Source organism: Rhinolophus ferrumequinum (assembly GCF_004115265.2).
Source record: "Rhinolophus ferrumequinum isolate MPI-CBG mRhiFer1 chromosome 15 unlocalized genomic scaffold, mRhiFer1_v1.p scaffold_54_arrow_ctg1_1, whole genome shotgun sequence".
Classification (NCBI taxonomy): Eukaryota; Metazoa; Chordata; class Mammalia; order Chiroptera; family Rhinolophidae; genus Rhinolophus; species Rhinolophus ferrumequinum.
The window spans coordinates 2,597,548-2,654,303 of record NW_022680357.1 but is presented as its reverse complement, the minus strand read 5'-3'; the positions used below and the strand labels follow the sequence as shown (position 1 = coordinate 2,654,303).

General features: G+C 63.2%; 8 protein-coding genes and 1 long non-coding RNA gene across 21 annotated transcripts; 4 read left to right on the top strand and 5 right to left on the bottom strand.

Annotated features, from left to right (window-relative positions):
* Positions 1-5,904: 5,904 nt before the first annotated feature.
* On the top strand, positions 5,905-17,931 carry FBXL16 (F-box and leucine rich repeat protein 16). Of its 2 annotated transcripts, none has more exons than XM_033101960.1 (6): positions 5,905-6,176; positions 12,941-13,599; positions 14,377-14,885; positions 15,197-15,281; positions 15,636-15,699; positions 15,970-17,931. In XM_033101960.1, the coding sequence occupies exons 2-6, from the start codon at positions 12,955-12,957 to the stop codon at positions 16,116-16,118; spliced, it is 1,452 nt and encodes a 483-aa protein (XP_032957851.1). In that variant the 5' UTR covers positions 5,905-6,176; positions 12,941-12,954; the 3' UTR covers positions 16,119-17,931. The 2 variants fall into 2 exon arrangements, with proteins under 2 accessions (XP_032957851.1, XP_032957850.1); XM_033101959.1 differs by having other exon boundaries at positions 5,906-6,171.
* LOC117019802 (uncharacterized) lies at positions 17,688-18,458 on the bottom strand. Its single transcript, XR_004422561.1, has 2 exons — positions 18,329-18,458; positions 17,688-18,167 (listed from the first exon to the last, which is right to left on the bottom strand). It is a non-coding gene; the product is annotated as an uncharacterized LOC117019802 (long non-coding RNA).
* Positions 18,452-23,683, top strand: WDR24 (WD repeat domain 24). The gene is made up of 8 exons (XM_033101958.1): positions 18,452-19,578; positions 20,626-20,803; positions 20,955-21,627; positions 22,201-22,319; positions 22,396-22,517; positions 22,615-22,719; positions 22,799-23,139; positions 23,265-23,683. Exons 1-8 carry the CDS (start codon positions 19,098-19,100, stop codon positions 23,616-23,618), a joined length of 2,373 nt encoding a protein of 790 aa, XP_032957849.1. The 5' UTR covers positions 18,452-19,097; the 3' UTR covers positions 23,619-23,683.
* A 105-nt stretch (positions 23,684-23,788) lies between these two features.
* On the top strand, positions 23,789-25,583 carry JMJD8 (jumonji domain containing 8). Its single transcript, XM_033101972.1, has 9 exons — positions 23,789-24,013; positions 24,088-24,186; positions 24,406-24,454; positions 24,531-24,627; positions 24,711-24,779; positions 24,876-24,995; positions 25,088-25,155; positions 25,234-25,368; positions 25,442-25,583. Exons 1-9 carry the CDS (start codon positions 23,925-23,927, stop codon positions 25,520-25,522), a joined length of 807 nt encoding a protein of 268 aa, XP_032957863.1. The 5' UTR covers positions 23,789-23,924; the 3' UTR covers positions 25,523-25,583.
* STUB1 (STIP1 homology and U-box containing protein 1) lies at positions 25,572-28,008 on the bottom strand. Of its 4 annotated transcripts, none has more exons than XM_033101971.1 (7): positions 27,743-28,008; positions 27,045-27,243; positions 26,792-26,957; positions 26,510-26,597; positions 26,229-26,285; positions 26,023-26,139; positions 25,572-25,950 (listed from the first exon to the last, which is right to left on the bottom strand). In XM_033101971.1, the coding sequence occupies exons 1-7, from the start codon at positions 27,899-27,901 to the stop codon at positions 25,825-25,827; spliced, it is 912 nt and encodes a 303-aa protein (XP_032957862.1). In that variant the 5' UTR covers positions 27,902-28,008; the 3' UTR covers positions 25,572-25,824. The 4 variants fall into 4 exon arrangements, 2 of the variants coding, with proteins under 2 accessions (XP_032957862.1, XP_032957861.1); XM_033101970.1 differs by having other exon boundaries at positions 26,729-26,957; positions 27,743-27,936; XR_004422559.1 differs by having other exon boundaries at positions 25,919-25,950; positions 26,023-26,376; positions 26,452-26,597; positions 26,729-26,957; positions 27,743-27,936.
* LOC117019799 (uncharacterized) lies at positions 27,869-29,671 on the top strand. The gene is made up of 5 exons (XM_033101969.1): positions 27,869-28,459; positions 28,532-28,625; positions 28,822-28,981; positions 29,161-29,313; positions 29,436-29,671. The coding sequence occupies exons 1-5, from the start codon at positions 27,900-27,902 to the stop codon at positions 29,597-29,599; spliced, it is 1,131 nt and encodes a 376-aa protein (XP_032957860.1). The 5' UTR covers positions 27,869-27,899; the 3' UTR covers positions 29,600-29,671.
* A 112-nt stretch (positions 29,672-29,783) lies between these two features.
* RHBDL1 (rhomboid like 1) lies at positions 29,784-32,443 on the bottom strand. Of its 7 annotated transcripts, none has more exons than XM_033101963.1 (8): positions 32,292-32,443; positions 31,705-31,896; positions 31,270-31,494; positions 31,056-31,204; positions 30,822-30,934; positions 30,649-30,749; positions 30,513-30,573; positions 29,784-30,427 (listed from the first exon to the last, which is right to left on the bottom strand). In XM_033101963.1, the coding sequence occupies exons 1-8, from the start codon at positions 32,328-32,330 to the stop codon at positions 30,156-30,158; spliced, it is 1,152 nt and encodes a 383-aa protein (XP_032957854.1). In that variant the 5' UTR covers positions 32,331-32,443; the 3' UTR covers positions 29,784-30,155. The 7 variants fall into 7 exon arrangements, with proteins under 7 accessions (XP_032957854.1, XP_032957855.1, XP_032957856.1 ...); XM_033101964.1 differs by having other exon boundaries at positions 31,705-31,866; XM_033101965.1 differs by having other exon boundaries at positions 31,705-31,863.
* A 1,550-nt stretch (positions 32,444-33,993) lies between these two features.
* On the bottom strand, positions 33,994-39,721 carry RHOT2 (ras homolog family member T2). Of its 3 annotated transcripts, none has more exons than XM_033102037.1 (19): positions 39,565-39,721; positions 39,391-39,449; positions 39,196-39,277; positions 39,053-39,096; positions 38,075-38,128; positions 37,726-37,778; positions 37,532-37,640; positions 37,213-37,314; positions 37,035-37,133; positions 36,787-36,895; positions 36,579-36,699; positions 36,279-36,363; positions 36,056-36,198; positions 35,872-35,972; positions 35,657-35,787; positions 35,455-35,541; positions 35,200-35,334; positions 34,876-35,082; positions 33,994-34,587 (listed from the first exon to the last, which is right to left on the bottom strand). In XM_033102037.1, the coding sequence occupies exons 1-19, from the start codon at positions 39,599-39,601 to the stop codon at positions 34,438-34,440; spliced, it is 1,908 nt and encodes a 635-aa protein (XP_032957928.1). In that variant the 5' UTR covers positions 39,602-39,721; the 3' UTR covers positions 33,994-34,437. The 3 variants fall into 3 exon arrangements, with proteins under 3 accessions (XP_032957928.1, XP_032957930.1, XP_032957929.1); XM_033102039.1 differs by having other exon boundaries at positions 34,880-35,082; XM_033102038.1 differs by having other exon boundaries at positions 37,035-37,112.
* A 325-nt stretch (positions 39,722-40,046) lies between these two features.
* On the bottom strand, positions 40,047-56,374 carry WDR90 (WD repeat domain 90). Its single transcript, XM_033101556.1, is given in 43 exon segments — positions 40,047-40,467; positions 40,919-41,003; positions 41,087-41,206; positions 41,282-41,425; positions 41,514-41,644; positions 41,760-41,934; positions 42,102-42,224; positions 44,193-44,364; positions 44,545-44,656; positions 44,779-44,950; positions 45,029-45,219; positions 45,325-45,484; positions 45,643-45,764; positions 46,038-46,140; positions 46,726-46,823; positions 47,150-47,344; positions 47,490-47,621; positions 47,812-47,852; positions 47,936-48,066; positions 48,240-48,368; positions 48,539-48,697; positions 49,064-49,194; positions 49,652-49,782; positions 49,997-50,136; positions 50,371-50,606; positions 50,906-51,022; positions 51,097-51,227; positions 51,306-51,449; positions 51,623-51,741; positions 52,205-52,262; positions 52,334-52,479; positions 52,555-52,665; positions 53,206-53,274; positions 53,741-53,969; positions 53,971-53,996; positions 53,998-54,137; positions 54,438-54,505; positions 54,589-54,703; positions 54,969-55,139; positions 55,356-55,464; positions 55,563-55,739; positions 55,862-55,953; positions 56,278-56,374. Coding segments are annotated over 43 exon segments (5,523 nt in total). The 5' UTR covers positions 56,288-56,374; the 3' UTR covers positions 40,047-40,309.
* Between the last annotated feature and the right edge of the window lie 382 nt (positions 56,375-56,756).

Genomic DNA, 56,756 nt, shown 5'->3' with positions numbered 1-56,756 from the left:
AAGCGCAGAGATTTCCTATAGCCAGGATTTCGCCTGAGGGAAGGCGGTGGGGAGTGGCTGGCCAGGGGGGACTAGAGAGGTTCCAGTCTGAGGCAGGAGCAGACAGCCTGGGCAAAGGCTGGGGCTCTCAACAGCCTGGAACCGACCCCTACCCCCACCCCCAGTCAGCTTGCAGAATCCTTAGCCAGGAGTCCAACCTCATGCCAGAACCCTCTGGGTCACTGAGAGCTTTAGTCAGGTTTGTGGGAACCGCACAGACTGCTGTCTGTGGCCGTGAACCCTCCATCCCACTGTCCCTACACCCCAGGCCTCCTACTACCCCTGGGCCTGAGTACATGGCTGATACATGAGGGCAGATGGCCCAAGGGGAGAGGGGAAGTGGGAGCTGCAGCCAGATTGAGTGTACCAGACTGCCCCCTCCCCTGGCCCCAGGGCCCTCACAGGCCAAAGAGGAGGGGGTGAGACCCTACAGGGTAAAGATAGTGGGGTGAGAACCAGGTATCACTATTACGGTAGCCAAAAGTGGACGCCACCCAACTGTCCATCAATGGATTAATGGAGGAAAAAAACGTTGTCCATCCATACAGTGATTCAAACTTTAAAAGGAAGGAAATTCTGACAAGCTACAATACGGATGAACTTTGAGGACATTATGCTCCGTGAAATAAGCCAGTCACAAAAGGACAAATACTGTGTGATTCCACTTCTGTGACGTTCCTAATTCATAGAGACGAAGTAAAATGGTGGGTACTGGGGCTGGGAGGAGAGGGGGTGGGAATTGGGAGTTCGTGCTTAATGGAGACTTAGTTTGGAAAGATGAAAACGTTCTGCAGATGGCTGGTGGTGATGGTTGCATTACAACGTGAACGTACAAAATATGACTGAACTGTACACCTAAAAACGGTTAAGATGGCTAAGCTTTATGTTATGTGTGTTTTACCCAATTAAAAATAAAAATAAAAGGCGTACGCAGGCCCTGGGGCTGGGGAATAGAAGGCAAAAGAGGTGCTGTAGAAGGAAGGGAGAGGGCACCAGCGTCAGCTGCTGTGGCTGCCCTTGCCAAGCTTGTGGGTCCACATAAAGCTAGTCACTAGGGCTTTGGCAGCCCCTGCCCAGGCCTCTAAGATAGAGAGTGGGCTCCAGGCGCCCTCTAGTGGCGGTGTGAAGAAACAGCCTCAGATCCGCCCCCAGCCGGCTTAGAGCCCCTGGCTCCCCCGCCGCAGCCCACCCCCTAGAGAATGGGCCAGTGTCTGTGAGTGCGAGTGAGGAGTTCCTGACAGGTGACCTGGTCCAAAATGAACACAGGCCTGGCCCTGAGCTGTCTCCTCAACACCAGGCTTCCCCTGCCCCAGCCTCTTCTTTGAGGGGCCTGGCAATGATGCTGTCACCTGCAGAAAGTGGGAACAGGAGCCACCTAGCCTCACAGCTCCTGGCTCCATCCAGGGAAACACGTGAGTGTTGTTAGCCATTAGAGGTCTGCTGCCTATGGGACAGGGAGCCAGAGGCCATGCCTGGACTTGACTGCTGTGGGTGCAAGACCAGACATACTGCAGGTGCCCAGTAAATACCTGAAGAATGAGTGTGTGCGCCAATGAGTGAACAAATGAGTGAGTGAGTGAATGAATGAATGACATCCCAAACCTCAGGTAATTCCCCTGATGTCTATGCTCGGTTTGGGGCTCCTTCGCATGCCCCAGCTCCAGACCCTGTAGTGCCTTGATCCCCCAAAAGGGGCCTCTCTCCATTCCCACCCAAAACCTAGGTCCTGGCAAGGGGCTGCAGCTGATGCTAGGATAAAGAGCAGTGTCCGAGGTGAGCCCTGCCCCGAACAGTGCCTGGGACAGGTGGCCCTGACCTCCAGCAGAGGAAACAACCCCCAGGGTGAAAGTGCACCTGCCCCCGGGAAGCCCAACATGCTGGGGACACAGGCAAAGAGCACTCATGACCAAGGCAGGGGCTGGGCTGGTTGGGGGCCTGGGAGAGCAACACAGAAGCCAGAGAAGAGTGCCCCAGGTGTGGCGAACAGAGGGCGAGGGCCCTAAGGACAGGACAGAGCTCAGGGCAAACCAGGAAGGTGGTCAGTGGGAGGTGGGCAGGGCCAGCCCCAGGCCCATCGCCCAGGGAAGAGTTTGGACTTGGCCTCAAGGGGACGGTGAACATAGGCCCTGCGGAAATGATATAAGAAAGCCCAGAGAGAGGGGTCAAGCCTCCCACTTTCCAAAGACCTCCCGCTTGGTCTCCTGCTTCAGCAAAAGCAGGACAGAGGGAGAGATATGGGCTGAGCAGAGGCCAACCCTGCCCGTGTCCCCAACTGAGCCTGTGGCCACCTAGACCCTTGCAGTCAGGTCTGCCTGAATGTGCTGCTCCAGCCGGGCAGGGTGTTGAACCCCTAGTGGGGTTGTGGGGCCAGAGACAGCAGGTACAGTTCCCACACGAGGGCATGGAGGTGCCAGGAGTCTGCAAGAACCGGGGCCACCCAATGTTGTGCTCTGATGGCGTCTTGAGCACTGACGGATCACCCCTGCCCAGCCTGCCCTAGAGACCCCCAGGGTGCTAGAGTGACCATCCCTCCCGGAGACCTCATCGGAGAGATGATCGTATCTGCCAACCATTCCAGGCAGTCTGTGCAATCTCTGGCTCCCCTTCACCTGCACGCCATTCCCCCACCTCCACCCCAGGCAGAATCTGGCCTGCTCCACCTAGGAGCCTGCCTGCACCTCCCAACACTGGGCGAGGTTCTTGTAGCTGGGATGTTTTCCTCCCTTTGACAAGAAATCCACCCCCACACACATACACACACCTTGCATCTCCTCCAGGAGCCAAAAATGCAGCTGCGGACTGATTTGCAGCTGAGCTAAAAATAACTGCCAGACTCCAGCCAGGGCTGGGAAAATATCCCATTGCTAGGAGACAACCGTTACTGGGAGACCGCCATTGCTAGGCGACAGGGTTGCCTTGGTGACAACTGGGCCCTGAGTCATCCTCAGCCCTGGTTGCTCCACCCCCCTGCCCCTGGTGGGTCAGGCCTGGGTCCCAGGAGGAGGGAAGGAAGGGAGCAGAAGCTAGAAGGCAGCAGAGAAGCCCACCGCCTGCTGCTTGCTACTCATGGCCACCCTGGCCACCCCAGGTCGAGAGATTCTCATTCCTGTGAGCGCCCACTCTGGCTATGGAGGGGCGAGGACAGCTAAACACACCTGAGGCCTGCCTGCCCCACACGGGCCCCTCCCCGGGCAGTCTTGGGGCCCTACCTCTGGGTGGGGAGTGAGACAATGAGGGGAGCAGTGTCCTTCTCGTGGCTCCATAGCGGGAGGCTTCAGAGCCAGCCTAATTACTGTCAGGCATGGGGCCCTCACTGCCTGTGCTGTGCTAGGACCTTCAGGATGTCCTGGGACCCCAGACCCATTTCCCAGGAGGGGAAGTTATTACCTGAGGCCTCACCCAAGTAGGGAGTACTTGGGTCCAGAGTGACCCAAGGAAAGTCCTGACAACCTCCTGTGAGGAGCCTCAGGGTGTTTCAGAGTCACCGCACCACAAGGGGTGACCCCATCACAGGCATCCTCGTTCCCTGATGTGACAGGGGCTCCCTCTCTCTTAGCCCCCAAGGTGTCAGGGCAGAATGTGCCAACAGCCTTTGGTCCTCACTCCCCATGACTCCGGAACTGGAATCCCCAGCAGCCTAGACTGAGGAGACTCTTCTGTGCCCAGGCATCAAGACAAGGGATGATCCAGGTGAGGAGTGCTCCAGGTGAGGGGTACTCCAGGTGAGGGGTGCTCCAGAAGAGGGGTGCTCCAGGTAAGGGGTGCTCCAGGTGAGGGCTGCTCCAGGAGAGGGGTGCTCCAGGTGAGGGGTGCTCCAGGTGAGTTCATGAGACCTGGTGAGGGACCTGGTGCCCACCTGGCCCTGGAGAAAGGCCAGTGTTGCAGAAGCTACAAGAGTAAGGGGCAAAGCTGTGGGCTGGCAGTGCTGGAGACTCAGGGCTTCGCAGGCTGCCGGACAGAGCCCTGGGAGGATGGGGACCATATGTGTACTATAAAGTGATCCCTCTGCACCATGGGGAGAATAGGTGGGCGGCATCGGGGAGAGACCAGGGAGGAGGTAGTTGCCATCAGCCATGGAGGAGAGGATGGCTGGCGCAGGGAGGGGTGACAGAGGTGGAGAGATGAGTGATCCACAGGCGTTCAGGAGACAGCATTTCATAACCCTGAGGATCACTCTTTGCTCAGATTCTTCCAAAGCAAGCCGACTTCTCGGGCCCCTTTGAGGGCACAACTTGCTTTCCGCCTGAGGCTCTGACACCTGCTGAAGGGCAAGAGTCCTCCCCCGCCCCGAAGAGTGAGGTGAAACCTGCCTGCCAGTCAGGACATCAACTCTGGGTTCACATCGGCCTGCGCCTGTGCACACGGGGTGGAGGCTGAGCCAGAAGGCCCTGCCCAATGGAGGTGCCTAGATGGGTTGAACAACACTCTTTTTCAGTCACCCCAAATGTTTTCATGCATCCCATCCTGCCTGGCCATGCCAAGCCTCCTCCTTTGGCCCATGCAAGACTGTGATTCTTCAGTCCCTGCCTCAAGGGACAGCGGCCTTCATCCCAGCCAATGTCCCACACACAGCAAGAATGGCACCCCCCCAAACGAGCCAGAGTCCAGCCAGCCTGACTCCCCCTCCTGCCGCCCCCATCTCACACCAGCCCCACTGGGCCCTGCTTTTGGTCAAACACCGCAAACACTGCACACCAGCTGGTTTCATTTCTATGAAGACACTGCCTCAGGGAGCCCGGAGGCCCTTTCCCTGATATGAAGACCCCACTCTGCTCTCCCCATACCTGGATCCTCTGCTGTCTCTGATGGGATCTATTAGCTTCCATCCTCCTCCCTGAGTCTGCTGGGAGCCCTGGCATTTCCAGGGCCCAGACGGCCCTCCACACCTGCCTTCCACATCCCACCTTCACCCTCTCTGCCAGCCTGGTCCCTACAAAGCAGCCACCACTTCAGCAACTAGTCTATTCCAGAGGGAACTTGCTAGGCTCCTTAAGGCCTCAGGACCTTGGCACACCTGGCCCACTTCCCCACCCCCTCATCCTTGGGGTCTTGGCTCAAGTGTCCTGTCCTCAGGAGTCCTACCACCACCTCCCTGCAGGTCACCATCATGTGGCCCTCTTGAACTTTCATCACTCTCAAAATAGTCACTCTCTGAAGGGATTTGTTGGTCACTTGTTTCTCAGTTCTGCGGAGGGGGGCTGTCCCCCACCGAGGGGTGTTCCTGGAACTGGCACCCAGCAGGTGCCCAAGAAATGTGAGGTCCTTGACAGAGCAGGGCGGGAATGGGGAGGGTCGGACCATTCTCGCCCCCGCAGGTGACAGCCGAGGGCTGGGACGCAAGGGGCCAGCCCGGAGCCCCATAAAACCGCGCGCACCCCTACGCCAACCGCCGGCGCCAAACGGCTCGAGTCCTCTTTGCCCGGCAGGATTTGGGGTCCCCACCGCTCCGCGGAGTCAGGGCTCGCTCCAGGCCCGCTCCCTCTCCTGTCCTCTTCTGCCCTCCCCTCCCGTCCCCGCGCAGCCGCGCGCCCGGGTTTGTTATTGTGAGGGCGCCCGCGGCGAAGAGGGGGGCGGGGCGCATGCTGGGGCTGGCGCGTGCCCGTGGGCGCCGCGGCGGGAGCGCGCTGTGCGCGCGGCAGGGCGGGGCAGGAGAGGCGGGGCTCGGCATCCTCGGCGCCCCCGCTCGGGCTCCCCAACCCGGATTGGCTCCCGACGCCGGGAGCGCGCGAGGGCGCGGCGCGTAGTGCCAGGCGGGGGGCGCGCGCGGCGCCGCCGGCGGCCGCGGAGGAGCGCAGGGAGGAGGGCGGAGGAGGAGGAGCGCCGGGAGGAGGGCGAGGGGAGGGAGGAGGCGCCCGCCGGCTCCCTGCAAAGCGGCCTTATTTACCTGGGCACAGCCTCAGCCTCCCCGGTGGGAGGCTCGGGGTGGCCAATCCTCTCCCACCGGGGAGCTCCTCTCGGGGCGCGGCCGAGGGGGCCGCCAGGCCCCAGCGCTGGGCGCGGGGCGCGGCCGGGCCCTGCTGGCCAGGCCAGCACCTCGGCCGCCTCCCCGCTTCGTCGGCGCCCATGCCGGGCTCCCCATGACGGGAGGACGCCCGGTGAACAGCGTGGCATGAGCCAGGAGCCCGGGCTGAGGTAAGGTGTGTGCTCTGGGTTTGGCTGCGGGGCCGGGAGGGGCCAGGCTACGCCACCGCGGCGGGTGGCCACAATGAGGAGGGGACGGAGAGGGGCTTGGGACAGCGCCTCTGCCACCCCCAGCGGGCTTATGTAACCGTAGCCCCTTCCCTGGCTGTGGCCACTGGGCCTCAGGCCCTGCCAGGCCTTCCCATAGCCCCTTATCCCCGTGGAGGGCCTGGTCAAGGCCCACTCCCCATGGCAACTGGACGAGGACTGGGTTGGGGGGGCGCCACCTGACAGTGTACCCGTGGAAGGGGAATTGCAGGCCCCCAGCCCACCTGGCTGGGTGACGTCCTGGACCATCACTGAGCTCTGGGCCCTCCACCTCAGCACCACAAGCCCCTGGGCCTATGAGAGAGGTGTTAGATACAGCTACGCTCCAGGCGGAGCCATGTGGACGGGTGGCTGGAGGGCCTGTCTGCCCCTGGACACGTTCTGGCAGGGCCTGTATGGAGCTGCCACAGTGGGAGGATGAGGGGAAGGGAGGGGTTGGACATGTGCCTGGTTCTGGAGGAGGGGTCAGGCCTTGGCCAAGGCTGGAGGGCCTCAGAAGGGGAAGTGGGCACCCTGAGACTTGCTGGGGAGGGGGCCTGTACTCCTGGAGTTGGAGTGGGTAGAGAGAGTCACGCACCCGGAATCACCCCAGAAGGAGAGAAGGCCTGGCTATTGGAGCTTTAGGGAGCCGGTGGCCCAGTGGCCACTCCTCCAGCCCCTCCCTGTCTCTGCACAGGAAGCCTTCCCTCCATGGAGAGAGCAGATGGTGGATGCCACCCAACCTGCCCCCTCCATCAGGCCCCTCCTCACACCCGGCACCTCCTACAGCCCAGTGACCAGGGTCAGCTCAGGCCTTCCTGATGACAGGCAGGGCACAGGGCCCCTTCTTCCACCAACTCCTTTGAGGGCTGCTGGGCAGCAGCCTTGGCGCAGAAGCCCTGGGCTGGCCTGGGCCCCTGAGAGGTTTTGGGTCCCCCAGGCCAGGCCATATGCCTGATGGAGACCCATTGGTTCAGTAGGAGGTGGCCACATGGCTGGACCAGAGCTGTCTGGAGAGGGGGGAAAGTTAAGCCTCAGTCGTAAACATGGGCAGTGCAGGGTGGGCTGTCCAGGCCTCAGGGGACCCCGGGACTCAGCTGCCCCAGTGCCTGCCGCCTCTACTACCTGGCTCCCTCCTTCCCTCACTTGTCAGCACCTCTAACACTGGGGGGTTCATGGGACAGACACCACCATCCGGCTCACGCCCACTTCCAGGGCACTTGAGCGAGTCCTGTCTCCCACTGATGAGATGGAAACAAGTGGCCACGAGGTGGGGGGAACCTGGACCCCCTGAGACAGCTGGGCCCAGGCGGGCCTGCAATGCTGAAAGCCAGGGAAACATCTCACCCCGAGGTGGGGGAAGGGGCTGTGCTGTGGCCCACAGCCCTGTCTCCTCACACGTGGGGGGGTCACTGCTGTGTCTCAGAGGCTGGCATGGGGCAGGAGTGGAGGTGGCCATGAAGGAAGGTTTGTGCGTGGCCCAGAACCTTCCCCACTGGTGGACTAGAGAGGCTTCAACCAGACCAGCTTCAGAAGGTGGGCTCAAGCCACCTTCCCCAACAGTGCAGGAACGAGGGAGAGGGATTGAGGCAGCTGCCCAAAGCAGCGGTCACGAGATGCCCCAGGCCTCGGCCTTGGGGAGCTCCGGTCCTTCAAAGCAGAGGAGCCAGGATGAGGCCTGGGACCCCACATCTGCCCCCCAAGGTAACCAGTCCTACCTGGCTGAGGTGCCCTGAGCTCGGCCAAAAGACTGTGCTGGAGCACGAACTTGCGTCTCTTGAAGCCATGTGCTCCCTTCCCAGAGCCCCTCGTGCACGGGTGGGGCAGCCTGCATCCCAGCAGCATCTCCGAGCTGGGGGAGACAGGGGAGTGCTGCTGCTGGGACATGTGCAAAGTGGCAGGGATGTGAATGTGCCTGAGTCACGGGGCTTGTCATGGAGTGTGTCAGCTCGCTCCGTGTCCCCAATCCCAAGCTGCCCTGGTAATCACCCATGCCCCCGGGGCCGCCACCACAGATCAACGTGTATGAGTTTTAATGGCTATCCGTGTACTGCCCAGCTCCAGGGCCCTCAGCAGGCAGGGGAAACTGGTCAGTACAGGTTTTCCTGGGGCCAGGAACACCCCCGCCCAGCATCCAGGGCAGGCTGCGTCAGATGGAGGCATCAAAGATGGAGGAAGAGACCTCCAAGGTGGTGGCCATGAGGGGTTGAGGGTTTCCTGGGAATGAGCAGTCCCAAAGAGTGTCCCAGTGGTGGACATGCAGCTTGCAGCCTCTGGTAGGAGAGCAGGGGTGACGGGACAATGGTGGCAGAGACCACCAGCTCAGGGGTCCAGGCTGTGAAGACACAGGTGACAGAAGAAGCAGAACAGGACAGAGAAAGGAGGCCACAGAAGGTGCGCCTGGCCAGAGGCAGGCCAGCTGGGGGCCCCAGGTTGCCCTGTGGCCCCATGTGCCCAGCTTGGGCTTCGGGAGTCAGACAGATGGGGGTCTTGGGGTCAAATCCCAGCTTTGTGTAACTTCTGAAAATTCACTGAGACCTGCTTTCCCCACCATGGTCAGACAGTGTGTGAAGGGCTCAGACCAGCAGTGAGGGGTGTGGTGCTGGGAAGAGCTGGACCCCCTGCTTCCCTCCCTCCTGGGGGTATCTGGCCCCTTCCCCTTCAGGTCTGGCCAGATTGCGGGCAAAGGTAGCCAGCTTCCTTACCCTGCGGCGTCCAAGGGGAGTCTCAGCCAAAACGGAGACACGCGCTATCGTCTTCCCATGGGTCTGAATAACTGCAGGGCCCACCCCAAGCCCTGCAGTCTTGGGGGCCTTCTCAGAGACTCTGGCACCAACCCAACTCCAGTGGCCACTGAACTCTGTCACGACCGGGATTAACGAATTGAGCTGCAGCTCCCTCACTGACCGTCTTCCTGTTAATCTGCCCTCTCCTCCATCAAGCCTCATGGGCCGCAGGCAGCCACACTCCTTTCTGCATGACCCTGCTAACTGGACTGCCATCATTCATTCATTCATTCATTCATTCATTTAGCAAGCACTGAGAAGCCCCTAAACCATGATGCTGTCTGTCCTCAAGGAGTCCCCAATCAAGGGGATAGGCTGACAGGTAGACAGTGATGAAAGCCCAAATGATGACTGAGCCCCTGGAGGTGTTTTCTCAGTGCTGGAGGTCCCCAGGGGGAGGCAGGGGCAGCACTCACACCAAAGGGTGTAAGAGAAGGAAATTGCAGGGTTAAGGAGCAGGGAGACCAGCTGAGCAAGCAGGGGGCCAGCATGTGCCCCGGCAGAGATGGGGAGGGGAGGAGGAAGGCAGGACAGGGTCCAGGGCTGGGGAGGGGCCAGAAGTGAGGCCCCCTGGGACTAGTGACGACCTGCAGAAGAGACAGCTCCTTATGAAGCTCCAACATGGCCATCTGCAGACTGTCAGCCTAGAAGTCGCCAAATGCTGGAGGCCTCCCAGGAGCCCCCAGGACCCCAGCACGTGCCCTAGGTCCACTCTGGTCCCCATGCTTCACAGTGAGTCTGCGAGGGAAACACAGAAGCTCTCGCACGTGGTACCCTGATGCAGCTCTGGCTCAGGCTGATGGGGACAACTAAAGTAGTGGCCACCATCTCCCTCCTTCTCCTAGCGTGAGCCCAGGCGCCTCAAGCCCCCGCAGCCTATCCTGGGAGGGGACCTTTTCCAGAATTCCACTCCACGTGAGGAACAACCCACCAGGGCTGAGTCGGACAACAGTGCAAGCGTGGCCATCTTTTTTTAAAAACCCCTTTTCCCGGCATTAGCTCCTGGTGTTTATCCCTTAAGGGGGAAGCAGCCCCCAGCAGACTGGCAGCTGCCCTTAACCCCTCCTGGCAGGAGATGCCAAGCCCACTGGGTGCAGTCGGGTACCAGGTGGGTGGGTGAGACCAGCGCCAGGCAGAGGGGCCCTTGTCCCAGCCCCCCAGGGACCTCTTGCCTAACTGGCAGGAAGACCCATCTCTCACCCTGAGCTCACTTTTCTCCCAAAGCCCTGGCTCTTTGGTCAAGGTGCGCTGTTTCCAGTTTTGAGCTACAGAGCAGGGGATTCTCCAGCTGGGTCAATGAGCCTGGAGTGTGAGGAGCAGCTGAAGCCCAGCAGGACCATGGGCAAGGTTGGGGAGCAGCAGGGCCGGCTCTGTGGGAGGCAGCTCCAATCCGGGGGTGGGGGGAGGGCGTGGAAAGGGCTGACTGACAGGCAGGGTGGTGCCTTTTGGCCAGGGATGGGGTGTGGGGTGAGGAGCAGCCAGGCCTCAGACACTCTCCCCGGGCTAATGAGGGGCATCCTCAGCCTGGCCCCTCCCTCCCTCTCTCCCAGGGTCTGGCTTGTTTTCACCAGCTCCACCCTGAGGCCTGAAGGGTGACGATGGGACTGTGGGCGTGTGCAAATGTGAGCTCCAGTGGGGGCGAGAAGGGAGCCTCGCAGTTGCCCGGGGCATCCACGTGCATCTCCCTCCTCCCCAACTCAGGCGCTCCACGTGCACACCCATTGCTGGGAGCATTTGCAATCTAAATCCGCACTGCTCTTAAGTTATTTCTCCCCTGGTGCCACCTCCGCCGCCTCCGCGGGATCTTAGACGAACAGGGCGGCTTCTCTTCTCCCCTGCACCAGCCCCCACCCGCCTCCAGGGCCCCTCCCTGCTAAGATGGGTTTGCCAGATCCGTTCTCCACCCCACACACCACCAGCCGCTGTCCGCGGTGGAGGCGGCCGTGCCTGGCCTCCGAGCACGCGCACAGCGGCTGGCGCGCGGTGGGGTGGGGGGAGCGCTGTCCATGGTGCTGCGCGCCGAGCGCCTAGCCGGCCGCTCCAGGTCTGTGGGCGGCGCGCCCTGAGCCGGGAAATCTTCATACCCCGTTTTGGGCACACAGAAGATATTAAGGCTGGGGCTGCCTCTCTCTACCCAGCAGCCCACAGGAGGGTATTGCGGGGACAACCTCTCCCTTGGACACAGAAGTGGGGGCCAGTTGTGGGCTTTATCCTGTCCCTCCAAGAGACACTGCTGGCCACTATAGTCCCCTACCTCCTGTACTGGTAAACCAACTCCTTGGAGCCTCAGGTTCCTAATTAATCTGAAAACAGGGGTAACAGTAGTGGCCACCCCTTCTCCCCCCAGGGTTGCTGTGAGGTAGAAATCCATGATTATCCCAGTGGGCAAGCGGCAGATGTTATGGGTGTCTTGTATCAGCCCATGTGAGGTCATGAGCTGCAGTGAGGGGGCCTCCCCTGGGAAGGGAACGCCCAGGGTGGACTGCCAGCCTAGGGGCTCATTGCTGCCAGGGCAGGAAGGCTTTGGGACCAAAAGCTGGGTTGGCAGCCATGAGGGCCACATGTCCCAGGTCTGCGCCCCCTCCCTAGACATGGAATGCTGGCAAGGGTTGTCCTGTTCAGGGTTTAGAAGCAATGGAGGGGTGTGTGTGTGGGGTGCTAGAAAGAGCAGGGAAGGACTGCCCACTCACCTCCCAGGGAATACTGTCCCCTCCTCCTTGGGCAGGCCATGGGGCTCAGAAACAACTTTCCAAGTGCTCGCTGTGACCTGTGCACTACGCTTAGCCCTTTGCACGTGCTGTTCCATGATGGGGGTATCGTCACCTCCCAGGATTCAAAGTAAGGAAAGTGAGGCTTGGAGAAGGGAAGGCCTCGCCCAGGCCGCATAGCCAGGGTAGGGCTTGTTTTGAGTCCAGAGTGTGTGACCTGGAGCGTGTGGGTGAGAGCCCTCCCGGATGCTCCTCACTGGATGTCCAGTGTGGGTGGGCAGATACGGAATGTTGAAGAGGGTGGCACTGTGAGGGTCCCACTGCCCCTTCTCTCCAGGCCCGTCTGTGCCAGTGCCCCCTGCCACACATTCACAGTCTTGGAGGCCTGAGAAACGGGGCCAGGTGGTCTCATCCCAACCCTGGGGGGGGGGGGGACTCCTTTCATATAGCCTTCCATAGCCAGCTCTGGCCCAAGCCTTGGTTCTGCCACTGACTATGACCTCAGGCAAGCAATTCACGCTGCCTCAGCCTTAGTTTCCTCATCTGTTCAATGGGTGCACTCACCACAGCATCATCCTCAGTGGGTTAGGGGGTGGATTAAAGAGACAGTTGTGTTCAGGGCTCACTGCTGGCATCACGGGAAACACTGGGGAGACAACTGCCCTTTCTTTGGGTAGATTCTGGGCCACGGAACCTACTGTAGAGTACTGGCAGGAAAGCCTACTGAGCAAGCAGGGGGACCAGCATGTGCCAGGTACTCGAATCACTCCAGAGAGCTATGCTGGCATCCCACAGTGGAGGGGCCAGAGACTGCCCCAATCCTGTCCCTCAGTTCCACAGCACCTGCGCAGCGGAGGCTGGCCTGGAAGGCACTGATGTGGGCATTAGGGTAGCAAAGGGAAAGGGAGCAGTCACAAGCGAGTGTCTGTCATCACTTCTGTTCTCTCATCTGTAAATTAGAAACCCTAGTACCTAGGTGTAGAAGAATTCCGTGAGTGGGTGCAGGTCGAGCTCAGTGCCTACAGGTGCTCAGGGGTCAGCCCTGTCCTGTTGCTGCTCAGTCAGAGGAAGGCTTGTACTCAGAGCCTTTCTGGGAGTGCTGTGGGAGGGGAAGTCCAGGGGTAGGAAGGGGCCCAGCTCTGCTCCGCCTTCCAGGAGAGAACACAGAACTCACTCCCCACTCTGGGCCTCTGTCTGCAGAGTGAGCGAGGAAGATGTCCAGCCCTGGAGTCAACGGCGACCCCAAGCCCCCATGCTTGCCTCGAAATGGCCTGGTGAAGCTACCAGGCCAGCCCAACGGCCTGGGCACAGCCAGCATCACCAAGGGCACGCCAGCTGCCAAGAACCGCCCCTGCCAGCCTCTGCCCCCACCCACCCTTCCACCACCCAGCCTGGCTACTCCAATGCCTCGGGCTGCTCTGGCTGGGGGCCTGTGCCCCCCGGCAGGGCTCCCCCTTGGTGGACCAGCCTCAGCCCCGGTGCCCGGGCCCCCAGTAGAGCGGCCACCGCTGGCCACAGACGAAAAGATCCTCAATGGCCTTTTCTGGTACTTCTCAGCCTGCGAGAAGTGTGTGCTGGCCCAGGTGTGCAAGGCCTGGAGGCGTGTGCTCTACCAGCCCAAGTTCTGGGTGGGCCTCACACCTGTGCTGCACGCCAAGGAGCTCTACAATGTGCTGCCTGGTGGTGAGAAGGAGTTCGTGAACCTGCAGGGCTTTGCTGCACGTGGCTTTGAGGGCTTCTGCCTGGTTGGTGTCTCTGACCTGGACATCTGTGAGTTCATTGACAACTATGCCCTCTCCAAGAAGGGTGTCAAGGCCATGAGCCTCAAGCGCTCCACCATCACTGACGCCGGCTTGGAGGTGTGTCCCCCTGCTGGCTCAAAAAGGACAGGGATGGGGGATGGCCAGGAACAGCAATGGAGCAGATGCAAGGGAGGGGGGAGGTGGGGAGTGGCCCCTGGAGGAAGCTCGGCACACAAGGAGCAATGTAGCTGAAGGCTGTGCCAGTGCCCGGAGGGGGGCTGTGGCTTTGGGGCGGGGGGCAGAACTGGCTACATAATTTGAGCAACCCAGTCCAAGATGAAAATGCAGGTCCCTTGTTCAGAGATGATTAAGAATTTCAAGACAGTGACAACAAAGTAGTTGATTAAGTGTGGGGCCCTTCTGAGCACGGGCCCTGCACGCCAGGGAAGCTGGCCTTGGATGGGGAGGACACTAGAGGTGGCGGCAGCAGGGGCAAAGGTCAGAGGAGCAGCTGTGCCGGTGGGCTCTTCCCCAGGACCCCGACTCTAAACAAATCATCAACACCAACTGCTCCAGGCACCTGCTGGGGCCAGGCCCTGGGCTCCCAGTTCCCCTGTGCCCTGCCTCCTCTTTTAGGGTGTAGTTGAGGTGTAACAGACACACTGTAAAGAGCACTTGTTCGAGAGTACAGCTCGATGCTTGTTTACACTCATCTACACTCTGGAGAACTCCGCTTCCTGCCTCAGTGGGCTTGTTCTGCCCTGTCTCCTACTCTCCTCAGCACAACCTGCAGGGAGGGACACGCCCAGGGAACCGATTTCACAGTGTAGGCTTTCACAGTGGCAGGGGCAGTGGTGAGGTCTGGCCTCCTGACCCCGAACCTGCTGCCAACAGGTAATGCTGGAACAGATGCAGGGTGTGGTGCGCCTTGAGTTGTCCGGCTGCAATGACTTCACGGAGGCGGGGCTGTGGTCCAGCCTGAGCGCACGCATCACCTCGCTGAGCGTGAGTGACTGCATCAATGTGGCAGACGATGCCATCGCGGCCATCTCGCAGCTGCTGCCCAACCTGGCAGAGCTGAGCTTGCAGGCCTACCATGTGACAGACACGGCGCTGGCCTACTTCACAGCGCGCCAGGGCCACAGCACACACACGCTGCGCCTGCTCTCCTGCTGGGAGATCACCAACCACGGCGTGGTCAACGTGGTGCACAGCCTGCCCAACCTCACCGCGCTCAGCCTTTCTGGCTGCTCTAAAGTTACTGATGATGGCGTGGAGCTTGTGGCGGAGAACCTGCGCAAGCTCCGCAGCCTCGACCTCTCCTGGTGCCCACGCATCACCGACATGGCGCTGGAGTACGTGGCCTGCGACCTGCACCGCCTGGAGGAGCTAGTGCTGGACAGGTGTGTGTATCCCCCACCCGCAGGCTGTGGAGGGCAGGACCAGACGAGGCTGGGTGGACCTTCTGAGCAGGGAACTAGTGGACAGGCCTGTAGGTAGAGTGGGGCTGCAGCGTGGGAGGAGAGCGGGTTGCGGGGCGGGGCCCTCAAAACACGGGTCTAGTGTGGGTGACGCAAAGGAAAGAGCTATTATGAGTGGGGCAGGGGGTGAGTTCACGCCAGAGGCACTTCCGGGAAAAGGAGGAAGGGGTCGGAGCTGAGGAGCAGGGCAATATGTTTTGAAGTTGGGCACCCCCTCTCTGTTGCAACCACAGGTGTGTACGCATCACCGACACTGGCCTCAGCTACTTGTCCACAATGTCGTCCCTACGCAGCCTCTACCTGAGATGGTGCTGCCAGGTATCGATCCTGCACGCCTCCGGAGATCGGGGAGTAGTCAGGGGAGGTGGTGAGGCGCGGGGAAGCTCCCCGCCCAAACAGTCCTCTGACCCGCTCCCGGCCCACTCAGATCCTGAGTGGAAGTCTGGGATCCTTCCACACCCAGCGGCCGACCTAAGTGGAGCGCGCGTTGTCCCAACGCCCTCACCCTGGCACTCCCCAAAGACCTTCTGGCTCCGTGGGGAGCTGAGAAACCCCCGTTTTGAACCCCGCTCCCTGCCCCTCCAGCAGCTCCAGGCCTGCGGCCTGACCCCAAGAGTGGGCTCCTACAGGGCGCGAGCGGAATTAGTTAACTCGCCCCGCCCTCCCGCCCAGGTGCAGGACTTCGGCCTGAAGCACCTCCTGGCTATGAGGAGTTTGCGTCTCCTGTCTCTGGCAGGTGAGACCCCCCTGCCGCCCGCCTTGACAGTGACCACCCCGCCACACGCACACCTAGTCCGTCTCCACCAGCCTTGCAGGGTCCCCTGTGCGTATTCATACCTGGGGCTGCCTCGCTGTGTCCCCGGTGCAGGTCGGAGGAGGGAGACGCGGGGCAGGATCTAGCCCTGGCCTGGCCCCGCCCATCCTCTGCTTGCCCCGCCCCACAGCCCCGCCCCTCTCCCCGCGCTGTCGGGCCGCGCCCCCTCAGCCGCCGCCATGCTCCCCGCAGGCTGTCCGCTGCTGACCACCACGGGCCTCTCGGGACTGGTGCAGCTGCAGGAGCTGGAGGAGCTGGAGTTGACCAACTGCCCCGGAGCCACCCCCGAGCTCTTCAAGTACTTCTCGCAGCACCTGCCCCGTTGCCTCGTCATCGAGTAGCGCGGGGGATCCTCGCCCCCGTCGTAGGAACCCGCCACGCTCTGGGCGGGGACACGGGGGCGCCGCTGAGCCCCCTCTCCCGGCCCTGCCCTCAGGGGAGCCCCCACACCCAGCGCGGGAGGCGGGACAAACCGAGGGACAGCCCCGCCCCGCGCCCCATGGCCCCTCCGCTCCTCTCCTGGCCCCGCCTGGGCAGGGAGGGGCGTCGGGCGGGACCAGCCCTACGCACGCACGCACGCACACTCGGGGATTTGTGCATGCCCCTCGTGCCCGCCCTGCACGCCCGCCCTCCACCACGCCGCAGCCGCCTCCATCTTTCGCCCGCCCGCTGGGGGGGGCCAGGCCCGGTCCTGGGGGCACTTTAAGCTCGCCAGATGGCCGCCGCCCTTACCGACTTCCCCGCCGCACCCTGCTCTGTCTCCCGGCTGTTCCCCAATCCCGGGCAGGGCCCTGGGGGATTGAGGGGGGCTGGGTACCCCAGAAGACAGGGACCCAGAAGAGCCCCATGGGCTGTCGGCGTCTTCCACCGACCGCATCGCGCCTGCAGCCCTCCAAGGGTTGCGAAGGGAAACAGGCCGCCGCTAAAGCCATGGCCCTCTGAGGAGCCCAAGTCCCACTCGCCCTTCCCCCACCCCATGCCAGCCTGACCCAACCTCCCGTCTTCATTGCCAGTGTGAAGCAGTCCCCTGCTCACCCCACCCCCACCCGCAGGCCTACAAGTCCTTGGGCCCTGGCCAAGCTGGGGCAGAATTGGGTTGGGAGATGGGCAGAGTGGATGACAGTGACCTTGGCATAATCAACATTAGCCCACCCACTCCAGTGCACCTCAACCCAGAGGTGGTACAGCTACCTTGTCAGACCCCAAGCTGGAGCGACACTCAGGGCCTGCAGGCCTTGGGAGCAGTCCTGGGTGGAACCTACACTGGAGGCCCTGTAGCCAAGCTGGGCCCAGGCCCCTCAGTGCTACACTTCACCCTGGGCAGGTTTCCATCAGGTGGAAGCTGAAAAACTGGGCCCCAGCCAAGGCTCGGTCAGCATCAGCAAGCAACTCTGATCTTCCAGTGGCCAGCACATCCTCAGCACCGAGGAGGGAGGGCACCTTTCTAGCTGCCCCCCACCCCTCCCCAGCTCCCCAAACCTCTGCTTGCCCAAGTGGGCTCTGACCGTGTTCTGTCCGATCCCAAGACATTCGGAAGTCCTAGGGGATGCTGGCACATCTTGGCAATTGCTGAGGAGGGGGCTGGGACCCCTTTCCATCCCAACCTTGAACCCCCGGAGATATAGCACCCACACCTAATCTTGGGACACCCCCACCCCCATCTGGTTGGAAAAGAGTAACCAGTTTCCAGAGAGCCAGAGAGTGAGAGAATGAGAGAGAGAGGGGGAGAGAGAGAGAGAGAGCGCGCGCGAGAGAAAGAGAGATGCTACTGAAGCAGAGAAACAGTTCAACAGCCCAAAGATCTCTCTGCCCCTGGAGTGCTGGAAGGAGGCTTCCTGGGTTGAGGTGGTCAGGAGCCAGTTTCTTCAGCCCGTCCTCCCCACAGTTCCTTAGTGGGGAGGGGGCAGCTGTCCATTTGTCCAAAGTATTAATGCAACTGAAGCTGTGATATTTCCAACGACTGTAGGAGGAAAATTTAAGGGGAGAGAGGAAAACAAAACCAACCAACCCCTAAAATCATTTTCTTACTGTACATAACGACCTCATTCTCCTGTATATGCGGAAGATATAACCTTATATTTGGTAAGTGTTTCTTGTGCTATTTTATCACGTGACCTGTTTATAAAAATATATATTAAAAAAGTTGTAAAAACACGGGTCCGAGTTGTTTTTGGGTCATCCGATCGTGGCGGGGGAAGGTGTTTCTGCCCTGAGGGGCTGGAAGGGATGGAGGCGGCCGTGGATGGAGGTGCGCCGGGAGAGGGCAGAGGCCAGGAGTTTGGGATTTATTCACAGCGTGGCGGGGAGCTCTGGGGCGCCTTAGTCCGGAGTGCAGATCACGGGGAACGTGGGACCCGGGGAAAGCCGTTAGGAAAACCGGCTCCTGGGGTCTAGAGGAGAGGAAGGAGGTGAAGACGATTGGAGGGACTCGGAACTCGTTTAGGGATGCACAGACTTGCTGACGGACTTCGGGGGAAAGACGAGCACTGGTATTAAAATGACGAGACAAAAGAGACCAACCAACAAGGCGGAACCGAGGGAGGCCCTTTACCTCAGTCCTGAACCAAAACTCCACCTCCACCCGTGCAGCTCCGTGATCCGGAACTTTCGCCGAGCAGCTGACCAGAACACGACCACTTCCGGGGACGGGCGGGAAAGAGAAGGGCTGCTTCCGGCGCGGCGGTTCCGGCCCGCCCCGGCCGGTGAATTTCGCTAAGTGGTTCCGGTGCTCGCGAAGGAAGAGGCTCGTGCGGCTCCTCTGGCTCTGTTCCCGCTGCCTTCGCAACCTCCACGCGGCCTGTGTCTCCTGCCTCGCGTCCCTCCAGACCCTTCAGGCTCCTTAAACAGCTCGGTCCTTGAAGTCCCTCTGTGTCCCCCGCGCCCCTCTAGCCCATCCCCGGAAGCCCCGGGGCCGACTGTGTGGGTGGTAGTAACCACCTCGCTTCTTTGCCGGGATTGAGTGACAGGAGGTCCAGTGCCTGCCCAGATCTGACTGTTGGGGGATGGAAAGGGGACCTGGGCTGGGGACTGACCAGGTGGAGTCTTCCCCAGAAGTGAGACATTGATGGGACTGACCAGCCCCAGGGCACCTACAGCGCCTTCGGACCCGCCAGGCAGGGTAATGGAACTTGCCTATGGGACTGATTGATTAACTGTGGACTGGCCTGGACTGGCTCACCAAGACTGACTAGTCCAGACCTAGCCAGTTTTGGGGGGTCCAACCAGGGTAAAGAGTCTGAGCTGGCAGCATCCCCACACACACAGCGGCTGAGAAGGCCAGCCAACGTCACTGACCTCCTGTCCCCACCATCTGTGCAGCCATGGAGAAGATGTCTCGCGTGACCACAGCTTTGGGTGGCAGTGCGCTAACAGGCCACACCATGCACTGCCATCTGGACGCACCGGCCAATGCCATCAGTGTGTGCCGAGATGCGGCCCAGGTGGTCGTGGCGGGTCGCAGCATCTTCAAGATCTATGCCATCGAGGAGGAACAGTTTGTGGAGAAGCTGAACCTGCGTGTGGGCCGCAAGCCCTCGCTCAACCTGAGCTGTGCCGATGTTGTCTGGCACCAGATGGACGAGAACCTGCTGGCCACAGCGGCTACCAATGGTGTGGTGGTCACGTGGAACCTGGGCCGGCCGTCCCGCAACAAGCAGGACCAGCTGTTCACAGAGCATAAGCGCACGGTGAACAAAGTCTGCTTCCACCCCTCTGAGGCCCACGTGCTGCTCAGTGGCTCCCAGGATGGCTTCATGAAGTGCTTTGACCTCCGCAAGAAAGACTCTGTCAGCACCTTCTCAGGTGAGGCCCTCAGAGGCCGGTTAGGCAGGTGTGCGCGCACCTTTGCAGGCAGCTGGCTTGTCCAGGCAAGCTGAGAAATCGTGCATCAAAGGCCCTCACATATGCTCTCAAAGGGCTTCCTGAAGGAGGGGCCAGCTTAGTGGGCACTGGAAGCGTGGGTAGGGGTCAGCAGGGAAGGGACAGGGGCAGGCCTGGTTGAGGTGTGAGGGGTACTTGGAGTGGGGCAGCACGAGTTAAGGCTGGGTATGAGATGAGGGGGAGGACAGAGCCTGGAGGCCACAGCCAACCTGGAGAGTTGAGCAGACGGTTACCTCGCTGCCTCATCCTCCCTTGCCTCAGAACTGCAGGTGGCCTCATTGTAGGAAGTCCACTGGGACCTCCAGGGTCCTTGGTCCAGGGATGCAGAGGAGATGGGGTTCACTTATTGGTCACCCTATGAGTCTTTTCCCAGTAGGCCCAGCTCCCTGACAGTGGCCTTCAGCCAGCTCTCCCTTGTCCACTAACCAACTGAAGCACAGGGTAGAGCTTCAGAGGTCTTAAGAGAATTGGGGGACCTCTTAAGACAAACCCTGAGCTACCTGTGCTGGGGGAAAGCCGGACCTGCCCTCAAAGGCTCTTGGTGTGGCAGTTTATGGGGGTGTACTCCAGTCCTCTCAAGGTAAAGAGACTGGGTGGAGGCTGAGGCACCCGCATCCCTCAGAGACCTCAGGACCCCCCCAGGAGAGTATGGCCCAGTGAGGCTCCTGTTCACCCAGTGCTAATCCCCAGTCTTGAAGCTGGGGTACAGCTTTGCACAAAGGCTGACATCAGACAAGAATCCAGGGAAAACTGAGGTCTAGGAGTTTGTGTCAGAGACCACCCAGTGCCTGGTGTCCTGCTTCCTGGCCCAGGCTGTTGTGTCCTCTCCTCGCCCCGTCCGCCCTAGGCAGGCCTTGGCGGGGAGGTCCACAGCCTCTCCAAGGGCTCCACTCTTGGCCACTCTCCCTCCGGGAGCCCCCTCTGGGCTGCCCCCCTCATCTTCTCCCTCCATCGACGTCCTGCCCACAGGCCAGTCTGAGAGCGTGCGGGACGTCCAGTTCAGCATCCGGGACTACTTCACCTTCGCCTCCACCTTCGAGAATGGCAACGTGCAGCTCTGGGACATTCGGCGGCCTGACCGCTGTGAGAGGATGTTCACAGCCCACAATGGGCCCGTCTTCTGCTGTGACTGGCACCCTGACGACAGGTGTGGGGTGGAGTGGGTACAGGGGCAGTGGGGCAGGGTGGGGGGTGGCTCACGGAAGGGCTCTCTCATTGCCTCCAGTCCTGTGAGACAGAGAATGGGGAGCCCTCCCACCCCCAGAGAGGAAACTGAGGACTGCATGGGCCTTCTGTAGGGGCTGGCTGGCCACAGGTGGGCGTGACAAGATGGTGAAGGTCTGGGACATGACCACACACCGCGCCAAGGAGATGCACTGTGTGCAAACCATTGCCTCAGTGGCCAGAGTCAAGTGGCGGCCCGAGTGCCGCCACCACCTGGCCACATGCTCCATGATGGTGGACCACAACATCTACGTGTGGGACGTGCGCAGGCCCTTTGTGCCCGCAGCCATGTTTGAGGAGCATCGCGATGTCACAACAGGCATAGCCTGGCGCCATCCGCATGACCCCTCCTTCCTGCTCTCTGGCTCCAAGGACAGCACGCTGTGCCAGCACCTGTTCCGCGATGCCAGCCAGCCCGTTGAGCGTGCCAACCCCGAGGGCCTCTGCTATGGCCTTTTTGGGGACCTGGCCTTTGCTGCCAAGGAGAGCCTAGTGGCCACCGACTCAGGGCGCAAGCCCTACGCTGGTGATCGGCGCCACCCCATCTTCTTCAAGCGCAAGCTGGACCCTGCCGAGCCCTTCACGGGGCTCGCCTCCAGTGCCCTCAGCGTCTTCGAGATGGAGCCCGGCAGTGGCAGCATGAGCTGGTTTGTGGACACAGCTGAGCGTTATGCCCTGGCTGGCCGGCCACTGGCTGAGCTCTGTGACCACAATGCCAAAGTGGCTCGGGAGCTCGGTCGAAACCAGGTCGGTGGGGCCAGGCTGATGGGGCTCCAGGGGCCATGATCCTGGGGGAGAGGCAGGAGGCTCCAACAACTTGTCCCCAGACCCTGACCTGAGTCAGTGCTCAGCTTGGCCAGTCAGCGCTCAGCTTGGCCACTGCCACCACCAACCCTCACCTGCCCCAATAACTGAGGGTCCCCAGGGCCCCAAAGCAGGGCAACCACCAGTGCCATCTCGGGGTGCAGGTCTGCGGTGTTGTGGAGCTTAAGCTCCCTCTGGCTCATTCTTGCCTTCAGACTTCCTCAGGCATCTGGCCCTGCAGAGGTCCACACTGCGTCTCTCGTCTCTCGTCACCTCCCTGGGCCCCAGGCTCTTTTCCACATTGGCCGCCTCCCACATCTGCTTCCTTCTGTGCCCTGCAGGATGGGATTTTTGTCTTTCCCGTGGGCCTTCGTTGCCTTACCTGGGGTGGGCCAGGACATTGGGTCCCTGGGGCAGTTGAACGCTGAGGGTCTGTGGTTCCATCCAGGCAAAGGGGAGGCCTGCGTGGGGCACCAGGACCTAGAACTCCCATGAGTGACCAGTGCCCCCCCCCAGGTGGCGCAGACGTGGACGATGCTCCGGATGATATACTGCAGCCCCGGCGTGGTGCCCACGACCAACCTCAACCACAGCGTGGGCAAGGGCAGCTCCTGCGGCCTGCCACTCATGAACAGGTAAACCCCTCGCGGTGCGCTCCCCAGAGGGTAGGACTCCTGGAGCTCAGCCACCCATATGCGCTCTCGCCTCCAGTTTTAACCTGAAGGATATGTCCCAAGGCCTGGGCAGTGAGACCCGGCTGGACCGCAGCAAGGGCGACACACGGAGCGACACGGTGCTGCTCGACTCTTCAGCCACGCTCATCACCAATGAGGGTAGGCTGGAGGGAGCACAGGGCGCTGTGTGGGCCTGGGGCAGTCCACAGCAACCCGCCAGTGGAAACCTCTCCTTCCCTCCCTCCCTCGTGGGCAGATAATGAGGAGACCGAGGGCAGCGATGTGCCTGCCGACTACCTGCTGGGCGACGTGGAGGGTGAGGAAGAGGAGTTGTACCTGCTGGATCCAGAACACGCGCACAGTGAGTGGGGGCTGGGAGGGGCGGAGGGGGGAGGTGGGGCCAGAGGCTCAGAGCTTGCCTCCCCGCCCCTGCCTTGCAGCTGAGGAGCCCGAATACGTGCTGCCCCAGGAGGCTTTCCCATTGCGCCACGAGATCGTGGACACCCCACCGGGCCCTGAGCACCTGCAGGACAAGGCCGAGTCGCCCCACGTGAGCGGCAGCGAGGCAGATGCGGCCTCCCTGGCCCCCGTGGACGCCTCCTTCTCGCTCATCTCTGTCTCACACGCGCTCTACGACAGCCGCCTGCCGCCAGACTTCTTCAGTGCCCTGGTGTGTGACATGCTGCGCTTCTATGCTGAGCAGGGCGACGTGCAGATGGCCGTGTCCGTGCTCATCGTCCTGGGTGAACGCGTGCGCAAGGACATTGATGAGCAGACCCAGGTGGGTGACCGGGCCTGGGGGAGGGCATCCCTGCACACCCCACCTGCACCTGCACCCTGCATGCTGGGGTGCAGCCCCTCGGTGCGCCACAGCCCTGGCCCCCCTCACCCCCTTTGCACCACCAGGAGCACTGGTACACGTCCTACATCGACTTGCTGCAGCGCTTCTGCCTCTGGAACGTGTCCAACCAGGTGGTGAAGCTCAGCACCAGCCGTGCCATCAGCTGCCTCAATCAGGCGTCCACCACCCTGCACGTCAACTGCAGCCACTGCAAGCGGCCCATGAGCAGCCGTGGCTGGGTCTGCGACAGGTGCCACCGCTGCGCCAGCATGTGCGCAGTCTGCCACCACGTGGTCAAAGGTCTGTTCGTGTGGTGCCAGGGCTGCAGTCACGGGGGCCACCTGCAGCACATCATGAAGTGGCTGGAGGGCAGCTCCCACTGCCCTGCCGGCTGCGGCCACCTGTGCGAGTACTCATGACCGGCCTGCCGGAGGCAGGAGGGGGACCGGGTTTGTGAACCAAATAAAGGAAGCGGGAGCCACAGTCTGAGGCTGCCTGTCACCGGTCAGTCGCGCCGCTGGCCCCGGCGACTCTGGTGGGCGGGTGGCCGTGTCACCAATGGGAGCTGGCAGAAGTCACAAGCGGCTCTCTGCAGCCTTCGCTCGGCCTTCCGGAAATGCCGCCCCTTCCGGGGCGGGCCAAAGGAAGCCGCTTCCGGGAGCCGTCCGGGCGCGCGGGCCGTTGCCACGACGACGGGGCTCCGGTTTGCCTCGCGGCGGCGGACTATGACTCCAGCGGCGCGGCCGCTCCTGCTGCTCGTGTTCTGGGTGCTGGCGGCTCCGGCCCGGCCCGGCTCGGAGGGCGACGGCGGGTGGTGAGCGGCGCCGGGTGGCGGGAGCGGGGCCGCGCTTCCGGGCGGCCCGGATCGCTCACCGACTGTGCCTGCAGGCAGCGGCGCGGGCCCGGGACGTCAGCGGCGGGGGCGGAGGAGCAGCGCTGCACCGTGGAGCGTCGGGCCGACCTCACCTACGCCGAGTTCATCCAGCAGTACGTGCGCCCGCCCGCGCTGGCTGCGCCGCCCCGCCCGAAACCCCGGCCGGGAGCTCGGTCAGCCGAGATCGACGCTATCTGTCACGCTTCTGTGTGCCGGCCTCGCGCGCCCAGGCCTTCCAAGGCCGCCTCCCCTTGACCTCGAGCGAACGCGTGGGGGTGGGGGCAGAGGAGGGCGAGGGTCAGACCCGGCCGTGACTCTGCCTTTCCTTCCAGCTATGCCTTCTCCAGACCCGTCATCCTGCAGGGGCTCACGGACAACTCGGTGAGTGTTCGCGCCCCTCCTGGCCAGCTGTCACCCGTGCTGGGCCGGACCCTTAGATCTTCTCCCTCCCACGCAGAGGTTCCGGGCTCTGTGCTCCCGCGAAAGGCTGCTGGCCTCATTTGGGGACAACGTAGTACGACTGAGTACTGCCAACACTTACTCCTACCAGAAAGGTGAGCGGCCCCACCTCAGCCCAGCCTGCTTGCCAGCCTCCTGCAGGCAGCACCAGCCAGTCCTGACCGGCCCCTTTCCGCAGTGGACATACCCTTCCAGGAGTATATGGAACAGCTGCTGCACCCCCAGGACCCCAACTCCTTGGGCAATGGTGAGCCAGGCCTGGGCGGCAGTGGGCTGGGGAGGGGGCATTGAGGAGTGCCCAGGTGGCAGGACCCCTGCACCCTCCTGTGTTCTCTGCTGGCAGACACCCTGTACTTCTTTGGAGACAACAACTTCACTGAATGGGCATCACTCTTTCGGCACTACAGCCCTCCCACATTTGGTCTGCTGGGTACCACCCCTGCTTATAGCTTTGGGATTGCAGGTGGGTGCCATGCGAGACCAGGAGATTTGGAGGGGTGGGATGGGGCGTGCAAATTGGTTTTGATACTCAGCTACTCATAACTGCCCCCACAGGAGCTGGCTCCGGGGTGCCCTTCCACTGGCACGGGCCTGGGTTCTCAGAGGTGATCTACGGCCGCAAGGTCAGCACAAGGTGGTGGCTGAGACTTGGGGCTCACTGACCACAGCACAAAGAGTGACCTTGCTGCTTCCACCCCCAGCGCTGGTTCCTGTATCCCCCTGAGAAGACACCCAAGTTCCATCCCAACAAGACCACACTGTCCTGGCTCCGGGACACGTACCCAACCCTGACGCCATCGGCACGGCCCCTGGAATGTACTATCCAGGCTGGTGAGGTCAGTCACTGGTAGGAGGGGGCGGGGTTGGGCTGAGGGCCCCCAATTCATCCCTGTGCCCTACCCCATCCAGGTGCTATATTTCCCTGACCGATGGTGGCACGCCACACTCAACCTCGACACCAGTGTCTTCATCTCCACCTTCCTCAGCTAGCCAGAGCAGGCAGCTGGCAAGTCCCATCGCACACCGGCACACAGCCCTATGACTGCTCACAGGTTTTATTACAGGGACAGTGGTGGCAGCAGCAACCTCAGCCCAAGCCACCCTAGCCTGCTGTTTCTGGCCCAGAAGGGGGACGGGGAGGCTCATGGCCAACCAGCAGACCTGATGGAGGATGGGGTGGGGACACCAGAGCAGGGATCCAGGGGCACAAACTATGTACAGGGGTTGGGGGCTATCGCCCCAAGGCCCTCCTGGGCCAGGGTGTCAGGTAAGGTGGGGCCAGTGGCCCTGCCTCAGTAGTCCTCCACCCAGCCATTCTCGGAGATGAACGCGTCGATGACTTCTTTCATGGCCAAGTTGGGAATGAGTTGTTCCTGGGTCAGGGGGCTCCGGGTCACAGGGTCAAAGTGGCCCACGCGCTGCAGTGACAACAGGGTCAGACGGTGCTCAGTGGGCCCAGGCCCTGCCCCCAGCGCCTGTGAGTCCCTCACCTGCAAATGCTCCTCGATGTCCTTTCGGTCATAGGTGATGCCACTGGGCGTGATGCACGGCTCCCGCATCAGCTCAAAGCTGATCTTGCCACACAGATAGTCAGGGATATCCCGCTTCTGCCTCACACAGGAGCAAGTTAGGGACCAGGAAGCGGACGCTGCTCCAATTCCTGCCGCCCACAGGCCCCAGAGAACACACCACTCACCTTTCTCTTCTCATCCACTTGAGAAAAGAGCTCATCCATGTCTGCTAAGTACTTGTCCTGCAAAGAGCCAAGCAGCCACGCGTGGGCCAGACACCACATCTGCTTTCCCCAGACAGGCACACTCAGACCCCACGGGAGCCAGGGCCACCCCCCCGTCACATGCGCACAAACACACACAGACCCACGTGAGGGCACACTCAGACCCCACGGGAGCCAGGGCCACCCCCCGTCACATGCACACAAACACACACAGACCCACGTGGGGGCCGGGGCACCCTCACGTGCTTGGCCTCGATGCAGGCCTGCTGGGCCCGGACGTGGCCGTCGTCCTCATCACCCTCATGGTTCCGCTGACACTCTTCCAACTCCCTGAGGGTTGACCGGGAGCGGGTCAGAGAGGTCTGGCTAGGGAAGGTCACCTTCCACCCCAACCTTGGGCTTGTTCAGGCCTCATCCCCCCGTCTGTCTCCTGTTCACCAGTGCTGGCCCTCAATAAATACTTGTGTTCGTGACTCAAGAATGGTGACTTGTGGGGGGTCCTGGAGCCTGCCAGCACAGCCCACCTCTCCCGCTCAGCCACAATGAGGCGCGTGAGGTAGGAGTGCAGCTCGTTTTCCTGGTGGATGCGTCGCTCCTCGATGCTGTTCCAGCGCTTCTTCTTGGCGATGCGCAGAGCGCTGGGAATGTCATCTCCGAAGTTGAGCCGCTGCTCCTTCGCCAGATTGTAGGCTGAGGGAATAGAGTTCAGCTCATCCGCTGGCCAGTCCACCCGCCTGGCCCCGGGCACCCCCACACCCTGCCAGCCCGGAGGCCCACCTCGCTGCAGGTTGGCGATGGCCTCGTCATAGCTCTCCATCTCCAGCTGGCATTGCCCCAGGAAAAAGTGTGCCTTCACAGACTGCCCGTCCAGCTCCAAGGCACGCCGGCAGTCGGCCAGGGCCTGCTCATGCTGCTGCATCTTCAGGTAGCACAGTGCCCGGTTTGTGTAATACACCGCCACCAGGGGATTCCGGGTCTGGGGACCAGGACCGGCCAGTCAGCATGAGGGCGTGACCTCAGCCTGCCCCCGCAGTCCTAAGGCCTGTCCTGGCGTGGGGTTCACGGCTGGAAAGCTGCTAGTATCTAGGTTTCTCAGCTTCAAAGCTCCTGGATCCTGAGGATGGCTGGAAGGTGGCGTCTGGTCCTGAGGCCTGCCCGAGCCCACCCTCTTGACTCCAGTAGGTTCTGTAAGGGTAACTTTCCCAGACCTGTGGAAATCCCTGGCCTCCCGGGCTCTGAGGGCCTCAAGCACCCTGAAGCTTTCACCCGCCATAGTTCTCCGGCGGGGGGCTCGAGAGCCGCGGCTTCGGCCCCTTTGGAACGAGATCACCATTGAGTCCTCAGACCCCAAACGCCACCCCCGTCCGGGCCCAGACACTCGGTAGGTCTGGCGGCGGCGGCCAGGCAGGCCCGGCAGGCCCCGCCCCCTCCCCTGGCCGGGGCGCCGGCCCCACCCCCGACGCGGGCACACTCACGATCGCGCGGCCATAGCAGGCCGCCGCCTCCGGATACTTGCGGCCCACGAAGAGCCGGTTGCCTTGCTCCTTGAGCTCCTGCGCGCTAGGGCTCTTCTCGGGGCTTCCACTGGCGGCGCCCAGTCGCGCGCCACCCTCCTTCTCCTCCTTGCCTTTCATGGCGCCGCGCGGCACGGCCTGGGCTCCGCTCCCAGGCTCCGCGCCCGGCCCGCCCTGTGCCCGCAGCCCGAGCCCGCAGCCCGAGACCGCGATCCGCTCGGGCCCGGTCCAGCGATCCGCCACCGGAACTTCCGGCCGCGCGGGGCGGGGCGGAGCGAGCGGGGCGGCCGGACACGCGCGAGTGGGAGGGACTTCGCGTGCGCCCGACGCTCTGTGGGGGGGGCCAGCGGAAGTGTGCGCTCGGGGAGACGCGACCCACGACGTCGGAAGTCTGGAGAAGAGCCGAGAGCTGCCCAGGTGGCTCCGCCCCTCGCACTCGGGGCTGGTCCTTCCAGAAGTCGGTCCGACTCACGCCGCGCGGCCCGCCACGCCCATCAGAGGCCCCGTCCCCGCGGCCGGTCCCGCCCCCTCCGAGACCCGGCCCTTGAACATGGCGGTCGCCTGCGGGCTGTGGGGCTGTGAGGACCCGAGCCGCTGGGCCGCCATCCTGGCGCGCCACGGGGAGGTGCTGCGGGCGCGCGCGGGCCCCCGGGGGCAACTGGAAGCCCTGGATCGATGGTAGGGCGATGGGGGCATCGGTAGGGCGGGCGACCCCCGTTGCCCGGACTCCCCGTCACCGCCTTTTCCCAGGTACCGAGAGGATTTGCCCATGGCCATTGAGGGCCGCGCGGAGAAGCACGTGACACGAGAAGAGCTAGAGCGGCTGCTGGCGTGGAAGCTGGCGGTGAGGGGCTTCCACGTGGGGGGCGGAACAGCGGCGGGCGGGCCCGCCTCCTAGGGGCGGGGCTTCACCTGGGGGTGGCCCCTCGCGGCGTGGGGCGGAGCTCCTTTCAGGAGGCGTGTCCTCATGCTGTGGGGCGGGGTCCCCCTGGAGAGGCCCTCCACCAGTGACCACCCCACCCAATCCGACTCGGCCACAGAGGGGCCGCTTCCGTCCTCGCCTGCAGCAGCTGGTGGCCACCAACCCCCCGGAGCAGGTGGTGCAGTGTTCGGCTGCTGCCTTCCGCCTCCTTCCAGACATGCGGGCAGCAATCACAGAACTGTGCGCCCTCCGGGGCGTGGGCCCCGCCACGGCCTCGGGTTAGTTGGCAGAGCTGGTCACACCTGCAGGGTCGCGGGCGGGACCTGGCCTGCTAGTGTCTTTGAGATACGGGCCGATGCCCAGGCCCATGATGCAGAGGGTCCCTGGGAATGACAGTCCACACTGTGGTTATTCTGAGCCTGGTGGGGTCTGAGTGCTGGCCCTTCACTGCCCCCAGCGGTCCTGGCTGTTGGAGCTCCTGAGGTGGCAGCCTTCATGTCCGATGAGGCAGTGGCTGCAGTGCCCGGCCTGCCAGCTCTGCAGTACACGCTCAAGCATTACCTGCTGTACCTGGGCCGGGTGCAGGAGCGTGCCAGAGCCCTGAGCAGAGGTGAGGGGACTGTTGGTGGGCCAGCAGGGTATCCAGGACTCCAGTCAGGGGGGAGTGTGCAGAGCTGTTACGAAGGGCAGGGTGGCCCGTGCCCTGAGCCCTGAACCTCTGTGCCTCCCTAGGTAGTAACTCAGGGTTGTGGACCCCTCACCATGTGGAGACCGCACTGTGGACCTGGACTGTGGGGCAGAAGCTGTGCCCAGACCTGCTGCCTGACCTCAGCCCCAGCCAGGGCACCCCTGAGGCTACCAGGCCAGCCAAGAAGCACAGGACTCAGGCCGACTGAACTTGGCTGTGGCCCAGGGCCTGCTCACCTGCCGTGTGATTGTAGCAGCTCAATAAATCCTTGCTGAACTCACTCCTGACCGTGAGGTCCACCGTCTGCCCCCGCCAGCGGTACCCACCTCCCATACAAACACATCTTACACTAGGTGCAGAGGAGCAAGGGAGAATCCAGGCCATCCACACGGAGGAAAGAGCCCTCACAGTTTGCTCGAGTAAGGGGGGAGGCCAGGCCAGCCTCCGGAGCCCTGTACAGCCACCTGGTGCTGTGTAAAATATTTATTCATTCTCCAAAAAGGCTCAGACTGCAAGTCCTGGGGGAAGGCCGGGGCAAGGTCTCCTCTGGGGCCACCCTTGGGACCTCTACCGCTCAGCCTGGCCCAGCAGTCCTACCCGCCCCAGGCCTGGGAGGGGGGCCAGGGCTGGTGTAAGGCTTCGCCTGGACTCAGTGGGCCACAGGGGCCACCTGTCCTCACAGGGGAGAAGCAGCCTCGAGACGTACATTCACAGAGGGCGGACATGCAGGCCACCCCCTGGCCCATGTGGCCCCTGGGAGCTTGTCAGGGTGGCGGGGGAATGTGGGCGCCCAGCAGGTCATAAGCGAAGATGTTCCAGAAGATGGCAAAGAGCAGGAAGGTGCCGTAGGCAAGCAGCACCACCCACCAACCGCACTGGTCCCGCAGGCGCTCCTCGTAGCTGCGCAGGATGGTCAGGCCCATGCTGACCCCCACCACCGCACCAGCCAGGTGTGCCATGAAGCTGGGCTGTGGGCCGGAGGCAGGCAGTGGCGGGGAGAAGCGCAGCCACACAGCCCGGCCCACCTCGGAGCTCACTGCAGAGGGAAGTGGCAGGTGGGAGGGGCCCTTGCCGGGGGCTCAGCGCCCCCCTCCCAACCCTCCCCCAGGTCCCCTACTTACTGCACACCAGAGCCAGCACCATCCTTAGCAGCTTGTAGGGACACCTCATCCCAGCCCAGTTCTGATGGAGCGTGAGACAGGCTGTGAGCGAAGCCCGGGGGACCCCTCCCCCACCCCACCCTGGCTGTCCCGTTACCATGACGACGTTGGCCAGGTGTGCAGAGCACAGGGCGTAGACCCCGCCGGAGCCCCCCACCACGGGGGCCCGCATGTCAGTAATGGAGACGGTCAGGGAGCCTGTGTGGAGCAAGGGGACACCGTGAGGGTGAGGCCCACAGTGAGGTGGCCGTGGGGCACCACCTGCCTCACCTGCCAGCACGCCAGCCAGGTAGAGCAGACTGATGCGCAGCAGGCCGTGCACCATCTCCAGGGGCACCCCGATCATCAGCTGCAGGAGAGCGTTGAACCCCAGCTGCTCCAGCCTGGCCGTGTGGGGGCAAACAGGTATGGGGGTGGGATCAACCATCAGGCCCCCAGCTCCGGCCGCAGAGGGCTGAACCCCCCTGATTCAGCCAGGGGTGCTGGCAGTGGGCCCCCACTCACCCAACGTGCATGAACATGTAGGTGAGGAAGCGCCAGGCCCGAGCTCGGTGGCCGGGGTGGTACACGAGGGGGCTCTTCATGTACTCGGGGTGGTAGGTCTGCAGCACCCACTTGTTGAGGCGTGCCCCGTAGCACAGGAACACGATGATCTGGGAGAAATGGGCATTAGGGCCAGGCCAGGCCAGGGAGACAGGTGCCAGGTGGGCAGGCTCACCTGGGCAAGGGTGACAGAGGCCATGAACACAGGGGGTGGGCAGCTGCGGTGCCGGTAGAAATACCAGTGGCGATCCACCTCCCGGGGCAAGATCTCGTAGGCCACGTAGCGCACGAACCGCTTGTAGACACCCAGGCCCGGCTCGTCCAGCAGCCCATCCCGGGGCAGTGCCCGCTGCCCGTTGGCGATGGCCCGCTTGAAGCTGCTTGAGCGCTTGCTGCTGATCTGGGGGGGTGGGGCCCAAGCATGGGACATGGTGCCCCCCCATGGCCTCCATGCCCACCTGGTCCACCCGGCTCCTCACAGGGTGTAAGGCCCTGCCCCAGTGGGAAGGGCAGAGAAGAAGGGCCACCTGCCCACCCAACTCCAGCCAGGGCACTGTACCGGCCCGGGCCTGGGCCCCCGCCCCTGCTGCCCACCCACAGTGGCACTGACCAGGTCCACCAGCTCCTGGTAGCAGACCTGGCCCCGGTCGTTGCTCTGGGCCAGGGCCACCAGCATGTCCAGCTTGGCTGGGTCCAGGGGCAGCTCATGGCTATGCACCAGGCCGGTGAAGGTGTCCGCACCGATGAAGCCTGTGTTCTCAGGGTCCAGCTGCTGGGGTGGGGTGGGGCCGCCCGCCAAGGCCTGAGGGTGGGCCCAGCCCACAGACCAAAGGGCTGGGCCAGGCCAGCTGGGAGAGGCAGTCTCCCAACACCCTTGGGCCAGGCCCCTGTGCCCACATGGTCCCAGGAGCTGCCAGAGCACTGGTGCCTGCTTGCCAGGCCTCCAGGGGTCTCCCCACCTCATTTTCGCCCCGCTCATCCTGGAAGGGTAGAGCCAAGATCTGAGGACAATTCCCCTCCCTTCCCCCTCCCCAGGCGTGCTGGTCTGGCTGGCCCTTTCCTGGGGTGTCAGGCAGGGGGCCAAGGTCGTGCAGGAAGGGGCCTGGGGGAGTGGGGGCTGGGCTGGGACTCTGCGAGCTCAGCCCAACGGTGGAGGGCCGCGACGGGGGCGGTGCCGGCACCCCCGTCCCCACGCACCTGTTCCTGGATAAGCTGCAGCAGCGAGCTCCTGTCCATAGAGCCAGGCCGGGCTGGGGGCCGGGGTCGGCGGCCGTGGCCGGGAGGGGCTGCTCTGCGGAGGACTCCGCTCCGCCCCGGCCCGTGCGCTCCGCCCGCTCCGCCCGGCGCCGCGTCACGGAGCTGCCCGCCCCGCCGCTGCCGCCGCCACGCGCGGCCAGAACACGCGCGCGCCCTGCACGAGTACGCGCTCCCGGGCTGGAATGGCCCCAGCCAGCGCCCTGGAACACCCGCCCCCTCACCGCGTGCCGGTTTCCCCCACCCCACCCCCGGCCCTGGCAGAACTCTCTGCTCCTCCAGGGAGGGCAGCAGCTGGCAAACTAAGTCACAGGAGGCACCTAAGCCCCTCTCGCACCCACCTCTGCCCAGGGTTGGAGCCTCAGCGCCCACACCACCTCCTTGGGTAAGCCTTCTGAGAGCAGGGGCTTCCTGAAGGCTCCCACCTGCTAGACATGCTGGGCGTCAGCTGGGCACGAAGGTGCCAGGTCCCACCGGTGGGACCTAGTAAGGGCACCTAGTAAGGGTGGGGGAGGCTCCAGCACCTGCCCCTGCTCAGTCCACTAAACCAAGCCCCAGCACATACCATGGGGGGTGGAAGCCCGACTGCTCCTGCAGCCATGATGCTGGACAGTGACCGTGGGCACCGGGGGAGGTGGGGAGCAAGCAGACCCATGCGTGGACAAGATTGCAGCTTAGATAACCAGGGGCCCTATTTCCTGGGGAGGGCAGGTAGACCCCTCCAACAAGGTGACTGACTAGGGATCTGTTACCATAGCAACCCCTCCAAGGGCCACTCAGAACCCTGATGCCATGGAGCCATCAATACTGGCAGCTGGGCCTCAGGAGGATAGAGGCTGGAAATAGCATCCTGCCCTGCCCGCCAGCAGGTGAGAACCGCACCACAGCAGGGGCCAGTGGAGCTGGGGGGCTGGCTGGGAGAGTGGGGGTACAACTTCCCGAGTCTGAGCCCGGGGCCTCCTGGGTCAGGCCTGAGCATCCCTGTGGGGCAGGCAACTCCCGCTACCTCCTAGGAACAGCATGTCAGGGCTTCGGGAGGGGCCCGGGCTGGAAGGGGCTGCCACGCACAGAATGACTGATGGCAGGAAGGAACCAGTCTAGGTGGCCAGGGTCTGCCACCCAGCCTCGCCATGGGGTATTTCTGCTCCAAGTCCTGGAACACATGCCAAATAAGCACCTGGGACAGGTGTTGAAGCTTAACCCCAAGTCAGGCCCCTTTCCTCACCAAGAAAGGTCTTCTGTCTCCCTTCCCTCAGGCTGGGGCCTCTGGCTCTCCCCCGGCCCAGTGGGAAGGACAGACCTGTGGTCTGGGTGAGAACAGGACAGCTCCGCCACACCAGGGGCCTCCCTGCTCACCAGAAGCAGGGCATTTTGACACACCCGAGGCCCATCTCAGAATTCCAGGTCCTCCGCACAGCTCAGCCCAGCTGACGGGATGGATGCTGAGATTTGGGGAGGAGGCAGGCGTCAGGCCCTCTCAGGAAAGCACGGCCCTCGATGCAATGCTTCCCAGGCCGCAGCGGGGCCCTAACTGGACCTCACACAGGCCTGCCTGAGGCCTCAGGCCTGGAGGGGAGGCGTGGGAGTCAGGAGTGAAGTGTCCAGCCCACACCAAGACAAAAAAAATCAATCAAGAAAAGCCATCTTCAGAAAGTAGGGTCCGAGATGAAAAAGACGGAAGTTTAATCAGGAGCCTCACCTCCCATCTTCATGAGGTGCAGGTCTGGCACCGTCTCCCAACGAGCAGCGGGCACACAATGGTCCAGCCACTTCCTGGCCCCACCCCCAGACTTTGGCCCAAAGCTCTGCTCTCTGATTTCCTTCGTACCCACCGGCTACCTGAGACCAGGAAGGGGTGGAGCCCTGAGAATTCAGGTCTGGGGTCACTGGCTTCCTCACCCACGCCCCGTAGTCCCTCCAACATCACGCTGACCACACGTGGGTAATGCTGGGCAGGACACGGAGGTGGGGTGGGGCCTGGGGGCCCACCCCAGGGCTGGGCAGTGGGCAGGCTGTCCTCAGAAGCAGTTTCAACAGACGGAAGCCCCACCAGGCAGTGGCCCCCCACTGGCACCCTGGGGCCCTGAGATCAGACTGCAGAGCCCTGGCGCCTCATCGGCTCTTCACCAGGACCCTGTAGAGTGAGAAGCTGAGGACAGCGGCAACTGCGGCCCCAACAGCCCCCAGTGTCACCCGGAGCCAGAAGGAGGTGGTGGTCAGCTCCCCATGGACCAGGTGTCTGCAAGAGAGAGGAGCTGGCTGGAGACACCCTCGGGGTACTGCCCAGATGCTTGCTGCTCTACCTCCCACCCGCAACCCCCGTCTCCTGGAAAATCATAGAAACCCACAGGGCTGCCCAGTGTCCAGCACAGCAGTGGTGAGACCAGGCCCTGGAGGGCCCCGCCAGGGCCTCAGCACCAGACCAAGGCTCCTGACACCACAGCTGTCCCACTGTCTTGATGACAGGGACTGTTGGTACCCTGGGATGGGGATGGGCCTCCCACCACAGGGGCTGTGGCACTGGTACCCACGGGAAGGTGGCCATGGTGGCAAGTCGGGTGAAGACAGCTGTGCTGGGCTCTGCTGGGCCAGCGCAGGAGAACGGGGTGGGGGCAGGCAGCCGGTGCCTGCGGCAGAACTCAGCTGGAGACAGGCCAGGCAGCGCGACACCTTCAGGCAGGTCAGCCTTGGAGGAGACGAAGAGGCAGGGGGTCTGCCCATCCATGTAACGGCGCTGAGTGGGGAGGGGCCACATGAGGGTACAGTCCTCCGGCGGACACAGTGAAGGTGCCAGGGGACCGTCACTCATGGCCGTGCTGCCCACAGGACCCCGGGGAAGGTGGGGGCTTGCCTTGTAGATGCTGGCGCAGAATGCAAAGGACCGGGGGTCACTGCCATCAAACATCAAGCAGGCGACATCACAGGTGACGTCACAGGCGGCGTCGGGCGCAGTGGCCAGTAGGCTGTCTGCATCCACCTCACATAGCTGGACAGATGGTGGCCTCAGGGCGGGCAGGGGAGCTCAGTCCCCCAGGCTGCTCTGGGACAGCAGTGCCTAGCATGCAGCTGGGGTCTACTGTGGGGACCCCCACCCCCCAACACTCACTATTAGGTACTTCTCTTGCCCGTTGACCTGCACTGTGTTGATGGTGTAGACGGCAGGCTCCTGGCAGGGCTCCCTGGTGTCCTGGTGCTGAAGAGGGAGAAGCCTGAAGCTTCCTGGCTTTGGTGCCCCCCAGAACCCCTACCCCCGGGAAGCCCGGGCGGGAGCTGGGTGTCATCATCCGGCGACACATGACAACACTCACCCCCAGGGCACGGCCAAGGAAGGCCTGCAGGAAGGAAGACTTGCCCACTCCTCGGGCCCCCACCACTTTGCACAGGAGAACGTTCCTTTGCGTCTGTCCCTTCTCCTGGTCCAGCGTCTTCTCACGGGTGACTGTGGGCAGATGGCAAGGACAAGTGAGAGTGAGGGGCTGCCAGGGCGGGGCTGGGCCAGGCCAGTGCGAGGGCAGGGGCCCACCTGTGATGGCGTGTGCCTGCGAGTCCTGCTTGCAGAGAATGGGGTAGCCCAGGTAGCCAAGGTGTTCGAGACAGCGTTGGACGTCCAGGTAGGTCACCAGGCTGGGGCAGAAGTCGGGGGGGGGAGGGCATCAGGGAAGGGCGGTGGTATCTGGCGGGTGGGGGCAGGTGGGGGCTGTGCTTACGTCCACTGGCAGAGGTACCCGTGCAGGGACAGCCGGCCTGCTTCGGTGCGGACCGTGTACAGGAGCTGGGGGCCCCAGGGGGCAGCTGGGAACACGCTGAAGAGGCCCTGCAGCTCTGCCGGCGAGAGGGCGCCATCACGGTCCTGCAGGCAGAGGGACTGCGGTGACACGGGCTGGGAGGCCAGGCCAGGCGGCCAGCACAGCAGGGTCACAGCGTCCTCACCTGGTCGTGTTTCTCAAACACCTTCTGCACAAACTGGTAGCCGAAGTGGTTCAGCTCCGTGCTGCAGCCGGGGGGCACGTGGAGCCTGGAAGGTTGTGGGTTCCCGCCGCGCTCAGCACACCTCCCGTCTGCGCGGTTGGACGGAAGCTGGGAGGTTCCTGCACCACCCCCTCCCTTGGCCGAGCGCCATGGCAGAGCAGCAGGGCCCCGCCAACAGGCCATCCTGGCAGCACTCTGCCGGAGCAAGAGCTCCAACCCCCGCCCGGCCCCCTCCGACACTGAGCGCCCCCCACTACTCACGGAGGGAAGAGATAGTCAGGGGACAGCTCGAGCGCGTCCCCGTAGCCGAAGCGTCGCAGGATGGTCCACGTGGTCTCATGGCGGCCGCGCTGGATGAACAGTGTGTTCAGGAAGAGGAAGCCTGTTTGGGAAGGGGCACAGGAGGGGGTACTGGGTATTGCCCAGCCCCCTCCCCACCCCAGGGGACAGGCAGGGTGCCGGGCCTCACCATCCAGGGTTAGCCGGTCGTCCCGCACGCCTCCCGCCACGTGTTTGCGCACCACCATCTTCACATCGTCCAGGGCCTGGGGGGCCAGAGGGTGCCCAAAACAGGATTTCTGCCGCCGAGAGAAAGTTGCTGTTTGTCAGCTAGCCACCGCAGCGACGGCTCCACTCGACCATGAATGGCGGCTGAGGCGTGGACCCGGCTGCAGCCCGGGAGGAATGGCACCACCAGGGGGTAGGCGGGGGCCCCACCTGGAAAGCGTTGAGCTCCTCGTCGCTGAGCGCCTGGTCCAGATCCTGGTCTGAGAGCCTGAAGATTCGCGTGAGGGCCTGGGAACACGCAGGCCTCAGCTGCGGGGACAGACGGCTCAGCATGATGCCCCCCACAATGCCCAGCGGCTGGCCAGCCCAACCCGTGCCCACTGCCCACCTGCTTGGTTTCGGGGTCATAGAGCGGGGCTGTGGGGTGCAGCACGGCCTTCTGTGCGTAGTAGAACAGCTCTGAGATGTTTCTCAGGTTCTTGGCCGAGCACTGGAAGCCACGATGACAGACTCAGAGCGCTGCCCGATGCCAGGAGACCCAAAGGGGCCCCGACAAAGTGCAGGCACAGGTGGTCAGCGGCTCCCACCCCAAAAACTGGACCCCACCTGCCCCGAGGTCCCTGGCCACCAGCACAGGAGAGTCTGCTGCAGGGCCTGGCCCCTGCCCCCCTCTTCTCCACCCCAGCGCCCCCTGCCGGCCGGCTCACCTCCACACAGGTCTCAATCTCAGGGAACTGGCTCATGATGGGCAGGACAGCCTCCATGGAGCTCCCTGGCCGCAAGTCCGACTTGTTGCCCACTAGGATGATTGGGACCCTGGGGGGAGGCCCACGGTTACCAGGGATGGGGGAGCTGGTGGAGACCAGACCCCCACCCCACCCCCCCGGGCCCTGCCCATTACCTGGGACCCCTCTCGGTCCCTCCATTCACCAGCGGGATCCATTTGGTTCGGATCTGAAAGGCAAGACCCAGTGTGGGATGAGGGGACTACCTAGCCCATGGCTTCCACCTGAAACTCCGGCTTAGCTTGAGGGAGAAGGGGGGAGGAAGTCAAGGCCCACCGAGGGCCAGTCACGGCCACTGAGAACAAGGCCAGTGGGAGAGAGCGGCTGGCAAGTGCAACCTCATCTGATCCAGCCAGAGGTGAGTCGTCCCAGAGCTGCTTCAGCCAAGCGTCCATGCACAGGATGAGCCATGACCGAGCCGGGCGCCAGTGGCAGGGACCTGGGATGAATGGGGAGTTCCCTTACCTTCTCGATGGTGGCCTCTTCAGAGACGTCATACACCACACACACCACGTTTGCCTGTGAGGGACAGAGTGTGGCACAGCATTACCCAAGGCTCTCTGTCCATGCCACCCTGGCCCTCACAGGCGGGGCAGGACGTGGCTCAGAGACCCAGGAAGCCATCCTTCCCCGGTAGCCCTCAGCCAGTGCTCCATGGCCAGCCATGTCACTGGGGCTGGTGCTCAACTGCTCAAACCTCAGGCCAGTCCTTCCAGGACTGCTCACTTCCAGGCCCCAGCACTACAGCTCTGGTCAGTCCCCTGAAGGACTCAGGAAAGACACAGCCACCCCCAAAACTTGGCACCCCAGCCCTGGCCGTGGCCCTTCACTGCTGTAGCACTGTGTGCAGAGGTGATGACGAACTCAACAGCACATAACGAGGCTGCCCCTGAGTAGTAGTGGCCTGTACTCTTGCCCAGAGGTGCCCCCAGGACACAGGAGAAGTACAGGGGGACAGGGCAAAGTGCAGGAGCAGCTTCCCCCCCAAGAGCTTGGCTCGGGCACACGTTCTCCTGGATAACAGGTGAACACAGGGCTGTGTAGCCTGCACGGCTACACCTTGACCCAAAGACCCAGGGTGGTGGAGTGCACTACAGGGTGGGGGGTAGGCGGCCAGGGCACAGAGCTATTTAAGGGGTCATTTTGGAGAACACTGAGGTCTATACCCCAATATCCACTGTAAGAGTGAATGCTGGGTGTGGAGAGCCAGGGGGCTGACCAGCCATGTGGGTAGGGGGGAAGGGTGGTCACTTTTCTCCCCTGCTCTAACCACCAGGGTGCATCACAGGAACCCCAACAACTGAGTGCTTAGAGGTCATGGAGGAATTAGTGAGGCCAGGACTCCCTGAGCACGTAATCCAATCCCTCAGAGAGAAAAGCCGATCAGGATTAGGCTGGCGCAGGCCCCCAGGGCCTGGGCCCTGAGCCCCCAGAACACTGTACCTTGTGAATTTCATCCTGGAGCTCCTCCACCGTCTGTTCAGCTTCTGGACGGAAGAAGAGATCACACTACATACGTCCCTGGAAAAGGCACCTGGGCAGAACCCCGGGGTGGGGTGGGATGCGGCGGGAAGGGGCGGCTCTACCTGAGGAGTCCACGATGTGAGTGGGCACCTTCTCTGGGGTGACGTCTGCGGGAATGGTGATCTCTTCTGCCCGGGGCGGGACCTAGAACAGACCAGCAGTGCCGGAGGCCCGGTGATGGAGGGAGACCTGCCCTGGAGCCTCAGTCCCCACTTAGGAGCAACCGCCGGAGGCGTGCTCAGCGTTACTGCTCTCACCTCCTCCGGGAACTCCTCGCCCACCAGCGACAGGATCAGCGACGTCTTCCCCACCTGGGCTGCGCAGGGAGGCGCGGTCAGTGCGGCGGCCAAGGTCGCGGCGCCCCCGCTCCGGACAAGTCCGGCCCCGACCCCGCGACCCCGACTCCTCCCGCCCTCGGCCTGGGCGCCTACCCTCGCCCAGCAGCAGAATGCGCACGTCCCGCTTCATGGCGGCTGCCGGAGCTGCAGTCCGTCCCCGGCGCACACCGGCCCGGCCCCCGGCCCCAGCCCCGGCCCCGACCCCAGCCCGCGCCGGGCCCTCCAGCCCACGCTCTCCCGGAGCCCGCACTTCCGGCCCCCGCCCGCGCAGCCGTACTAGCGAGCCAGGCGGGCCAGAGCGGTCCGGCTGCGTGGCGGCGCCGCCGCGTGATCGCGCCGGGCACTGCAGGTGCCGCTTTGACCGGGAGCACAGGGCACCTGCCCCAGGTACCGCTCAGCCCTGACCCACTCACTCCTGGCAGGGCAGCCCTTGCAGGTGGACAGGCCAGGGCCTCAGTCCTTGGCAGGGACAGGAGGTCTGGGGTTTGGGCAGAGGCTTAGCTTAGGCCAGGCGGGAGAGCCAGGCCCACGGCAATAGGAGCCTGGAGTGACCAGCCCACAATTTCGCCATACAATGCAACACACACGTTTATTTCAACTGTACAGGTAGAAACACAGAAAAGCACTGCAAAACGAACACGCACTTGACACATGTTCAGGGTCTTGATGCTTTACACACGCAGTCCTGGGCCTGTCCAGGGTGCAGCAGCTGAGCTTGCCCAGCCATCCTGGCCCAGCATGAGGTTTGCTAACATGGCTTCTTGGCAGAGCCTCCGCCCAGCCCAGGCACCCAGCGATACCAGCAAGGCACCCCTGACCCCAAGGTCACCACTTTGGCTCAACAGCCCGTGACCTCCCACACCAAGATCTCGTTGTGGGCCGCCGTGAAGAGCAGGCTGGCAGATGGGGAGAACCTGCAGAGCTGTACCCAGTCGTCGTGACCAATGAAGTCCTGTGCAGCCCCCGACACACAGTCCACCAACCGCAGCACACGCTCTGCAGGCAGATGGCACAAGGTGGGCCCTGAGCCTGTGTCTGCAGCCCCAGGCCCCAGGAGTCCCCCTACCCACCCTGGCTGGGCGCCAGGACCACATAGGTGCTGAATGTCTTGTGTCCTCCACGCCCAGGGCCGCCTGTCGCGGGGACTGGGACAGCAGAGCCAAGGGGGTACCCATCGCTGTTCGGGGATCTCACAACATGGGGCTCGTAAGGCCCCATGCTGGGCCACTGAGTCTCCGTTCAGGCCCTGGTGCCGGGTACGGTCCTTGGCAACCCCCACTCCTCATCTCCTGACCCTAAGACCCCTCTGGGGTAGGTGTGCTCACCCCACTTCAGACACGAGGAGCCCAGGGTACAGAGGTGAGAGGCATGTCTCAGTGTGGATGCACAGCTGAGTGCACTCAACCCCACTCAAGACAGGCCGGAGTCCACGCCCACTAGCACTCACCAGCGAAGCCAATGGCCAGCAGGCGGGGCCCGGGCGACAGGCTCAGGGACACGGCACAGAAAGGCAGAGGGATCTTGTCCACCACCTGTGGGCAGCAAATGTGAGGCGCTGATCGGGCTCCCACGGCCCCAGGACCCCTCTCCAGTACCACAGGGGGCATGCGCGTGCCTGTTTCTGGCGGAGGCTGTAGAAGACCACCTCCAGATGCGGGCCGAGGCCAGCACACACCAGCAACGCCTTATCCCAGGGGCAGAAGGCAGCGAGGGACGGCGGCGGGCAGCCTGGAGCCTGAGGAGGGGTACAGCACACTGTAGCAAGGTGGGCAGGTACTCTCCCTGTCCCAGGTGCCCCCGGGACCCTCACCTCCATGAGGGTGGGCGCCGGGAAGCTCAGCCAGTCCACGAGCTCACAGCGGTCCCGCAACCAGTCAGAGGCCCAGACGCTGACCCGCTGGTCCCCGCTGGCGGCCAACCACAAGTCTGTGCCGTCCACCCCGAAGTCTCCATACTGGGGGGGTAAAGGTGGGTGGGTACCTCTGGCCCCACTTTGCCCGATCCCCCTTCCCTGCCAGCACCCCCCAGATGGGCCACTTCACCTCCTTGCTCGTGCTCTGGATGGTGGAAATCGGGGCCCCCCGGTGGTCGCTCAGCACTCGGAAGGTCATGCCAGTGCGGGGGCGGTTCACAGCCACAAGCCCATCCTTGTCTCCAGAGAGGATGGTCTGACCTGGGCCAGGCAGGGGCCACTCTATCACCCTGTGAGCCCCCAGCCCCCAGCCCAAAGGTATGACCTGGACCAGACAGAGGCCCCGCCATCGCCCTGTGAGCCCCCAGCCCCTCACCGTCGGCAGAGAAGACGATCGCCGTCAGTGCAGCTGGGTGGGGGTGCATCTTGAGCTCCATGGCAGTTTGGGGGATGCTGAAGACACGCAGCGTGCCATCACTGTAACCTGCTGCCACGCGCTGCTGCTCTGGGCGTCCACAAGAAGGTGGGCTCCAAGCCAGGCAGAGGCAACTCTGGGGACCCCCAGTTGGGAAATATCAGTACTCCCCTGGGGAGCGGGACAGGGGCCCAGTCCCAAGGCAGAGGACAGACACTGAGGCCGGAGAGAGGATGCGGCTGCCAGAGCCCTTCAGCAGACAGGCAAGGCCCCGCCCCCAGCAGGCACCCCCAGACCCAGTACCTGGTTGAGCACCTGGAACTGGATCACCAGCTCCATGCTGGCCAAAGACCACACCCTCACGCTCCCGTCATCTCCGCACGTGGCGCAGTGGGTCTCCCTGGGGCTGAAGGCCACCTCGTTCACCTGCAGGGAGCCAGCCAGCCCTCCCTGAGGCCACGTGGCCCTCGGGCAGAGACGGGACACAGCAGAGCCAGGTTATTCCTACAAGAGCACATGTCTCCTTCCCCGGCCCGCCTGGCCACGGCCACCTTCGCATGGAGTAAAGAAACCATCCTGCCCTCCCTCCCGAGTGCCCCACACGAGACCTGGGTGGACTCGGAATCATAAGGAGCCCACAGGCCATTGAACCTGACGGTCCTCTAGCTGGGACACCAGCTAGAAGGAAGTATTCTGGAAGAACCTAAAATGTGGTGATGGGACATGTCCGTTAAAGGACAGCAGGATGAAGGTAAAGGAAGCACAAAACACACTCCGGGCCATTCCAGAGGCCTCACCACAGGGGGGGTGGTGGCATGGCTTTTCCTGAGATTGTCCTGTGTGCATTAAGGGAAAAAGGTGTGTGATTACTGAAAATCAAGAATTTTGGCGTAGGAAAACCATACACCAATGAGGTGAAATGAAACAGCCTCGTCCTGCATTTGAATTTCAAGTGCAAGTATGAATTCATCATCTATTTTAGCTTAAAAAAATAATTTAGCTCTGTCCAGCTGAGAAGTGATGGGCCCCTCGGGGCAGAAACAGCCCAGTCAGATCCCGGGGGGAGCTGCAGAAGGAGGGTCTGGACATCTCATCATTGCACATGATAGGAAATCACCAGGGACCAACTCGGGTCAAGGACTCAGGACACAAACGCCCCTGCCCTAGTGGATGGGTAAGCACACCGTGTTGTCTGTATCACGGAATAGTATCTGGTAATAAAAAGGAGGGAAGCTCTACGGGCTGTCAACCACAAGGCTGCCGGTTGGATTCCTCGACTCCCTCAAGGGATGGTGGGCTGCGCCCCCTGCAACTAAGATTGAACACGGCACCTTGAGCTGAGCTGCCGCTGAGCTCCTGGATGGCTCAGTTGGTTGGAGTGCATCCTCTCAACCACAAGGTTGCAGGTTCAACTCCCGCAAGGGATGGTGGGCTGCACCCCCTGCAACTAACAACGGCAACTGAACCTGGAGCTGAGCTGCGCCCTCCACAACTAAGATTGAAAGGACAACAACTTGACTTGGAAAACAGGCCTGGAAGTACACACTGTTCCCCAATAAAGTCCTGTTCCCCGTCCCCAATAAAATCTTTGGGAAAAAAAAAAGGAGGGAAGCTCTGAGCTATAACGCAGAGGAAACTTGAGAACATAATGCTCAGTGAGAAAAACCAGACACAGAGATCACAGTGTGTGATTCCGTTTCAGCGAAAGGTCCAGAACAGGTCAATCCATAGTCATTACTAGATGTCAGGGAATGGGGGTGGGGGTGAGTGCTTCATGGGTATGGGGTTTCCTTTTGGGATGAAGCACATGCTCTAAAATAGACTGTGGTGATGGAAGTCCAAATCTGTGAATATACTGAAAACCATTGACTAAACAAATGGCTGAAGCATATGACACGTAAATTACACCTCAACATAAGTTGTTACCAAAAAACAGGAAAAGTATAGCATGCTCATGCCTCCCCAACTTCATTTCTTTGATAGCTACCGTTATCTCTAAACAAATATATATAGTTTTATTTATTTTTTTTTAGAAAAAGGACTCAGTAGCCAACTCAAAGAACCTGCTACTGGACAAAGCCAGGGCTCTATAAGTGACCTCGGGGGGCCTGGCCCACGTGTCCACCCACCAGTTCTTAAAAACTCAAAAAGTAAATTCACTGACACCCTGAAACCTGGGCCACACAGAATGGACGAGCAGTCCCAGGTGTGTGGAGTCCTGTGCTGAGAACCGGAAATGTTTCCGTGGGCACCGATCCAACAGCTGGGCTTGGACTCGGAACAACAGGGAGGGGGCAGCGGGGAGTGAACGTGGGGCTCACGGGCCTGCCTCCGTCCAGGGTGCAAAGCCCCTCAGATGTCTTCGGCAGCAAGCTGCTGGCCTGGCGGCCTCACCTTGCTCCTGTGGCCGCTGATGAGGCGGGTGCTGGTGCCCTCGGCCCAGCTGACATACCAGAGCGTGCCCGCTGTGGTGCCCACCACGCCCATGTCCATGCTGCTGTGGAAGACGGCGCTCACGACGGCCCCGTCCACGGTCAGCTCTCGCTCCATGAACACGGAGCTAGACCTGGGGGGTGAGCAGTGGGTACAAGGTGGTGACAACGACAGCCCAGGGAGCCCGGTGCTCGTGGCTGTGTCCCTGTCCTTGGGACCTGGCCGCACCCAAGCATGTGCCCATGGAGGGCAGGCCCAGCTGGCAACGGCGCGCTGGCCTGCCGCCCTGGCCAAGGACACCAGTGTGGCTCACCTGGCACCTGAGCCCTTGCGCCTCAGCTCTGGCACGGCTCCCACGGCCCACAGGCGCAGCCGCCTGGTGTTACTGCCACTGACCAGCCGCGAGCCGGCGCACAGCAGCACTCCTAGGAGGCAAGAGGTAGCATAAGCCACTTCCCCAGATGCCCGGAAGTCGAGACAGGGTCCTCCTGCCCCATCCCTGGGGCTCCCTGCTGGGGGGGGCCACGGGGGCCCCTCAGGCACCCACCGATCTCACCGTCGTCCGCCTCCCAGGTCAGGAAGCAGCGGCCAGCATGCGTGTCCCAGACACAGACCTGGCCAGCATTGGAGCCGCAGTACAGCAGGGGCTCGGCCCCGTAGCACAGTGAGGTCAGCTCGCCCGCCCCCACTGCCTCGGGGATGGGGTCTCGGTGGTGCACCTGGAGGGCAGGGGGGGTCAGTGACGTGCCGGGGCGCAGCCTGGCCCCGTCCGCCAAACCACCTCTGAACCCTGGCACCTGGAGGCTGACGTCGGCCCCGCGCTGCTGCATGAGCCACAAGGTGAGGGTGCCCTGGCCCACACAGGCAAGTTCACCAGCACCCCACGGGCTGAAGGCCACGCCGTGCACCGGCTCCGGGAGGGGGATGGAGGACACGAGCTCGTAGGTCGCTGTGCTCCACAGGGCCAGGGTGCGGTCCCCATAGTCCCCTGGGGATGGGCATGGCGGTCACATCAGCTGCCCAGGGGTCCCAGTCCCAGGGCAGGCAGGGGAGTCCAGAGGCCCCTGCCCCCCACCCCCCCAACCCAGCTGACCCAGTGTGACAAGAAGCCTGTCATCCAGTGAGAAAGCCAGGGCTTGCACAGCCGTGCAGTGGTAAGAAAGGAGCTGCTGGCAGGAGCCGCCAGGCACAGCCCAGATGCGGATCTGGCAGCAGGAGGTGGCACCACCGCAGCCTGAGGCAGAGGCCAGGACCTGGTGGGCAGGCGGAAGGTCAGACGGGCAAGGGCAGTCCAGGGGGCCAGCCTGGCTCCGGGTAGAGGGGACTGGACCAACAGGCCCCGTGCTGCCCTGGAGGTCCCCAAGGAGCCAGGCAATGACGCGCGCGACAGCCCCAGGCGCAGGACGGGCACCTGGGCATCATGGCTGAGGGCGAGTGTGGAGATCTCCTCAGGGTGGCCGAGCCAGTGCTGCTGGGCACCGGAGTGCAGGTCCTCCACCACCACCAGGCAGCCGCACGTGTAGGCAAAGAAGCCTGCGGGCAGGGAGGGCACGCTGGAGCCAGTCACCCTCCCCGTCAGTTACAACGGCCAAGGGGGTCGTGCTGAGCCCTCCCAGGAAACTGCTCAGGGGAGGCACAGGGAAAACGGGCTGGGGCACAGGTGACAGGAGAAACAGCGCCTCTCAGCCCGAACCACCATCCGTGCTGGCACTCACTTGCCCTCCTGGGGCCTGGCCTGGGGGGGGCAGAGCTGGGCCGGGCCCTGTGACTTCGGGGCTGGGAGCCAGGCTGGGCTGTGGTCCCTACCTGTGTCCGGCCTCCAGGTCAGGTTGGCCCGCCCGTTCCCGTTGTAGCCTATGACAGCCTTTAGGCGCAGCCGCTCAGCCCCGGCCGGGGGCGAGGAGACATTCTAGGAGAAAGTGGTCCTAGGACACTGGTGTGCGGCACAGCACCTGGCCACCACCCACCACCTTAGGCTGTGCCCCATCAGACTGGGGCCTGGCACAGAGCCTCCCCGGGATTGGACAAACGGCGGGAGCGTGGGCCCCAAAGCCTGCACATGGGGACGGGAGCCAAGGATACACACGGAGGCAGGAGTGGGAGATGTGGGAGGTCCTGGAGTGCAAGGAAGCCAGGCAGGGGCGGCATGACCCAAGGGGTGCCCACTGGCCCCCAACACCAAGTCCCCCAGGGGGCTCTCAGGGACAGGGCACGTGAGGACGTGGGAGGGAGCCAGGTGGAGATGGTGGGCTCCGCAGGCCAGTGTCCAGCTCCAGGCTGAGTGTCAGCGTGACAGTGAGAGCAGAGAGGGAGCAGTACCCACGGGGTGACCACCACCACGGTGTGGAGCATGGTCAGCTTTGGGAGCAGCCCCAGGGAGACCCCGGAGAACCCGTGGTGGGAGAAGGAACACCCCCAGAAACCACAGGGCCATGCCACCCCCACCCGAGGTGCCCCCTGCGGCAGGGACTGTGAAGACCGCACCCCAGCCAACCTTGGCCGTGAGGGAGGACTTGTAACGTGCCGTGAAGTGCTTGTAGGAGTCTGGGCGGGCAGCAGGCTGTGCGCCAGCTCTCCGGATGCTCCAGGTCCCTGGCGAGGAGGAGGAAGAGGCCACAGGACATCCCCCATCCACAACCATTCAGAGACCCCTCCCCGTAGTCACCTGGCTCCAGCTGGACAAGAAAAGTACCTGACCCGGGACGGACCTCAGGGTCAGAGGGAGCAGCTGAGCCATATCCCACCACCTGCCTGGCCTAGCAGGGGCCTCAAGCTCATCCACTTGCCCTGTGGGTGACCGGGCCTCATCTCACGGGGCGAACTCCAATCTGTCAGGGGCAGCCGGGGCCGCCTTAGGCCACCTGGGACCTATGGGTACCTGCCCCTCGGCCAGGCGCAGCCATGTGTCTCTGCCTTACCCTGCTTCCTGGGCTGGTCACAGGAGGAGGGCGGCATGCCGAGGCCCCAAGGGTGCCCTGAAGCCACCCAGGCCCCATCTCCTGCCCCACAGGCCTCCTTCTGCACCAGCATGGGCGGGCCAGAGGTCTGGTGGAACCCCTTGGCGCTGTGGCTTTCCTCAGGGGATCCTTCTTCATCTGACACGGAGAAAGCTCCTGGGGGTGTGGGGAGGCAGTGAGAGGAGGGCACAAAGCCCCCTGGACCCCCGCCCCTCCCCACAGGCCTAGAGCAGCACGCAAGCACGCCAGATGGGAGCAATACACATGACCGCCCAGGTAATCCCGGGACTCCTGCCCTTACCATCACCGCTCTCACAGGGCCCAGCACACATGCCCAGCTGGGGCGGCGGTGTCTGGGAAGGCATGGGCACCTGCCGGCGGGGGAGCCCACTGGCCCCCAACACCGAGTCCTCCAGCTGTCTTGTATTCAGGCCTGGGGATGGAAGACAGGCTGTGCTCAGGGGCTGAGGAGGGCAGAGCACAGAGGGGGGTGGGCCTAACCCCCTTCCCAGCTCTACACTGGGACCCCCCAGGACAGGAAGCGGTGCCATGCCCCCCCGTAGTGGCTAGAGTACCAACAACAGATGTTACCAGAGATATGTCATCATGCGGGGACCCCTTACCAGCCTCACAGGTCTGGGGGGCTCCAGGTGAGTCTAGGACACTGCAGAAGCAAGGAGAGAGGGTATCAGGTGGGGACGGTGCAGCAGGAGGCCGGGCAGACGCAGATCAAGGGCAGACACTTGCCTTCCTGGGGGCGACTTCTCAGGGAGGGTCAGGATGTCCCAGAGGAAGATGGCATCACCCACGCTGAGGAGCTGCTGCTGGCCGGGGATGAAGGCCACAGCCTGCACGGGCTCTGAGTGGCCTATGTACACCTAGGGACAGCTCATGTCACATACAGAGACTCCTGAAGCCTGGCCAGGGTCGCCACTGTCCTGCCACACCCAGGTCTGGCCAGGCTGGCGACCAGGCATGTGGCATCAGGCCTGGCGGGTTGTCCTCTGCCTTCCCTCCCACCCGCCTACCCGTGCCCACCTGTGGCACGCACCTGGCAGCTAGGGCCAGCCTGCGTTGAGTAGTCCCACACCTTGATAGCCCGGTCGGCGGCTGTCAGCAGAAAGCGGGCATCCCCGCTGAGAGCCAGGGAGGGGCAGGCCACAGGGTGGGCACCAGACAGCTGCAAGACAGCATTCGCATGGCGGAGAGATCGGAGCACATGGGTCCCCCAGACTAGGGAAACCTCCCTTCTCGGAAAATGCACCTCTCCCCGACAAGGCAGTGGGGGCACGAAGGTGGGAGCCTGGAGGCCAGGGGTGGCCAAGCCACTGGTCAAGGCCCTGGGCTCACCTCCCGGACCATGCGGCCCGATGTGGAGTCCAGCACCACCACCCTGGATGACGTGGACACCAGCAGGTGGCTAGGGGGTGCAGGGCCGAAGCAGATGGCTACAGCCGAGTCCAGGTGGCTGCCGGCCAGGTCCAGGGTGCTGACGTCAACTCGCAACAGCTGGAGAAGGACGGCAAGTAGCTATTGGCCATGACCTCTGAGCAGAGCTCAGCCTCCAGAGCAAGGGCCCAGGAGGCAGGCAGCCTGCAGCACCCCACACACCCCCCTCCCTGGGCATCCACGTCCTCTGTGCCTGTGAGTGAGGGTGGCAGGGCCTGGGTCTCCTCTGGAGTGTGGCCTCCCACCTGGCCCCTTGACACCCTCGCACTCCATGCCGGGCCAAAAGGAGCCCCTGCCTCTCCCCAACCCCCCGTCCTGGCAGAACCTAGAGGAGCCATGCGGCCGTGAGTCAGGGTACCTATGGGGTCTGCCGGCCAGGTGCAGCCCCACCCACACCAGACACATAGAAGGTTCTGGCTGACTCACATCATCCAGCGAGGCTGCATCCATGATGGTCACTGTGTACTTAGAAGGACCCACGAAGGCCAGCAGGCGGCTGTCCCCACTGACCGCCAGGGCGTTGGAACCTGGGCGGGCATCCTGGCACACCACGTTAGCTGCCAGCATCATGGGGGCAGGTCAGCTAGGTGGGAAGGGCATGCCCAGAGCAGACACCAACTAGCCCAGGGGCCTGGGTGTCAGAATGCCAAGACATCCAGGGTCCCAGGGACAGCTGGGGTTTTCCTGGGCCAGGAGGGACCCCCAGTGGCCACCTGGCTTGCCCAGTTACAGTGGCCACGGGAGGGGCAGACGCCCTTTGGTGGGTTGACCCGCTGCTGGCCTGGTGCTCAGGCTGCTCACCTCCTCCTGGGGTGGGGCAGGCACAGACCCTCACTGACCTTCCGTTTTGAGGGGCTGGTGTGCCCTAAAACCACACTTGCCCGGGGGGGTCTAGGTAATGAGACCACAGAAGGCAGTTTACTCTGTCAGCGGATACGAGGCAAACCCCACCCCCACAGGAACTTGACAATGGGAAGGTTGGAGGCTGGGACAGGGCCGGGCACGGGGGCTGACCTGCCACGTGCTGTACTCGGCAGTGGGTGGTGGTACAGTCGTATTGGGCCAGGGTGCCCTGAGAGCAGGTGCTGAACAAGAAGCTGCCGTCGGGGCTGGCAACCAGGCCAGCGATGGCTCCTCGGTGACACCTGCACCACACAGGTCACCCACTGCCTTGACTCTGAGCTGCACCATCCCAGACCTCCAACAGCTGGGCCTAGCCGAGTCCCCAAGGGGCAGCAGAGGGCAGGAGCTTCCCGTAGACCGCCCTCCCCTGCCCTATCCAGCCGCGCACACACCCCTGGGGACCCCACAAGCTTCCTCCAGGGGCATCTGTGGGGTTCGGACCAGCTGGGCATCCACCTGTGGTCCACCAGGACCTCGGCGGCCTCCAGGCTGAAGGAGCGGACGGCGCCACTGCTGAAGCCACAGAAGAAGGCTGGCTGCGTGGGGTGGAAGGCAACTGCACATGGGGCCTCCTTGGGCGATGTGAAGTCATAGAGCTGGAGGGGGTGGGGGCCATGTGAGGGCAGGCGGGGGGGGGCTGCCAGCTGCCCAGAGAACCTGAGAGCTAGTCTTTTTTCAGGTGACCTGGACCCACATGGCCCCAACACAGGATAAAGGACGAAGGGTGCCACAGGCCCTCCTACCCTCCGCCTGCCTGGGTCCTGCTCCCCTCCCCTGGGCGTCGGTGTGGTCTGTGGCTCTCCAATCCCTCCATCCAGGCAGCACCCTACCTGCTGCAGGGTCACCAGGTCCCAGATGCGGACAGTGTGGTCCCGGGACACGGTGGCCAGCTGCCCCCGGCTGTACTCGGTGGCAAGGGCCAGCACCAGGGCCGTGTGGGAGCGTGTCAGCACGTTGTACTCCCGAGACGGTATGTCCAGGAAGCCCAAGTGGCCAGAGGAGGTAGTGGACAGCACACGCAGGCCGTCAGGGCTGAGGCGGACCGAGCTGACGGGGCCCTCGTGCTCTGCGGGCAGGGTGGGTGCGTGACCTCCCAGGGTGGACCAGGCCCCAGGGCAGACCGGCTGCATCCAGGCTGCTCTCCCTCCCAAGCCCCCCAGGACACAAACCCGTCTCCTTACTGCCCAGAGCCCCTGTGGACAGGGCCTGGGCTCCCCCATGAGCCACTTCTGGGCTCGGCAATGGTGGACGCCCAGGCTCAGGACACAGCTGCTAAGAGCCCGTGACTGCCATCCAGCCCAGGATGGCCCAGGGATGTGGCCCTGCCATGGTGACCACAGTGACAAGGTGCTGTCTTGGCCCTACCTGCCTCCAGGAGCACAGAGGAGAAGTCCAGGGGCCAGAGGCGCAGGTAGCCGTCCTCGGAGCCCATGGCACACGTGGCCTGGGAGACGCTCAGGCTGCTGATGGCGATGCCAGGGCCTGGGGGGCAGGCAGCATCAGGGGTGGCATCAGGGCCCCCCCGGACACACACACACGCAGCGGGGGCCACCTACCCGAGCTGAAGGTCTGCTTCCGGGGGACGGGGCTGCCTGGGGTCTGCGTGGGCAGGAGGCGGCGAGCGTGCCGCACGGCCATGTGCTGATGGTCAATCTCCAGGATGTGGCCACTGCGGCCGCACACGTAGCTGCCAGGGAGGCGACAGGTGAGGGCCGAAGGGGCTAGTGGAACGGGATCCCGCGCGTTAGGAGAGGGCGGTACGCACAGCATATGGCTGTCCGGGGCCTGCCCAAAGGCCAGGTCCGTGAACTCCAGGGCATGGTGCTCCCCCAGGTCCACAGGGCAGGAGCGGAGTCCCCCACTGCGCAGCCGCCATAGCCGCACACTGCCCCGCCCACACGACACCATCCTGCAAGGGGGGAGTGAGTGAGCACCACACAACCCCCACAGGGAGACCGCCGCTGCTGTGGACAGGGGCCCTGAGCCGGGGCGCAGGGACAGGCTCGATGGATCAGTCCCATCCAGGCCCGTGGGCTGCCAGGGCCCCACCCCACCACCAAAGGTGGGCGGGAGGCCAGTCACCTGGTCTCATCGAAAGAGGCAACCTCGAAAGCCTGGATGTCAACGTCAGTGTGCGCTTTGGCGAGAACGACGGCCTGTCCACCGCGTCCCACCTGGTCCGTGCCCCACGCCACCACCATCTGCAACAAGCCTGTGCTGAGCCCCCGGGGCCCCTGCCAGACCTGTACTAGGCTCTCCTATCCCGTGGGAGCCAGCCTGAGCCCTCGGCTGGTGAGTGTGGGGAGGGCAGCCCCGGGCCGGAGGGCCTACACATTCCCACCCTGGCTCTGCAGACACGCGAGGCTGACTCGTCCACAGAAACAAACAGAAAACACTGACCCACACGTAGGGAGCAGGCCACAGGTGGGACACCAGACACGTCATACATAAAACCCAGCTGCTCTGACTCTGGACCCCACCACTGAAGAGAATGACGTGAGTCATTTAAATGTTGACTCCATCCACAGGGTTGTAACACACAGGACACTGCAGTGGGTGGGGTGGGGCCAGGAGCTGGGGGGGGACAGGCCGGCAGAAAGCCTCTGGGAAAAGGTGCCTTCCTAAGTGGTTTGCACGTGGCCCGCCTCCTGGTCTGCCCTTTACCGTCCTCCCGTGCAGGTCCTTGCCAACGCCGCAGAGTAGTGCCCCGCTGCCGGAGAAGCTGTGGACGTGGGCCAGATGGTCAGTGTCGCCGGGGCTGGCCCCCGCCCCCCTCGAGGGCCCCTCGCCCACCTGAGGGAGCTGATTGTGTGGACAGGGCTCCGGAACAGGGACAGGCAGCCCCCAGTCTGGAAATCCCAGAGGCGCAGCATGCTGGGCGCCCCTGCCTGGGCTGAGGCTAGCAGGGAGCTGCTCCCGTCCAGCGCCAGGGCGGAGACCTGGGGAGGCGGCAGGTGGAGGGGAGTTGTGAGGCCTGCAGGGGCGAGCCCCACCTGGGCCCCGGGGGTGCCCACCTTGTCCGTGTGGCCGAGGAAGAAGCGCTGCTCCCGGGTGTCAGTGCGCAGGACCACAATGACCGCGTGGCAGGGGTACACAACGGCGGTCCCATCCTTGGTCCAAAGGGCCTAAGCATGGGGGCCGGAGGCTGAGATCACAGACTGGCTGGCCTTGTCCCTCCCAGCCTGGCACACCCTACCCCATGTAACGTGCACAGGAGTCAAAGGAATGCACGCCCCAAAAGAACAGAGAAAACGCACAGACACGTGAACGCATACACACGCACAACTTCCTCTAAGCCCTGGCTGCCATACAAGAAACCCTGAGGTTCAGGCAATGGAAGACTAGAGAGCCCACAAAGACTTGGAGCCTGAGTCCAGGAGGGTCTGACAAGCCCAGGGCCTCCTCTCCCACTGCCCCCACCCATCCCACAGGGACACACAAGTCGCGCCCCCACCGGCCCCACATGGCTGCCTCAAAGCTTTAAAGGGTGAGTGAGAGCTCCCGGGTCTCTGGAAGCTCAACCGTTTAGGCCAGCATTGACCCAGCCAGCAGTCGTGAGAACAAAAGGAGGCCTGAGAGAGAAGGTCACTGAGGCAGCGCTGAGCCCCACTGCAGATGTGGGCGGGGCCAGGTGTCCAACCCAACCAGAGCTCGGGACCACTCACCCATTTGGTGCTGTGGCCCCCAAGGCCAATGACCCCCTTGAGCCTCAGGACGGGATCCGGCAGGAAGCTCTGAAACAGGCAAACTCACCGTGAGGCCACGGGAGGCGAGACCCCATCCCACTAGGGATGCCCCCCTGGGCTGGTTCCTGCCTCCCGAGAAGCCACTGGGTCCAGTGTGGCTTCACTTGGCTGCTCTGTGGCAGGAAGGCAGGATTCTGGCCACAGGGTCAGACCCTCCAGGGACCCCAAGAGCTGCCCCTGCCCTCAACCTGAGGCTCCCACAGACACGGGGCTGGGCGTTGAGGGCCGGGCAGCAGCCCCTCTTTACTCTTTGTTGAAAGGGATTCTTGCCCAAAGCTGCCTCCTGCCTTCTCTGCTTTCTGCCAAGGGGCGGGATGAAAAGGGACCGTCAGAGGCCCATCTGCCCCACACATGGCTCGTGGTGGGCAGGGCCCAGCGGGCTCCTACCACCACCTCATCAAGGCCCACCCACCTCTATGGCACAGTACCCGCCTTCCTTGGGACGGGCACTCACCTCGCGGATGGCCACATCCTCTGGGGCCGTGGGCACTGCAGCCAACTTATGGGCAGACACCTGAAGGTCACGGCCCGCAGTACGCCCGTCAGTGGCCTCCACACAGGCCGATGGCTCTTGGCTGCGGCCACTGGCACCAACCACACTGGATACCTCTGTGCGCTCACAGGACAGGCCGTTCTCTGGAAGGGGTCCGGGTGCCGAGGGGGCCCGGCAGGTCTGTGGGGGACAGTGTCCGTGAGACCATGGGGCTACCACCTCCGAGTCCCATCTCTGAGGGCACAGGCACTCACTGCTGTGGGGCCCAGCATCTGGACCACGGGGGACGCGCTGTCCTGTCTGCACTTGCTGAAGGCCGCCGGGCGAGGAAGAAGCTGTGGCATGTGCCTCGGGAAGACTGCAATGGGACACGGACCACAGAACCCACTGAGCAGAGTGCAGAGGCCCGAGGATGACACTAGGGAGGGCAGCAGTGAGAGAAGCCACCCTGACAGTTTCAGCCACCATTGTACTCGGGCCCCAGCACCCCTCCCAGATAGGAAGCCTGAGGCCACCAGACATCCTACACAGGCTCCCAAATGGCTCTGGGACCTTGGGGTGACCTCCAGGCTAGCCCCAGCCCCTGCAGATACCGCAACCACCCCAGATACAGATAGACCCCCTCTCCCGCTGAGCTCTGCACACCCCACAGTCCCACCTGCCTCCGAAGGGGAACAGCTCCTCTGCACTGGCTCAGAGAGGGCTGCTGAGCTGCCACTTGGAAACCTCAGAGGAACAGAAGGAGAGTCAGCGTCGGGGCCACCCTGCCCTCTCCCGCCAGCCTCCCAGGGACGAGCAAAGCTGCTCACCGGATATGGACGTAGCGGTCATGCCAGCTCTCTCCCTTTGGCACTGGGAACGCCATTTCTCTTGGCATAGGGGTGACGGGCAGCTTTGCCCGCTGGGCCTCGGCGACAGTGACAGCTACAAAGAGCAGAGTTGCTCCAGGTCCAGGGAAGCCCGTCCAGCTCCCTCTCCACACCCAGGTAAGACTCAGCACCAGGTGCATGCAGGGTATCACTGGGCCACCTGCCCAGCCACCACCTACCCCGAGTGTCTCGGGAGCTAGGCATGACACAGGCATCTTCATCAAGTGCCAGGGCCCCTCCTGGGTGGAGACCCTTGGGGGAGGGAAGAGGTTGGGGCAGCCTGCCTGTAGACTAAGCACGGCGTGAAGCACAGCTCCCACCTGGGTCAAAGCACAGGTCGCTGGTGTAGAGGCCCCGGACCAACAGGTTGGCACACAGCCGAACACTCTTGAGATGGCTGTGGCGCCGATTCAGGTAGACCAAGACGATGTCGTGCAGGTCCAGCTGCAGGCAGGTCCAGCGGGCAGCCGGGGGAGCCACACCTGCCAGGTCTGCAGGAGGCAAGCCAAGGTCAGAGCCCACCCTGTCACCAGCCAGCACACAGGACCTCTGTGCTTGGCCTGCCCCCATTCCCACTGCCAAAACCATGCGCCCTCCTCACCTAGGCCACAGAGGAGCCTGACTGGACCTGCCCCACCATTCTCTCTACCCTCAGGCTGTCTCCCCTGGTCCATCCGTGTCCCATTCTTGCCCCATCTCTGTGTCACCTTTCCTGGATGTCCCAGCCTCACAGACGAAAGGGAATTGAAGCCATGTGGCTGTGGACTTGAACTCCTTGAAGAGGTTGGAAAGGGACACGCGTATGACCTGGCCGTCCTGTGGGGGTGGGGGGCAAAGGGAGGTCGTGAGGAGACAAGAGGGGGCGGCCGGGGTGCAGGACCCTCATGCACAGCCCCCACTTCCGAGCTCGGCACCTCGGTGGACACGTCCAGGTGGATGACAAAGTGCTTGGTGGACATGGGTCGGAAGAGCACGTACAGGTATCGTCCTGTCAGCCCCAGGGACTGGGTGCTGGTTTTGGGGAGCTGGATGTAATTGCTGGCTGAGACAGAGCCCCGAATACGATACACCGTGCACTTTAGGGTCTTGTCCTGGAGAAAAAGATGGGAGTCAGTGTTCCCCACAGACCCAGACCCTTGGGTGGTGGGGCAAAGTGTCCCAGGCAGAAAAGAGGGCTCCTCCCTGCTGCTGCCAGGTCCCCTGGACCACTTACCATCACGGCGGCCACGTCCCCCTCCTTCGTGGACCGCTTCCACTCGTGCACCTTGAAGTGTCTGAAGACATTGAGGAATGGGTGCTGCCACACTGGGGGTGCGTGGAGAAGTGAGGACCTAGTGTGCGGCATCGCCACCGTCCTGGGAGGGCCCGGGACTGGGTCTCCGCGCTCTCCGATCCAGTGATGCCCGCTATCACACAGCGCGGGCTGGGCTCGGGTCAAGTCTCAGCACCAACGCGCCCGCGGGCCTGCGACTCGGCGCCGACGGAGCCAGGCCGCAGGCTCAGTGCGCGCCGCAGGCTCAGTGCGCGCCGCACGCCGGACGCCGCCCTCCCCCGGGACCCCGCTGGCCGCGCGCCCCCTACACCCCGGGCCCTGGCCCCTGGTCCCTGGTCCGCCGGCCCGGAACCTACCTCGCGCCATGGCACTGCCGCTCGCACTTCCCGCCTCAGCCGCTGCGCACCGGACGCAAGGCACGCAGCGCGCGCCTAGCAACGGCCGCCTGGCAACAGAGCCACTTCCGCCTTCAAGGCGGCGGGGCCACGTGACCGTGGGGGCCACGTGACCGTGGGGCGGGGCCGCAACCGCCACCCTAGGGGCGCTTGGCTCACAGTTTGCTGTATTTTACGGGGCCCTAAGACCCTGCTCCAGCTGCCCCTACTGCGGCCACTCCGTTGTCGCGCCCTGGGCCAGGAGGTTTCGTCCCCAGGACTCTTCAGCCATCCCCAAACTGGGACCCTGTGGGGGCTCTAGCATGACCGGCTATGGGATCCAGGGAGCTTCGGGACTTAGGCCCATCTGGTATGTCGCAAGTGAGACGCACCGGCAGGGACCGTCCACACTCACTGACATCCCAGCCCTCTGGAGGCAGCGTGCACACCAGGGGTACTCC

Bases quoted from the DNA above. Each gene is read 5' to 3' on its own strand.
- RHBDL1 (XM_033101961.1), bottom strand. From the start codon at position 32,073: ATGAGCGGGGCGAAAATGAGGTGGGGAGACCCCTGGAGGCCTGGCAAG. The intron at 31,495-31,704 runs GTCAGTGCCACT...CCACCCCCCCAG, and splicing joins ACCAGGAGCTGGTGGACCTG to ATCAGCAGCAAGCGCTCAAG. The intron at 30,574-30,648 runs GTAACGGGACAG...ACGCTCCATCAG, and splicing joins ACCTGGCCAACGTCGTCATG to AACTGGGCTGGGATGAGGTG.
- FBXL16 (XM_033101960.1), top strand. From the start codon at position 12,955: ATGTCCAGCCCTGGAGTCAACGGCGACCCCAAGCCCCCATGCTTGCCT. The intron at 13,600-14,376 runs GTGTGTCCCCCT...TGCTGCCAACAG, and splicing joins TCACTGACGCCGGCTTGGAG to GTAATGCTGGAACAGATGCA. The intron at 15,700-15,969 runs GTGAGACCCCCC...TGCTCCCCGCAG, and splicing joins GCGTCTCCTGTCTCTGGCAG to GCTGTCCGCTGCTGACCACC.
- RHOT2 (XM_033102037.1), bottom strand. From the start codon at position 39,601: ATGAAGCGGGACGTGCGCATTCTGCTGCTGGGCGAGG. The intron at 38,129-39,052 runs GTACAGTGTTCT...TGTCCCTCACAG, and splicing joins TCCAGGATGAAATTCACAAG to GCAAACGTGGTGTGTGTGGT. The intron at 37,315-37,531 runs GTGAGCCGGCCG...CGTGGCTTCCAG, and splicing joins AGATTGAGACCTGTGTGGAG to TGCTCGGCCAAGAACCTGAG.
- WDR24 (XM_033101958.1), top strand. From the start codon at position 19,098: ATGGAGAAGATGTCTCGCGTGACCACAGCTTTGGGTGGCAGTGCGCTA. The intron at 19,579-20,625 runs GTGAGGCCCTCA...TCCTGCCCACAG, and splicing joins CTCTGTCAGCACCTTCTCAG to GCCAGTCTGAGAGCGTGCGG. The intron at 21,628-22,200 runs GTCGGTGGGGCC...GCCCCCCCCCAG, and splicing joins GGGAGCTCGGTCGAAACCAG to GTGGCGCAGACGTGGACGAT.
- LOC117019799 (XM_033101969.1), top strand. From the start codon at position 27,900: ATGGCGCCGCGCGGCACGGCCTGGGCTCCGCTCCCAGGCTCCGCGCCC. The intron at 28,460-28,531 runs GTAGGGCGATGG...GCCTTTTCCCAG, and splicing joins CTGGAAGCCCTGGATCGATG to GTACCGAGAGGATTTGCCCA. The intron at 28,982-29,160 runs GTTAGTTGGCAG...CACTGCCCCCAG, and splicing joins GGGCCCCGCCACGGCCTCGG to CGGTCCTGGCTGTTGGAGCT.
- JMJD8 (XM_033101972.1), top strand. From the start codon at position 23,925: ATGACTCCAGCGGCGCGGCCGCTCCTGCTGCTCGTGTTCTGGGTGCTG. The intron at 24,014-24,087 runs GTGAGCGGCGCC...CTGTGCCTGCAG, and splicing joins TCGGAGGGCGACGGCGGGTG to GCAGCGGCGCGGGCCCGGGA. The intron at 24,455-24,530 runs GTGAGTGTTCGC...CCTCCCACGCAG, and splicing joins AGGGGCTCACGGACAACTCG to AGGTTCCGGGCTCTGTGCTC.
- STUB1 (XM_033101970.1), bottom strand. From the start codon at position 27,901: ATGAAAGGCAAGGAGGAGAAGGAGGGTGGCGCGCGACTGGGCGCCGCC. The intron at 27,244-27,742 runs GTGAGTGTGCCC...CCTGGTCCCCAG, and splicing joins CCTGCTATGGCCGCGCGATC to ACCCGGAATCCCCTGGTGGC. The intron at 26,598-26,728 runs GTATTTATTGAG...GTCAACCCTCAG, and splicing joins TTCTTGAGTCACGAACACAA to GGAGTTGGAAGAGTGTCAGC.